This window comes from Engystomops pustulosus, chromosome 9, assembly GCF_040894005.1.
Source record: "Engystomops pustulosus chromosome 9, aEngPut4.maternal, whole genome shotgun sequence".
Taxonomy (NCBI): domain Eukaryota; kingdom Metazoa; phylum Chordata; class Amphibia; order Anura; family Leptodactylidae; genus Engystomops; species Engystomops pustulosus.
The window spans coordinates 12,812,129-12,884,217 of NC_092419.1; positions in this window are offsets into that span (position 1 = coordinate 12,812,129).

Sequence of the window (72,089 nt, forward strand, 5' to 3'; positions counted from 1 at the left end):
CCTGTACTGTGACATCACTGTATGTATTATCTCTGTACTGTGACATCACTGTGTGTATTATCTCTGTACTGTGACATCACTGTGTGTATTATCCCTGTACTGTGACATCACTGTGTGTATTATCCCTGTACTGTGACATCACTGTGTGTATTATCTCTGTACTGTGACATCACTGTGTGTATTATCCCTGTACTGTGACATCACTGTGTATTATCTCTGTACTGTGATATCACTGTGTGTATTATCTATGTACTGTGACATCACTGTGTGTATTATCCCTGTACTGTGACATCACTGTGTGTATTATCTCTGTACTGTGACATCACTGTGTATTATCCCTGTACTGTGACATCACTGTGTGTATTATATTTGTACTGTGACATCACTGTGTGTATTATCTCTGTACTGTGACATCACTGTGTGTATTATATCTGTACTGTGACATCACTGTGTATTATCCCTGTACTGTGACATCACTGTGTGTATTATATTTGTACTGTGACATCACTGTGTGTATTATCCCTGTACTGTGATATCACTGTGTGTATTATCTATGTACTGTGACATCACTGTGTGTATTATCCCTGTACTGTGACATCACTGTGTGTATTATCTCTGTACTGTGACATCACTGTGTATTATCCCTGTACTGTGACATCACTGTGTGTATTATCCCTGTACTGTGACATCACTGTGTGTATTATCTCTGTACTGTGACATCACTGTGTGTATTATATCTGTACTGTGACATCACTGTGTATTATCCCTGTACTGTGACATCACTGTGTGTATTATATTTGTACTGTGACATCACTGTGTGTATTATCCTTGTACTGTGACATCACTGTGTGTATTATCTCTGTACTGTGACATCACTGTGTGTATTATCTCTGTACTGTGACATCATTGTGTGTATTATACCTGTACTGTGACATCACTGGGTGTATTATCTCTGTACTGTGACATCACTGTGTGTATTATCTCTGTACTGTGACATCATTGTGTGTATTATACCTGTACTGTGACATCCCTGTGTGTATTATCTCTGTACTGTGACATCACTGTGTGTATTATCTCTGTACTGTGACATCGCTGTGTGTATTATCCTGAACTGTGACATCACTGTATGTATTATCCCTGTACTATGACATCACTGTGTGTATTATCCCTGTACTGTGATATCACTGTGTGTATTATCTCTGTACTATGACATCACTGTGTGTATTATCCCTGTACTATGACATCACTGTGTGTATTATCCCTGTACTGTGATATCACTGTGTGTATTATCCCTGTACTGTGACATCACTGTGTGTATTATCTCTCTACTGTGACATCACTGTGTGTATTATCTTTGTACTGTGACATCACTGTGTGTATTATCCCTGTACTGTGATATTACTGTGTGTATTTTTCCTGTACTGTGACATCACTGTATGTATTATCCTGTACTGTGACATCACTGTGTGTATTATCTCTGTACTGTGATATCACAGTGTGTATTATCTCTGTACTGTGACATCACTGTGTGCATTATCCCTGTACTGTGATATCACTGTGTGTATTATCCCTGTACTGTGACATCACTGTGCGTATTATCCCTGTACTGTGACATCACTGTGTGTATTATCTCTGTACTGTGACATCACTGTGTGTATTATCCCTGTACTGTGACATCACTGTGTATTATCTCTGTACTGTGATATCACTGTGTGTATTATCTATGTACTGTGATATCACTGTGTGTATTATCCCTGTACTGTGACATCACTGTGTGTATTATCTCTGTACTGTGACATCACTGTGTATTATCCCTGTACTGTGACATCACTGTGTGTATTATATTTGTACTGTGACATCACTGTGTGTATTATCTCTGTACTGTGACATCACTGTGTGTATTATATCTGTACTGTGACATCACTGTGTATTATCCCTGTACTGTGACATCACTGTGTGTATTATATTTGTACTGTGACATCACTGTGTGTATTATCCTTGTACTGTGACATCACTGTGTGTATTATCTCTGTACTGTGACATCACTGTGTATTATCTCTGTACTGTGATATCACTGTGTGTATTATCTATGTACTGTGACATCACTGTGTGTATTATCCCTGTACTGTGACATCACTGTGTGTATTATCTCTGTACTGTGACATCACTGTGTGTATTATCCCTGTACTGTGACATCACTGTGTATTATCTCTGTACTGTGACATCACTGTGTGTATTATCCTTGTACTGTGACATCACTGGGTGTATTATCTCTGTACTGTGACATCGCTGTGTGTATTATCCTGAACTGTGACATCACTGTATGTATCATCCCTGTACTATGACATCACTGTGTGTATTATCCCTGTACTGTGATATCACTGTGTGTATTATCTCTGTACTATGACATCACTGTGTGTATTATCCCTGTACTATGACATCACTGTGTGTATTATCCCTGTACTATGATATCACTGTGTGTATTATCCCTGTACTGTGACATCACTGTGTGTATTATCTCTCTACTGTGACATCACTGTGTGTATTATCTTTGTACTGTGACATCACTGTGTGTATTATCCCTGTACTGTGATATTACTGTGTGTATTATTCCTGTACTGTGACATCACTGTATGTATTATATCTGTACTGTGACATCACTGTATGTATTATATCTGTACTGTGATATCACAGTGTGTATTATCTCTGTACTGTGACATCACTGTGTGCATTATCCCTGTACTGTGATATCACTGTGTGTATTATCTCTGTACTGTGACATCACTGTGTGTATTATCCCTGTACTGTGACATCACTGTGTATTATCTCTGTACTGTGATATCACTGTGTGTATTATCTATGTACTGTGACATCACTGTGTGTATTATCCCTGTACTGTGACATCACTGTGTGTATTATCTCTGTACTGTGACATCACTGTGTATTATCCCTGTACTGTGACATCACTGTGTTTATTATATTTGTACTGTGACATCACTGTGTGTATTATCTCTGTACTGTGACATCACTGTGTGTATTATATCTGTACTGTGACATCACTGTGTATTATCCCTGTACTGTGACATCACTGTGTGTATTATATTTGTACTGTGACATCACTGTGTGTATTATCCTTGTACTGTGACATCACTGTGTGTATTATCTCTGTACTGTGACATCACTGTGTATTATCTCTGTACTGTGATATCACTGTGTGTATTATCTATGTACTGTGACATCACTGTGTGTATTATCCCTGTACTGTGACATCACTGTGTGTATTATCTCTGTACTGTGACATCACTGTGTGTATTATCCCTGTACTGTGACATCACTGTGTATTATCTCTGTACTGTGACATCACTGTGTGTATTATCTCTGTACTGTGACATCATTGTGTGTATTATACCTGTACTGTGACATCACTGGGTGTATTATCTCTGTACTGTGACATCACTGTGTGTATTATCTCTGTACTGTGACATCATTGTGTGTATTATACCTGTACTGTGACATCACTGTGTGTATTATCTCTGTACTGTGACATCACTGGGTGTATTATCTCTGTACTGTGACATCGCTGTGTGTATTATCCTGAACTGTGACATCACTGTATGTATTATCCCTGTACTATGACATCACTGTGTGTATTATCCCTGTACTGTGATATCACTGTGTGTATTATCTCTGTACTATGACATCACTGTGTGTATTATCCCTGTACTATGACATCACTGTGTGTATTTTCCCTGTACTGTGATATCACTGTGTGTATTATCCCTGTACTGTGACATCACTGTGTGTATTATCTCTCTACTGTGACATCACTGTGTGTATTATCTTTGTACTGTGACATCACTGTGTGTATTATCCCTGTACTGTGATATCACTGTGTGTATTATTCCTGTACTGTGACATCACTGTATGTATTATCCTGTACTGTGACATCACTGTGTGTATTATCTCTGTACTGTGATATCACAGTGTGTATTATCTCTGTACTGTGACATCACTGTGTGTATTATCCTTGTACTGTGACATCACTGTGTGTATTATATTTGTACGGTGACATCACTGTGTGTATTATCTCTGTACTGTGACATCACTGTGTGTATTATATCTGTACTGTGACATCACTGTGTATTATCTCTGTACTGTGACATCACTGTGTGTATTATATTTGTACTGTGACATCACTGTGTGTATTATCTCTGTACTGTGACATCACTGTGTGTATTATCCCTGTACTGTGACATCGCTCTGTGTATTATCCTGAACTGTGACATCACTGTATGTATTTTCCCTGTACTGTGACATCACTGTGTGTATTATCCCTGTACTGTGACATCACTGTGTCTATTATCTCTCTACTGTGACATCACTGTGTGTATTATCCCTGTACTGTGACATCACTGTGTATTATCTCTGTACTGTGATATCACTGTGTGTATTATCTCTGTACTGTGACATCACTGTGTGTATTATCCCTGTACTGTGACATCACTGTGTGTATTATCTCTGTACTGTGACATCACTGTGTATTATCCCTGTACTGTGACATCACTGTGTGTATTATATTTGTACTGTGACATCACTGTGTGTATTATCTCTGTACTGTGACATCACTGTGTGTATTATATCTGTACTGTGACATCACTGTGTATTATCCCTGTACTGTGACATCACTGTGTGTATTATATTTGTACTGTGACATCACTGTGTGTATTATCCTTGTACTGTGACATCACTGTGTGTATTATCTCTGTACTGTGACATCATTGTGTGTATTATACCTGTACTGTGACATCACTGGGTGTATTATCTCTGTACTGTGACATCACTGTGTGTATTATCTCTGTACTGTGACATCATTGTGTGTATTATACCTGTACTGTGACATCACTGTGTGTATTATCTCTGTACTGTGACATCACTGGGTGTATTATCTCTGTACTGTGACATCGCTGTGTGTATTATCCTGAACTGTGACATCACTGTATGTATTATCCCTGTACTATGACATCACTGTGTGTATTATCTCTGTACTGTGACATCACTGTGTGTATTATCTCTGTACTATGACATCACTGTGTGTATTATCCCTGTACTATGACATCACTGTGTGTATTATCCCTGTACTGTGATATCACTGTGTGTATTATCCCTGTACTGTGACATCACTGTGTGTATTATCTCTCTACTGTGACATCACTGTGTGTATTATCCCTGTACTGTGATATCACTGTGTGTATTATTCCTGTACTGTGACATCACTGTATGTATTATCCTGTACTGTGACATCACTGTGTGTATTATCTCTGTACTGTGATATCACAGTGTGTATTATCTCTGTACTGTGACATCACTGTGTGCATTATCCCTGTACTATGACATCACTGTGTGTATTATATTTGTACTGTGACATCACTGTGTGTATTATCCCCTGTACTGTGACATCACTGTGTGTATTATCTCTGTACTGTGACATCACTGTGTGTTTTATCCTTGTACTGTGACATCACAGAGTGTATTATCCCTGTACTGTGACATCACTGTGTGTATTATCCTTGTACTGTGACATCACAGAGTGTATTATCCCTGCACTGTGACATCACTGTGTGTATTATCTCTGTACTGTGACATCACTGTGTGTATTATCCCTGTACTGTGACATCGCTGTGTGTTTGATCCTTGTACTGTGACATCACAGAGTGTATTATCCCTGTACTGTGACATCACTGTGTGTATTATCCTTGTACTGTGACATCACAGAGTGTATTATCCCTGCACTGTGACATCACTGTGTGTATTATCTCTGTACTGTGACATCACTGTGTGTATTATCCCTGTACTGTGACATCACTGTGTGTATTATCCCTGTATTGTGACATCGCTGTGTGTTTTATCCTTGTACTGTGACATCACAGAGTGTATTATCCCTGTACTGTGACATCGCTGTGTGTATTATCCCTGCACTGTGAAATCACTGTGTGTATTATCTCTGTACTGTGACATCACTGTGTGTATTATCCCTGTACTGTGACATCACTGTGTGTATTATCCCTGTACTGTGACATCGCTGTGTGTTTTATCCCTGTACTGTGACATCACTGTGTGTATTATCCCTGTACTGTGACATCACTGTGTGTATTATCCTGTACTGTGACATCACTGTGTGTATTATCCCTGCACTGTGACATCACTGTGTGTATTATCTCTGTACTGTGACATCACTGTGTGTATTATCCCTGTACTGTGACATCGCTGTGTGTATTATCTCTGTACTGTGACATCACTGTGTGTATTATCCTTGTACTGTGACATCACAGAGTGTATTATCCCTGTACTGTGACATCACAGTGTGTATTATCTCTGTACTGTGACATCGCTGTGTGTATTATCCTTGTACTGTGACATCACAGAGTGTATTATCCCTGTACTGTGACATCACTGTGTGTATTATCCCTGTACTGTGACATCAGTGTGTGTATTATCCCTGTACTGTGACATCACTGTGTGTATTATCTCTCTACTGTGACATCACTGTGTGTATTATCCCTGTACTGTGCCATCACTGTGTGTATTATCCCTGTACTGTGACATCACTGTGTGTATTATCCCTGTACTGTGACATCACTGTGTATTGTCTCTGTACTGTGATATCACTGTGTGTATTATCTCTGTACTGTGACATCACTGTGTGTATTATCCCTGTACTGTGACATCACTGTGTGTATTATCTCTGTACTGTGACATCACTGTGTATTATTCCTGTACTGTGACATCACTGTGTGTATTATATTTGTACTGTGGCATCACTGTGTGTATTATCTCTGTACTGTGACATCACTGTGTGTATTATATCTGTACTGTGACATCACTGTGTATTATCCCTGTACTGTGACATCACTGTGTGTATTATCCTTGTACTGTGACATCACTGTGTGTATTATCTCTGTACTGTGACATCACTGTGTGTATTATCTCTGTACTGTGACATCACTGTGTGTATTATCCCTGTACTGTGACATCACTGTGTGTATTATGCCTGTACTGTGACATCACTGTGTGTATTATCCCTGTACTGTGACATCACTGTGTGTATTATCTCTGTACTGTGACATCACTGTGTGTATTATCCTTGTACTGTGACATCACTGTGTGTATTATCTCTGTACTGTGACATCACTGTGTGTATTATATTTGTACTGTGACATCACTGTGTGTATTATCTCTGTACTGTGACATCACTGTGTGTATTATATCTGTACTGTGACATCACTGTGTATTATCCCTGTACTGTGACATCACTGTGTGTATTATCCTTGTACTGTGACATCACTGTGTGTATTATCTCTGTACTGTGACATCACTGTGTGTATTATCCCTGTACTGTGACATCACTGTGTGTATTATGCCTGTACTGTGACATCACTGTGTGTATTATCCCTGTACTGTGACATCACTGTGTGTATTATGCCTGTACTGTGACATCACTGTGTGTATTATCCTTGTACTGTGACATCACTGTGTGTATTATCTCTGTACTGTGACATCACTGTGTGTATTATCCCTGTACTGTGACATCGCTGTGTGTATTATCCTGAACTGTGACATCACTGTATGTATTTTCCCTGTACTGTGACATCACCGTGTGTATTATATTTGTACTGTGACATCACTGTGTGTATTATCCTTGTACTGTGACATCACTGTGTGCATTATCTCTGTACTGTGACATCACTGTGTGTATAATCCCTGTACTGTGACATCACTGTGTGTATTATCCCTGTACTGTGACATCACTGTGTGTATTATCTCTGTACTGTGACATCACTGTGTGTATAATCCCTGTACTGTGACATCACTGTGTGTATTATGCCTGTACTTTGACATCACTGTGTGTATTATCCCTGTACGGTGACATCACTGTGTGTATTATCCCTGTACTGTGACATCACTGTGTGTATTATACCTGTACTGTGACATCACTGTGTGTATTATCCCTGTACTGTGACATCACGGTGTGTATTATCCCTGTACTGGGACATCACTGTGTGTATTATCCCTGTACTGTGACATCACTGTGTGTATTATACCTGTACTGTGACATCACTGTGTGTATTATCCCTGTACTGTGACATCACTGTGTGTATTATCCCTGTACTGTGACATCAGTGTGTGTATTATCTCTGTACTGTGACATCACTGTGTGTATTATACCTGTACTGTGACATCACTGTGTGTATTATCCCTGTACTGTGCCATCACTGTGTATTATCCCTGTACTGTGACATCGCTGTGTGTATTATCTCTGTACTGTGACATCACTGTGTGTATAATCCCTGTACTGTGACATCGCTGTGTGTAATATTCCTGTACTGTGACATCACTGTGTGTATTATCTCTGTACTGTGACATCACTGTGTGTATTATCCCTGTACTGTGACATCACTGTGTGTATTACCCCTGTACTGTGACATCACTGTGTGTATTATCCATGTACTGTGACATCACTGTGTGTATTATACCTGTACTGTGACATCACTGTGTGTATTATCCCTGTACTGTGACATCACTGTGTGTATTATCCCTGTACTGTGACATCACTGTGTGTATTACTCCTGTACTGTGACATCACTGTGTGTATTATCCCTGTACTGTGACATCACTGTGTGTATTATCCCTGTACTGTGACATCAGTGTATTGCGGCCTCCTCCCTGCACTGTAGATCCCATCATTTTCCTGGATACATTTATGTTCTCTTCCTCTTTGGTTAGTGTCTCCTTTGTATCTCTTTTCATGTAGTCTCTGGCATTCTGTGCGCTTTGTGTAAGGGATTGCGGATATCACAGATGTTCTATTCCAGTAACGTCGCAAAATGTTGTTTTTTTTTAAGTGAATTTCCCCGGAATGTTGTGCATTTCCTCCTGTTATTGGAGCTCCGGATGGATGGGATTTGTATTGTGTACACGGGGACAGATGCTATGGAAATGCTGGCAACTAAAACTGAATTATTTTTCCTACAGGGGTGAAACTTATTTTCGGCGGAGCCTGGAAGTTGGGCGCTGGCAGCCGCCGCTACTTTGTCAGTATAATACAGAACTTGGCTCGGAAAAGGTATTTTGGTTTTTTTTTTTTCTTATCGGATGCGTTGCTCATCTAAAAGTCTAAATAATTTATCATCTCCGCGATCTGTCAGTCAACACTCGTCCGTGCGGAGGCCGGGGCGGCGTTCGCGGTATCTGAGACCCATAAAGCTGGACCTTATCCCTGACTAATCATTAGATGGAGTATTTTTTTCTTCCGCGCTCAGGAAATCGGTTGAAGCCGCATGTTCCCGCTTCCTTATTGCCTCCCTCGCACTCGGCTGCAGTTAGTATGCTTATATAACCCGCGCCTGTCCCCGAGAATTTAATTACTGAGCAATGCACCGAGTACTCAATGCACTTCATTACCGGGCTGCACAATCCCCCGAGCTCAGCACTTTGCAATACATACACAAGGCGTTAACCCTTCCGTCTACGTTTCCCCATCCAAGCCCTGGAAGAAGCGGAATATATGGAGTAACCCTTCCATAACCCAATATCGCCAAACACCCTCCATCCCAGGGGGTCCAAGCCCATTAAAACGCTACTTAAAGGGATGCGGTGAAATTGTACGCACTCTATCAATCTGCTTCTCGGCTGAGTAGGGATTACTCTTGTTAGTATGCACCGAAGAAATGAGCCGAAACGGAACGCTGAGCCGTTCCTCCGCAACATCCCCTCCTCCGAGCTCGGGGTAGTCTCACCTCACTACAGTGGTCGGATGATGGACAGGTTGCTCAGCCTTTAACACCGGCAATGGAGCGTTTTATTCTGGCTAAGTGCAGAATCCGATCTTCCGTGCTGAAATGGAATTGTACAAACCCAGTGACTGCTTGGAGTCGGCAGACACATTTACTATATTCCGACTGACAGCTAAACATTGTTTATTTCCACTCGCAGCATAGCCCATAGATCATTCTGTGTTTGCTGCCTTGTGACATTGTGTTTAAACTGGGAAATAGATCATTATAGGCTCAATGGATAAATCGCTTCCATCATCATAGCAAAAACATGTCGGCACAATATGGATATACAAGGGTTCGGTCTCGGGAATACGGTTTAATGGGGATCATTTGCATTTCTTCTATGGTCCTTCCCATGAGGATCAGTGTCAGCGTGACCAATGGATATGCTCCCAGAATTATCTGTGGTCGTATGGATTAGCCTGGGCTTAGAGAGGTTTCCTAGAAGTAGAAAATTGATGGCTTATCTTTGGGGAATCCGACTCTTTACCCATCAAGAGGCCATTGTGCTGTGCCGTGTTATCTGTACTGTTTATACACAGTAAGTGGTCATATTTGGTATTGCAGCACTTTACAATTCACTTATTGGATATCATAGTGCAAACAGTTGACAAAAGACACATGTCCATCAAGTTGACACATGTCCATCATATGGACCATCAAGTAATGGACTGACCACTTATTAAAGAAGAGCGCTGTGCCATGGGAAGAGGCTTCCAATGAAGGGCTGTGCCCTATTTGATTAGCTAAACAATGAGTCAGCCTTCAATTATCTTGACTTGAAAGGCTCAACTTAAACCTAGTTTACATACTTTAGGTAGTTGTTAGCCAGATACATTTTTGGTGAACAGATATTCTTTCAACTCTTCCATTCACATGAACTCTTAGGTGAGTGGGCATGTGTTGTCAATAGGGAAAGGCAATAAGCCACTGCCAGACAGCTTTGAGAACATTTGGGAATGCACTTGGTTTGCATGGTATACACTGTGGACAATCTGACTCTATCTTCCACTGCAATGGCACAGCTGGTTGGCTCGATATCAGGCAGTTTACTGTCTCCCATTCCTTGCTTCTTCTCTCCATGTGTAATATGTCCAATGGATGTATGTAGCGATGTTGAGCGTTTGAATGGCGCTAGGACGACCCAATTGGTATTTTCAAGGTCTTTTATTTTATATAATATAAAATAGGCAACGCAATAATAAATAAATAAAAGTCTATAAAATTAGTTCCGAACAACGCGTTTCGCGCTCGAGCCGAGCGCTTCTTCTGGTTCATAAATATACATTGGAAATGAGAGACTATTTAAATAGACCGGTGTCATCTCATTGGTAAATGACAGTATCCGGTAATTAGCATGAGCTTGAGGAGAACAATACAGCTGATAAAATGATAAACAACTTCATTTAAGTGTTAATAAACATATTTAAAAACAAAATTTCATTATAGACTCATAATATTATAATACATACAGAGCATTAAGAAAGACTTGATCTTGTGGGCAATGAAAAAGCTGCGGGAAGCTGACAAAACTACAGGTACGGATCCCTGCATAGGACATGAGGGACTACAACTACGGAAGCCAGCATGGGACAGGAGAGACTACGACTAAGTAGGACAAAAGAGGCTACGGTTGTGTAGCTTGGATCGGAATCATCCCACTACTGACAAAGGGTATTACACCATAGAAGCGCCCCTGTCTTTTTCTCCTACATTTCCAGACCATGTGTAATATGCTCACTAAGCTCCGTCTCTCTCTTTCCTCTCTTTCTCTTGGCTGCCACAGTTTCAGTTCCCTGCACTGATCAAATCACTGGCAGGAAAAGCTAGCCCCAAGCTAAGGAGACCACTCAGGGTTATTTAGTAACATGTTCGTTGGTGGGAACTTACACTTAAACCAGGGCACTGCCACAAGGACCAATGATGACTCCATTCCCCAAGGTCTCACATCTGTGTCAGCATCATCCTTGGTCCATTGTGTGCGACTGTGGAGATGCTGATTTTGGCTCTGTATTTCATTGCATTTGTTTGTGTGAACACAGACGTAGATTGCACAAGACCCTTCTCCTCCTGCTCTCTGCTCTGGTCCAGCAATGGTTAACTGATGTGACTGACAGAGCTCTGCTCCAATCAATCTGCAGCATGGGATCTGGTTTTCCATAAGCTTTCTGCTCACATTCAGTTCAAAGCTGGTTATAGTTTATCTTGACCTGCTCCTGCTTTGTTGTGAGATATTTCTGTATTTCTGGTATTTTGATCTTGGCTCATTAACAGACCACTCTTCTGCTACTGTAATTTTGTACTGAGTTGCTATCTCTGTTCTGACCTGCCTGTTGACTGTGTGTCCATATTTGTGTTATTTGTCCCGCAAGTTTAGAGATTAGCATAGGAAGAGACCACCTTCAAGTTGTCCTGTTTCATTTATGGTACATAGAGGCAAGTAGGTATGGCCTTTTGGAGGGGCTTCAGAATCAGTACTCACTGGGGGTCATTTACTAAGGGCCGGATTCGCGTTTTCCCGACCTGTTACCTGAATATTTCCGATTTGCGCCGATTTTCCCTGAATTGCCCCGGGATTTTGGTGCACGCGATCGGATTGTGGCGCATCGGCACTGGCATGCACGCGACGGAAATCGGGGGCGTGGCCGAATGAAAACCCGGTGGATTCGGAAAAACCGCCGCATTTAAAAAAAAAAAAGTGTTGCAAGACTTGCACTTACCTTCACTAGAAATAGGCCGGTGAACTTGAGTGCATTCCGGGGAACTTCAGCGCAGCAGCGCCACCTGGTGGACGTCGGAGGAACTACCTTAATGAATCCCGGATGAACCCGAATTCACAAGAACGCAGCGCTGGATCGCGAATGGACCGGGTAAGTAAATCTGCCCCACTGTCTTGTCTGCACCCCTCATTTCACATTAGCCATAGATGTCTATCCTTTACTTTAGGACTTTTGAGTCCCATACTAAACATACAACTTGAGATGAATGAGCCAGTCTGGACGGATAAAGTCAAATACATCTCTGTATTCCAGGACCCTAAAAGTAGAAAAAAAACAGATGAATAGCTAAGAGACCACAACACATAAAAAAAGAAAGCAGAAGACACAATAATAATAAATGAATAAATACCCCATAACTCTGGTTCCAGTGATGGTTCTCCCTTAGGTGTCCAGGATTTCTGGTCCCATCATGGACCTCATGAGATGACTGAGCTCATCACTGGTTCCATTAGTCACATCTGAATGAATGGCACCAATGCCAGCGATTGTCTCAGCACTCAGGTAACAATGGAACTGAGAATCCCTCTGGAGAGACAAATATCTCCAGAAAAACTTTTAAAAACTTTTGAACCCAAAGGGATTTGATTGTCTAAAAAAAATTGACTGCAATATTTTTGTAGTGTAGTATATATTGACTATATTGCTTCCTTATTACTAAGGGATGTCCACCAATTGCCACCTCCCCTAACGTCCAGGACAGAGCGGCAACCGGTGCCAATATGGCCACCCCCTTACTCTTCAGATGCTGTTGTCAGGATCAACCTGGGGTATCTAACTGGTTAACAGTAGGTTAGTACAGAGCATGCTCGTAAATGCTTTACATGCTAAAAATTTGCAGCTGATCCATTGGATTCATGGATATTCCGAAGAGAAATGTTTCATTCTTTAGGGAAATACTCAGCTGATACAAGGAGGTTATCAATCCAATTACTCTGATAATTCCGTGCACTTACCTTCCTCTCCTGTAGGTTCCCCCTGCCCGGTCATACCACCAGATAAGCCGTAATGAGCGTTTTTGACCCTATGGGGGATGGAAGAAGCAATCGGAGGTTGCCTTGAAAATCCAATCTAGACTAAGCTTGTCTGACCATTGAGCTTATTGAAGTGGTCACAGAACTCCTTTCATGTTAATCGGTCGCTGACCCGTTTGTAGACTAGTTGGAATGTGCCTGCAATACCAGACATAGCCACTATACAATGTATGGCACTGTTCTCAGAACACAGCACTCACCTGCAACTTCTGTGGGACCCCAACTGATCTGATATTGATCACCTCGAGAAACCCTGAATATGCCTCCAGTCTAACTAATTGGGGCACATTTACTAAGGGTCCGAATCAGGTTTTTCCACCGGGTTTTCTGAATTTTACCGTTTTGCGCTGAATTGCCCCGGGTTTTTGGTGTATGCGATCAGATTGTATCGCATCGGCGCCGGGTTGCATGTAACTGAAATCGGAGGAGTGGCCGTCGGAAAACCCGACGGATTCGGAAAATCTAAAAAAAAAAAAGTGTCACTTGACACGCACTTACTTGCACCAGGAAGAAGGTGGTGAACTCCGGCGGACCTCGGCGCAGCGGCGACACCTGCTGGACATCGGGCGCACGACCTTAGTGAGTCGCCGGAAGACCAGAATCCTCGTCGGAGAATGCGCTGCTGGATCGCGACAGGACCGGGTTAGTAAATGAGGCCCATTATGTCTATACAGCCACCGAATCGTAACTCTGATATCTGTATTGATTCACTTTGTTTCAGTAAATTCCTTCTTACTCCTCCACTGTACGTATGTATTTATAGATACATCAAATCAATAGATATCCAATTTATTTATATCTAGTGACTCTAACTATTCATAATGCACAAAATCCATAATATTGAGAGTGCTGTCTACTTTTATTAAGCAAAAACATATATAAAATATGTATCTAAATAAATATATATAAATAATGTACATTTTTATATATATAGCTCTATTTTCGAAAAAATTAAAATTATGTAAATTATTTAATTATACACTACAGTTCAAGCTTTTTATAGAAATAATGTAATCTAAATTAATCAACATTTGGTGAATTTTTTGGTAAGGGGTACACCATGCCACTAGAACAGTGGGGGTCATTTACTAAGGGCCCGATTCGCGGTTTCCCGACGTGTTACCCGAATATTTCCGATTTGCGACGATTTTCCCTGTGTTGCCCCGGGATTTTGGCGCACGCGATCGGATTGTGACGCATCGGAGCCGGCATGCACGCGATGGAAATTGGGGGGCGTGCCCAAGCGAAAACCCAACGGATTCGGAAAAACCACTGCATTTTTTTTAAAAAAAGTGTTGCGGGACTCTGTTGCACTTACCTTCACCAGGAATAGGCCGGTGAATTTCAGGGCATTCCGGCGGGCCTAGGGGAACTTCAGTGCAGCAGCCAGCTGGTGGATGTCGGAGGAACTACCTTAGTGAATCGCCGGAAGACCCGAATCCACCACAGAGAACGCGCCGCTGGATCGCGAATGGGCCGGGTAAGTAAATCTGCCCCAGTGTTTTACCGGGTGTTGTCGAAGAAGGTTCTGATTCACATTTGCATTCACTCTGCCATGTAGCTGGGCGAGAGGTCCAACTCCTGCTGCAGAGAATATTCCCCAAACCATGACACTTTCTCAACCAACTTTCACTGACTTCTTTATACACTTTGGGTTCAGTCTTCACACAGTTAGTTAAAGAACATAATATGGACCATCAGATCCAAAGACTTTCATCTCTAAAATGACCACTAGACCACTTCTTCTCTGTCCACACAACATGCTCAGCAAAGGTGAGTCTAGCAGTCGATCAGTGCCAGGGGGGGAAAGAGGGTCGAGTTGAACCTACGGACCTAAACCCATAGGGGGTCATTTACTAAGGGCCCGAGGGGGCGTGGCCGAACGAAAACCCGACGGATTCGGAAAAAACGCCGCATTTAAGACAAAAAATGTGTCACGAAAATTACACTTACCTTCACCAGGTATAGGCCGGTGAATTTCAGGGCATTCCAGCGCGCCTCCGGGGAACTTCAGCGCAGCAGCGCCACCTGGTGGACGGCGGAGGAACTACCTTAGTGAATCGCCGGAAGACCCGAATCCACCACAGAGAATGCGCCGCTGGATCGCGAATGGGCCGGGTAAGTAAATCTGCCCCATAATGTTCTGCACGAAACCCGAACATTACAGTTTGGGTTCACTGATCAATATCAGTGACTTTCACTATGATCTTATCAACATTTTTATTCTGTGCTTAAGAATAAATAAAAATTTATGAAATAAGCTAAAAAAAAACTGCTATTTACTCAGGACAGGATATATGTACATAGGATCACACAATGGACATTTAGGAAATCGGGGGTTGTTCTCTAATTTTGATCTCCATTGTAGTAAAGAACCAACAATAAATTATGTATAAAAATGTATTTCCATATTCAAAAACCTTTTACTCTGGTAAAGAATAGAGGCCTAAGGAGAAGGCAGAAGCTGGTCAGCAGGATACTGACATGGATGCCCAAGCCATAAGAGGATCTGCACACATATTTCACCAGTTTTTTGCATCAGTATTTGTGAGCCAAAACCAAGAATAGTCCAAAACTATTTCTAGACTTGTGCACCAGAAAACTTGAGTACAATCTTAGATAAATCCTCCCAAATGTTTTTATGAAGGATGACAATCATTGTATAAAGCGACTGTAACATCCGTACCTGCATCGTCTTCCGTCTGCAAAATTAGACTTGGAAGGCGTTGATTTTCCCTGTATTTGGTGTGTGGCTTAGGGTGCTGCTGTTTTGGGTTGGATTGAAACACACCTAACTCCACTGCAGCCCAACCCTGTCCATACTGAAGCGATGGACGGCTGCTCCTGTCAGCTGCTGGGGGCGGCGTCCATGTACTCCTCCACTTATCTACTAAGTTCCATTACATCTTGCTGGTTCTACTAGTCTTCTCATATCTTTTCCCGATTTCTGCTCGTTATTACTTTGCTATTCTATGTATCTGACCTCTGCTACGTTTACTCGACCTCTCTCAAGTAATTCGATTTTGTACTTTGCCACCATTTTGTCCGTCTCTGTTGTTTGTCCTTGTGTGCACACTGATGTGTCTCTGATTTTCTGTCACCCATCCACTCCAGTAACTTTTCCCTTTAAACTTGCAGGGTCTCGCAGTTTCTGTTAGCACGTTCCTGATTTGCTGTAGGTATGCTCTAGGTGAGTTCTGCACTGCTTACTGGGGCAGATTTACTTACCCAGTCTATTCGCGATCCAGCAGCGGGTTCTCCGACGCTGATTCGTGTCTTCCGGCGATTCACTAAGGTATTGCGCCCGATGTCCACTAGGTGTCGCTGCTGCGCTGAAGTCTGTCAGAGTGCACTGGAGTTCACCAAGCTAGCCTGGGTGCAGGTAAGTGCAATTCAAGCGACACATTTTAAAATACGACGGTTTTTCCGAATCCGTCGTGTTTTCTGGCAGCCATGCCCCCCGATTTCCGTCGCGTGCATGCCGACGCTGATGCGCCACAATCTGATCGCGTGCGCCAAAAACCCAGGCCAATTCAGGGAAAAAACTGTGATATCCGGGAAACACGTCGGAAAAACCACGATTCGGGCCCTTAGTAAATGACCCCCACTGAGTCTGACAGCTTGCACCAAGTCTGGTTGTGATGTTTGTTGGACAGGTACCTGTTAGATGGGCAGTATAGAAAGAAGGCAACTGGTGAACCAGCAGGCATGACCCCGCCCCCAGTGCACCAATAACTCATTTGCATAAAGAAAACTGCAGTTTCTCTAAAATAACACATTGCTGGGATCCCATATATACATACCTGGGGAACTTATAAGACGGCCCTAAACAACGCTGGTTTATACATCTGTTAATAATCTGTTACCCGCTACAGAACCGAGCGCAAATTAGACCGCATGTTCTCCGTGTTATCATTGCGTTCCGTAACTTGTCGCTAGGCAGATGATTAAACAATTCCACGTTAAAAAAAATGCCTTTCAGCATCTTACTGCCAAATGGCAATTAGCACCCAGGCAGCTGGCACAAACACAGCGAGCGCTGGCACACGGCTCCCTCCCTCCAACACCCAGACCTTTGTGAAAACAGTTTTTCTCCCTTGATTCCTTCCACTTGAGGAATTCCGAGCCTTTCCTTTCCATCCATCACTCCCAGGCCTGTTGTGTCCACGCCGCCCATACCTCCGCTACACCTCGTTCCATCTAAATTAACTGAATTATGAAAGTAATCTAATTTGGTAACACTCATTAGGAGAAGCTTAGCCGCTCGGAGCATGGCACAATACAATGCTTCATTGTAAACACCTCTGATTGATAGCCCGGACCCCTTCTGGGATTTGTGTTCTATAATTAACTAAGGTCACTTTGCTGTGTTATATTAATGACTCTCATTTTATTATGCAAATGAAGCTTTGTGTGACCGATATCCTCCGTGATGGGGACTGAGATGCATGAAAAGTAGACAGATTGGGGATTTTTTTTTTTGATTGCAAATGTAAAATTTTTGAATGAGGAATTGAATGTCGGCACCATTAAAGGGGAAAACTCGCTTTCGGTTTTAAAGGGGTTTGCACATGAAAGAAAGTTCTCAAATTATACACAATAAAGATAATTTTTACAACCCAACTTTTACTTTTATTGCTGTTTCAGCTCCTATCACTCAGTAACGGTCAGTGTAAGATCCCAGAGTGTGACGGGGACTCTCTGAGCAGACAATTCATGATCCCTCTAGTGCTATGAGATACTGTGTGCTGACAATGTGCTTAGATTATCAGGTTACAGGGTTTATCTACACTTTCATTTAGTTTCTGAACATTCTACTAGTATCTGTCACATAGAAAGAGAGATGAGAGATGATGAGATCCATGAGATGGATATAAAACACAATGACATTCTCAACTCACCTATAACACACACATAGGCAGTTGTGCTATATGCCGCCCTCCTGGATAAAGACCTTATCTGTGTGTAGCTTGTAGAGTAAGTCTCTGCAAACTGCTGCTTACCGGCAGGAAGTGCCTGTACCTGAGCTGGTCTTGTAATACAGAGGGAGGGACAGGAGGCAGAGAACTCTGCAGTGTGCAAACACAAGGTATTAGACCAGAATTTCTCCAGCCATGAAGCAGGTTTAGCCTCTTACCTAAGGCAGTACCACCTGCAGCAATCAGGAATGCAGTCACCTGCTACAAAGCAGAACTTGAAACTCCAAAATAGTGTCTCGTCACCAGTTGTGAGACACTGCATGGAGAACCCACGTATAAAAAAGACTGATATATAACTACTGGATGGGGTGGAGGGGGTGCTGTTCTATACCTCGCCTCAGGCAGCAGAAAGTTTAGATTCACTCTTGAGCGGACCTTCATAATACAGATAAATGGAGAAATTGCTGCGCATGCGCATTAACATATCCATAGGATATGTCATAAATACCTAATATATATAGGTCCCACTTCTTGGATATGCACCTGTATAAAATAAGTATTAAACTCCCATATCATAGCCTCACTAATGGCTCATTCACCTGTCTCAAGAAAAGGGTATCAGCCCCCCAAATCACATATTAATGGAGAGGTAGCTGCACATGCGACCAAACATATATACAGGATTGTCCATGCAGGTCCTACTTCTGGGACACACTTCTGAATACACAACAGTGGTAACAGACAGCTGAATGTAGAGGCAGCCGCGCATGCACATAGACATATCCACAGGATATTATAAATACTTGGTAAATGCTAGCCCCACCTATCTCAAAAAAGGAGTCCCTTGTTCTCCATCCCACGGTCTACCGAATAGTGAGGTGGTCGCGCATGCACATTCACATATTTATTCAATATATCATAAATGGACCCACACATATCTCAAGAACAGGGATATTGAAGACCCACTCCACAGCAAAATGGAGAAGTGGTCATGCTTGTGCACCAATGTGTCTACAGGATATGCCATAAACATTTGAAAGATACAGGTCCCACCTTTACGACATTCATTTATCTGTGTCAAAAACAGGGGTATCGGACCAAGCTGAATGGAGAGGTGGCTGCGCATGCACATTAATTTACCTCCAGAACTGGGGTATTGGACCACAATATCACAGATGAATGGACAGGTGGTAGCGCATGCGTACTAATATATCTACAGGATTTGGGGCATTGCAACCTCAAATTGAATAGTTTTGGAAACATCACCAAATTTCCTTGCCTTAGTACGGTCAGATACAATGAATTATGTTAATGAAAGGGGGGTGTAACTATATCAACCAAACAGATCAGAGCTTCCATTGACCACAGTGACTCTAGAATCAGAGATCTGGGATTGGATGTACAACATCCCCCACGGGGGCCCAGATTACACGGAGTGGCTAGCTAGTGCAGCCTTGGGCACGCTGTGGTCACGATGCTTGGTATGGGGACCAGAGGGCTGACCTACAGCCTGGCAGGTCTCTAGCAGGTGGTGTGTGCAAGAAATAGTGAGGGAGAGTCTGATGCAATGGTTTCTCTCTGGGACAACCCCTGAGTGTCTGTAGGATGAGTCGCTGGATAATGGTTGGGGAAGCCCGTGGTAGTAAGCAGCCGTATCCAGGGATCAGATGGAGGCAACGTTGTGCAAATCAACTTAAAGTTCTTTATTCAACTTTCAATAGCAGGCAACGGCCACTCAGTAGCAGCAGAAAGCTGGAAGAGTCATGGAGAGCTGATCCACAGGAAGGTTACACGCAGCCTGGTACTAGTTTCAGGCTGGGCTGGTAAAGATGGAGGTTCTCTGCTCTGGGGCTGAAGTCTCCGGACTTCCCCTGGGTGCTAGGCAGTGGCCTGAGGCGCCAGTGGTTCCTGGTATTAGGACACTGGCTGGTGCAACACTAATATGTGCTGTTCTCTCTTCTGCTTACTGGAGCTGACATGTGCTCCAAGATGGAGCCTGAAACTGCAGACTAAGACCATGTGCTCCCACCCACCAGGGGTTTATATACTCCCTTGGTCAGGTGGTAGCACCTCTCCAAACAGCTTCCAGCTTGCTTTACAATATCTCAAGAAACGTCAATGGACCATAACATTTGGCATTGTTAACTCTTACCTTACCAGCTAGAGCTACAAAGTTCTTCAGTACTTAGAGACCTCCTAGAGAGGTGATCAGTCTCCCTAACAACTCCTGACATGGAGAGGGCGCTATTCGCAACAATCACCTTGCCTATGCATTGGCAGGGGCGTTGCAGATGCGTCACACTGGATTGCTCCACTATCTTTGATATATCTGTCCTGCTGGGTTTTTTAACATCCGCCCTGTAAATCTCTGCAAGTCTATTTTATTGAATGCTCGGAATATGATTGCTATTTTTCATTGTAATACCGATAAACCTCGTGTCCCAGTCATTCATGTTTATGGCCGCACCAACATCCAGTCATCGCTGTTGTATTTATTGTCTAAGTCTTACGGCTCAGTAATAAAACTGATAGTAATGTGGTTGAACCAGGGATCGATATGTGATATTTTCGTAGTATGAAGAGCACAAAGAAATTGTGACCCGTCACGTCTGACATCCAGCTCAATGGATTGAACATCCCCAATTTGCTAATTTCTCATATCCAGGATCGCTAATTAGCCCCGGACCATTAGTGACAGGTCCATTACTGTGTTGCATGTTTGCCCATTATAATCTCTTATCTCTTTATGATCTCTACCTCTTGCCATATTGACTAACATTATGACATCTCAGATAGAACCACCTGTAGTGACTGTTCTACAAGTCTCAAAAATCAATAGGGACTGCTATCTCGGAGCTGCACACCACTAATGACTGTCAACCGAGAGCCAGACTGAAGCATCCAGTAATTAGAGACTGTTATCTGAGAGCCAAACCACTGTAATGACTGTCACCCAAGCATGAGACTTGCAGATCATTAGTGGTCGCCTCGATTCTGTAGGCCACATAGTAGTGACCTTCAGTATTTCATTCTCAGGTATACCAAACATAGAATCTTCATGGCTTAGAAGTTACATCATTTTAAGTACATTATGAAGAATTTGTGAAGATATTTTGTTTTTATAGACTTTAGGGTATAGACTATATGGAAAGTGAGCTATTTCATCAGGTGATTGGGTGGCCATGACCTTGAATGATTCAGTTGTAGTCTACAATTGTAAGGTCAATGAGGGCTCAAGGTGTTTGATGCACAGTAGAACCCAGTCTACCCTACATTTTTACCCAGATCACAACATATCCCTCAAGATCCAATGGGACCTACCTTCTACTAGAATTTTACAGTATGGATGCTAACCCTACAGAAGATGACCATCCTAGCAGATATGAAAGCCACCAATAAAAGGAGATGATCAAGGATGGCTGAAGGTGATGTACAGTAGACCCCAGTCTACCCTGCAAAAGATAGTTCATCCTTACACCGATCACAATAGATCCCTCAAGGCTCAATGGAACCTACCTTCACCTAGGATTTTCTAGTACTGATGCCAACCCTACAGAAGATGACCATCCGAGCAGATATGAAAGCCACCAATAAAACTGTAAGCAGAAGATCAAGGATGGCTGAAGGTGATTGATGTACAGTAGACCCCCGTCTACCCTGACAACGATAGAACATCTTACCCAACGTTTACTAGAATTTTCCAGTACTGGTGCCAACCCTATAGAAGATGAGCATGCTGGAAGATATGAAAACCACCAATAACATTGTAAGGAGATGATCAAGGATGGTATTTAAATCCATTTTTCACAGTCCTGCTCCTACCAACAACACACAAAGGTTGCTGTGGCTTCCTATATACTGGGGGCATGTGTTGTGGCTACCTATATACTGGGGGCATGTGCTGTGGCTACCTATATACTGGGGGCATGTGCTGTGGCTTCCTATTTACTGGGAGTATGTGCTGTAGCTACTTATCTACTAGAAGGCATGTGGTGGGTGTCAGGATTTGGAGTAGGGAACCCCCTGGACTACTGCGGACAATGATGTAAGCAGACACCTGGGACTGAAATCTAAGTGGCACCCAGTCTTCTCCAAATCCCGCCAGTCTACAGCATGGTATAACCAGGTCATTCCACAGGCGCAACTTGTCCACGGTGCTTTCAAGGTCAAGATACAGGATCACTAGGCGGTCTAGTGGTCAGGAACAGGCAGACTGTCAAGGCAGGTGGTAATGATGTGTGGTCGGGGAAAAAACAAGAGGTCAGGGCTGGCAGCGAAGGAGCAGAATCAGGAACAGGCCCAGGGTCACAATGGGAGGTCAACTGGTCTTTATAGGCCAGGAAGTGGGCAGCGCCAATCATTGGCAGACTGGCCCTTTAAATCCACGATTGCCAACTCACGCTGGCCAGCCGGGACAGGAGCCGGAAAGTGGTGATTTGAGTGAGCTCGAAAAGGGGCGCCGCCACGGAGAGGGGCATGGTTGTGCCCGCGATCCGAGACCTACCGTATTTTTTGCCCTATAGGGCGCACCGGACTATAAGGCGCATTAGTCCGATGCGCCTTATATATGTAATAATTACATATATAAGGCGCATCGGACTATAAGGTGCGGGGTCCGGGGGCGTGGCGGAGGTCCGGGGCCGTGGCGGAGACCTGACGGGACGCGACGGGACGCGGCGACGGGACGCGACGCCGAGACGCGACGGGGAACGCGGGGAAGGTGAGTGGGGAAGGTGAGGGGGAGGTGGAGGAGGGCAGCGGACCATACTTACATAGGTCCCCGCTACCGGAGACAGCAGATCTCCAGCGGGAACTGCAGACCACGCGGCAGAAGTTGTTCGTGCCGCGTGGTCTGCAGTTCCCGCTGGAGATCTGCTGTCTCCGGTCTCCGGTAGCGGGGACCTATGTAAGTATGGTCCGCTGCCCTCCTCCATACATAGGGCGCACCAGACTATAAGGCGCACTTTGGATTTCCACGGAAATCCAATGCTTTTAAGTGCGCCTTATAGTCCGGAAAATACGGTAGATTGCAGGGGCACCTGTGACACTGGGACTACCTATCTACTAGGGGGCATGTGCATATGGTACGGCTCTTACGGAATAAAATTTTAAAATATGTGGCGTTCATGGCTCTCTCAGCCAAAAAGGTTCCTGACCCCTGATGTAGACTATGATCACCAGGGCCAATACCAAACACTGTGCGCAGAGAGAAAAGAGCAAAGCAGTGTGAGGACAATTACAATTACAATCCTGGAATATAAATCCATGTTCACAGTCCTGCTGCTACTAACACTTACAAAGATGTGGTTACACCACTTTCCATTGCTGCTACCAAACACTCTCTTCAGCTTTCCATGGTGAATACTGCTGACAGATTCCCTTTAAGGAAATGTACTCCCCCCCCCCCCCAGCTCACAAGGTCACATTTTCCGCCTGTCTGTACTTTATATATTATGAATTAGTAAAACAATATTCATGTATCCACGAAACGCCACCTAAAAGGGATACATCATCACCTCTAATAATGAACCTGCAGAAAGTTCCAGCGAACCAATCACCCAAAACTTTAATGGATACTGGAAGATTTGGAGGAAGGCGCGACAGCCTCAATACATATTAATAGAACGGTAAGAAAACACGGAGCAAACGCGGCAAATGTCGCAATAAACAATGACGACAGCCGGATATTCAATTATACAAGTAATCAATCTAATCCGAGAATCCGGGAATATTCATGACAATGAGGTAGAAATTACCAAAATATGAAAGGAACGTTCTAGGGGAGAGGGAGAAACAAATCACATCTGCGCTAATTCAATGTGTATAAATCTTTACTAACACGTACAATGTAACACACTACAGAATGAGGAGGCTTCCTTAAAGGGACGCTCCATTTTTATGCCGGAAATGATTCCTGTAACAGAAAGTGAAGCACGTGGGACCCATTGTAGAATATATCAAATATTAGGTCCGCCGGAATTTTTTAAAATTCTGCGTTTTTTTCAAAATCCGTCGGGTTTTCCGACGGCCACGCCCCCTGATTTCTGTCGCGTGAAAGCCGGAGTCGATGCGCCACAATCCAATCGCGTGCGCCAAAATCCCGGGGCAATTCGGTGCAAATCGGAAATATTCTGGAAACCCGACGAAAATGCGCGATTCCGACCCTTAGTAAATGAGCCCCAGTATATGAATATAGAAATGTAATAATTTTGTTTTATATACAATAAATGTATCCGAAATGAATAGTTCTGGCCTCACCTTCTGTCCTATAGTAACAATGTGAAGTTTCCGTTTCACAGCAGACTGTAAAGCGAGGTGATTGTATGAGACCTTTCATACTGCCATCTAGTGGACAGTATTAAAACTGAAGAATTATTTTGCAATTTATTGAGTCAGTGCAAAAAAAAATATGGAAAATACTAATTTTATACAGAAATATTGGGTTGAGTTGCTGCTACTTTGTATCGACATCAACACCATCTTGACTTTGATATGTTATGTTTGAGTTTTTTTCCCACTACAATTCATGTAACTGTAGAAGAGGAGGTAGGAGTAGAGATAGTCTCCGGCGTCCTATGGATGATGAAAGATCCGGTATATTTAGTCCCGGACTGTTATTTCTGAAGTGTCTATACATAGACGTCGGCGCTTTTATGTAGTCAATACGTCGGAATATGATAAGTGATGTCTCTGTGGAAACCGAGGAAAATCAGTTCTTTTTCATAGGAAACCCATTAGTGACGATCTGCGATGATTATGAAGGATATGCACTGGTGCCTTGTATAGATGTATACAGCTCCAGACAGAGGGGGCGGCTAGAGCGAGTTATCGAAATGACCCCCATTGTGGTGTCTGGGTCACTCACCGGAGTTCGGATCTCGGTCAGGAGCCTCCTGAATTGTGCTCTGCAGGTCCTCTGGGTTGCATGGGTTATAGCCTTGGACTGGCCCACCACCGGCCCACCACAGCATCATGGGACCCAGTGGACCCCGGCTCTGAGTCAGTAATATATTACCTAATACTCCATACAAGTCCATGGATATTTAATGGACTTTGTCCTTTGTGTCTCCGATTATTAAAGTAAACCTTCAGTAGATGTCCACGTGTTGGATAATGGGATAGCGACCAGCACTGATCTTGGGTGTTATCAATTTGGGTGAAGCCTGGACGCTGAACCTGTGGAGGAAGTCCAGGCACGGGGACCCGAACCTGACGCACTCAAAACTAGACATCAGTATCTGGTTCTCTCTGTTGTACCAGGGAGGTCCGGCCCGATAATGTGGGACTGAATTCCCAATCTCCCTGGGTCCTCTGTCACCCTATTTGCCTGTCTAAGCCTATTTCACTTATATTCAAGTGTTTATTTCCTGAGATTCATCAGTTTTAGAACAACTTTCTAATAGAGGAAACTAGGAAACTCTAATTTAACCCGAAACCTAGAATTCAATGATCATAGTACACCCGTTCTCACATCGTGGTCTACATAATCCTGACGCCAACACAAGGGCTAATATCCTGCACCGATCCTGGCTGATAAAGACCTCAGGGGTGGGACTTATCCAAGGGGCGTTGTCTTACATCCAGACATAAGGCATTGACGGGGAGGTGACGTGACTTTGCTTCTAGGAAACACAAACTAATTTTTTTCCTTCTCTTTACTAGTTTTTATTATAAGATACAATTGGAGCAAAGTAAAGTTTTCGGATTTAATTTGTCTCCTTTAAATGGTTTATCACAAATTAGTTCTGTAGGTGCCAGACAGACATCTAGTCCGTATCCCGCTCAGTTGTTTTTGTAGAGGTAAAAGCTCCGTGTCCATGTAGTCTGACGGTAGAACAGACCTAGTAGACCCAATGACGTTTGGGTCCAACCTCAAAATTATGTTGAGGGTCTGGTCCAGGCAGTGAGCCAGAAGCATTTTACACCCAATGTCTGGTGCTGGTATGGATCCAAACATTCCAAACATTCATCAATAGTCATAAGAGATATGAAAGACCCAATGATTGGGCTTAGCGTTCGGTTCTACCAATCAGTAAATTGACGCCCCTAGCAACTAGTCATGGTTATGATTGGCCAGGAGGTGTCCCATAGCCATGGCTAAATTCTAAGTGTTTCAATTCGCCGGATTGGTCGTATAGCCACCAATCTGACATTGGGGCTTATTTACTAAGGGTCCGCAGATCGCACTTTCATCGGATTTTTAAAATTTTAGGGATTTGTGCAGCCGTGACAGGTATGTACCTGGGGATTGTGTTGCACACGATCAGATTTTGTCGCAGCGGCACCGGCTTTCATGCAACAGAGATCGGGGGGCGGGTCGTCGGACGATCCGACTGATTTGGACTGAGCACGGGAATTAAGATCCGAATTACATACACCAGGAACAAGAAGGTGAACTCCGGGGACCTGAGCGGGGAAGTGACACATGCAGGATATCGGGCGCATGATCTTAGTGACTCCCCGCACAGCGCATTATACACGGACAATGCACTTACATGCACCAGGAAGAAGAAGGTGAACTCCGGGGACCTGAGCGGGGAAGTGACACATGCAGGATATCAGGCGCAGGATCTTAGTGACCCCCCGCACAGCACATTATACATGGACAATGCACTTACATGCACCAGGAAGAAGAAGGTGAACTCCGGGGACCTGAGCGGGGAAGCGACACATGCAGGATATCGGGGGCAGGATCTTAGTGACTCCCCGCACAGCGCATTATACACGGACAATGCACTTACATGCACCAGGAAGAAGAAGGTGAACTCCGGGGACCTGAGTGGGGAAGCGACACATGCAGGATATCGGGTGCACGATCTTAGTGACTCCCCGCACAGCGCATTATACACGGACAATGCACTTACATGCACCAGGAAGAAGAAGGTGAACTCCAGGGACCTGAGCGGGGAAGGGACACATGCAGGATATCAGGCGCAGGATCTTAGTGAATCGTGGCACAGTGCATTATACACGGACAATGCACTTACATGCACCAGGAAGAAGAAGGTGAACTCCGGGGACCTGAGCGGTGAAGGGACACATGCAGGATATCGGGCGCACGATCTTAGTGACTCCCCGCACAGCGCATTATACACGGACAATGCACTTACATGCACCAGGAAGAAGAAGGTGAACTCCAGGGACCTGAGCGGTGAAGGGACACATGCAGGATATCGGGCGCACGATCTTAGTGACTCCCCGCACAGCGCATTATACACGGACAATGCACTTACATGCACCAGGAAGAAGAAGGTGAACTCCAGGGACCTGAGCGGGGAAGGGACACATGCAGGATATCAGGCGCAGGATCTTAGTGAATCGTGGCACAGTGCATTATACACGGACAATGCACTTACATGCACCAGGAAGAAGAAGGTGAACTCCGGGGACCTGAGCAGGGAAGCGACACATGCAGGATATCAGGCGCACGATCTTAGTGACTCCCCGCACAGCGCATTATACACGGACAATGCACTTACATGCACCGGGAAGAAGGTGAACTCCAGGGACCTGAGCAGGGAAGCGACACATGCAGGATATCGGGTGCAGGATCTTAGTGACTCCCCGCACAGCGCATTATACATGGACAATGCACTTACATGCACCAGGAAGAAGAAGGTGAACTCCGGGGACCTGAGCGGGGAAGCGACACATGCAGGATATCGGGTGCAGGATCTTAGTGACTCCCCGCACAGCGCATTATACACGGACAATGCACTTACATGCACCAGGAAGAAGAAGGTGAACTCCAGAGGACCTGAGCGGGGAAGCGACACATGCAGGATATCGGGCGCACGATCTTAGTGACTCCCTGCACAGCGCATTATACACGGACAATGCACTTACATGCACCAGGAAGAAGAAGGTGAACTCCGGGGACCTGAGCGGGGAAGGGACACATGCAGGATATCAGGCGCAGGATCTTAGTGAATCGTGGCACAGTGCATTATACACGGACAATGCACTTACATGCACCAGGAAGAAGAAGGTGAACTCCAGGGACCTGAGCGGGGAAGGGACACATGCAGGATATCGGGCGCACGATCTTAGTGACTCCCCGCACAGCGCATTATACACGGACAATGCACTTACATGCACCAGGAAGAAGAAGGTGAACTCCAGGGACCTGAGCGGGGAAGGGACACATGCAGGATATCGGGCGCACGATCTTAGTGACTCCCCGCACAGCGCATTATACACGGACAATGCACTTACATGCACCAGGAAGAAGAAGGTGAACTCCAGGGACCTGAGCGGGGAAGCGACACATGCAGGATATCGGGCGCAGGATCTTAGTTACTCCCCGCACAGCGCATTATACACGGACAATGCACTTACATGCACCAGGAAGAAGAAGGTGAACTCCAGGGACCTGAGCGGGGAAGGGACACATGCAGGATATCAGGCGCAGGATCTTAGTGAATCGTGGCACAGTGCATTATACACGGACAATGCACTTACATGCACCAGGAAGAAGAAGGTGAACTCCGGGGACCTGAGCAGGGAAGCGACACATGCAGGATATCGGGCGCAGGATCTTAGTTACTCCCCGCACAGCGCATTATACATGGACAATGCCCTTACATGCACCAGGAAGAAGAAGGTGAACTCCGGGGACCTGAGCGGGGAAGCGACACATGCAGGATATCGGGTGCAGGATCTTAGTGACTCCCCGCACAGCGCATTATACACGGACAATGCACTTACATGCACCAGGAAGAAGAAGGTGAACTCCGGGAACCTGAGCGGGGAAGTGACACATGCAGGTGTGCATTCCGGACGGACAGTGCGCTTTCGGGGATCGCAACAGGATGGGTAAGTAAATGGGCCCCAATATGTCTGAGTCAGGCGGCCGAACCCGAACTCATTTGTACTATACATCAACAGGAACCCCTTTATGTTTCTGTTTTCTTTGATTTTCTAGAATTTATTCATAGTTGGAATGAACCAGCACAATGGGCCAATGGTGTCATTCTCTGCAGCGCCAGGGTCCAGGATTCATATCTGACCAGGGATGACATCTGCATGGAGTTTTTATGTTTTTTCTCTGTTTATGTGAATTTTTTTCCTTGTACACCATAAAGAAATATTGATAGGATATTTCGATTGTGAGCCCTTCCAGGGACAGTGAGTGATGACAATGTCTGTGTAGTGCAAAGGAATATGAAAGAGGGATAGAGGCTGCAATGACCTTCATTTGTGGAGAAAACACAAGTCCTTCAGCTTCTTCCATACAAGACACATAATCCTCCGGTACAGCGAGGGGGCTCTCGCACGCCCCCATTAACAACCGTTATGTAAATACCCAATGACTTCCCCACATCGATCTGAAATTCCACTCTGCTTTGTAAATATGTTTGTTGTTTTCTGGTAATAGCTGAGCGATTAGGGGCTGTGGTGCTTGGCAGCGGACATTGATTTTTAGGTATTCAATATCAAATGCAATATATTCTGCTTTTCTCCTGAAAGTAATTGCTGCAGTGAGATCCTCTGCTTTCTACAGAATAAAACCGGCTGCCCTCATCCTCCTGAAATTAGTGCAGATTTGATATATCACCCCATTAAAGGTGCATTATATCACAACGGATCTTGCTGTAAAGAAAAACGAATTGTGCTCCTTCACACAATGCAAAAATAAAGTTTGACGAAGTTTGTGCTTGTAATAATCAAAATAAGACTCTGGGCAGAACTGAAGGACTGTAATATGTGTAGAATGGATCCTCGGGGGTGGAGCTTGTCACACAGCTATAGAGATCCCTGTATCGTGCTCACCGTATCAGGCCTGGCAGGATGTCGGGTTCCAGGGTAGGCTGGCAGGATGTCAGGTTCCAGGGTAGGCTGGCAGGATTTCGGATTCCAGGGCGGGCTGGCAGGATGTCGGGTTCCAGGGTAGGCTGGCAGGATGTCGGGTTCCAGGGTAGTCTGGCAGGTTTTCGGGTTCCAGGGCGGGCTGGCAGGATGTCAGGTTCCAGGGCAGGTTGGCAGGATGCCGGTTTCTGGGACAGGCTGCAGGATGTCGGGTTGCAGACCAGGTTGGCAGGATGTCGGGTTCCGGGAGCGGACTGGCAGGATGTCGGGTTCTGGGGCAGGCTGCAGGATGTCGGGTTCCAGACCAGGTTGGCAGGATGTCGGGTTCCGGGAGCGGTCTGGCAGGATGTCGGGTTCCAGGACAGGCCGGCAGGATACCGGCTTCCAGCTTGTCACACAGCTATAGAGATCCCTGTATCGTGCTCACCGTATCAGGCCTGGCAGGAGGTCGGGTTCCAGGGTAGGCCAGGTTGGCAGGATGTCGGGTTCCGGGAGTGGGCTGGCAGGATGTCGGGTTCCAGGACAGGTTTTCAGGATGCCGGCTTCCAGCTTGTCACACAGCTATAGAGATCCCTGTATCGTGCTCACCGTATCAGGCCTGGCAGGATGTCGGGTTCCAGGGTAGGCCAGGTTGGCAGGATGTCGGGTTCCGGGAGTGGGCTGGCAGGATGTCGGGTTCCAGGACAGGCCGGCAGGATACCGGCTTCCAGGGCAGGTTTTCTGGATGCCGGCTTCCAGCTTGTCACACAGCTATAGAGATCCCTGTATCGTGCTCACCGTATCAGGCCTTGCAGGATGTCGGGTTCCAGGGTAGGCTGGCAGGATGTCAGGTTCCAGGGTAGGCTGGCAGGATGTCGGGTTCCAGGGTAGGCTGGCAGGATTTCGGATTCCAGGGCGGGCTGGCAGGATGTCGGGTTCCAGGGTAGGCTGGCAGGATGTCGGGTTCCAGGGTAGTCTGGCAGGTTTTCGGGTTCCAGGGCGGGCTGGCAGGATGTCGGGTTCCAGGGCAGGTTGGCAGGATGCCGGTTTCTGGGACAGGCTGCAGGATGTCGGGTTGCAGACCAGGTTGGCAGGATGTCGGGTTCCTGGAGTGGACTGGCAGGATGGCGGGTTCTGGGGCAGGCTGCAGGATGTCGGGTTCCAGACCAGGTTGGCAGGATGTCGGGTTCCGGGAGCGGGCTGGCAGGATGTCGGGTTCCAGGACAGGCCGGCAGGATACCGGCTTCCAAGGCAGGTTTTCAGGATGCCGGCTTCCAGGGCAGGATGTCGGGTTCCAGGACCGGCTGGCAGGATACCGGCTTCCAGGGCAGGTTTTCAGGATGCCAGCTTCCAGGGCAGGATGTCAGGATGTCAGGTTCCAGGGCAGGATGTCAGGATGCTGGGTTTCAGGGTTGCTGGCAGGATAACCAGATGGTTCTAGCCCTGGCAGGACAAGCTAATTTTCAGCAAGCCCAGACAAACTCACAACAGTCTGGTCAACAAGTCAATAATGATCCACCCTCAGACACTAGTGTAACAGCCTTATATCCAGCCCCAGAACCAGCTCAAACAAAAGCCACCCATATAACTAATGATGAAAACTGCATAAAGACTCCCTTTACAGTGGGCTGTGTATGTAATAATTTGTAGGCGGTCTCTAGTTCACTGGGGGAGGGGGTTCAATGTCCCTTGGGGGCAGATCCAAATATTATTCATTTGTAATTTTATAATTTTTATGCTTTCACTTTATCCCCATGGTCTCTAAAAGTGCAGGAGTCAGGTCTTTCCTTACATACGAGAAGCTAATTATTCTGTCCGTCTCTACCCAACGAGTAATAAGCAAAGGAGTGAAAAAGTGATAAAACCGCACAGCGAAAATAAATAATTCAGAAAACAAAGGGTTGGGTCTGCACTTTGTCATTTCATAAGCAAATAAACAGATTCTTAACTGCGGGCACAGAACTATGAGAGTGATCGGCACAGAGAAGGGTGAGGATGTGCAGAGGCTTTGTGCTTTAGAGGCGGGGGGCGCCCTTTACTTTAGCCTACCCCTCCCTCCCAATATATGTGTAGCCTGCTTCCAGCTATAATATAGAATATTATATACCGTGCCAGGGTGTAAGTACATACAAACGTGATGGGATTGCACTTATTTATTCTGAGTAGTGCAGCCCACCTGGCATTCACATATGGGAAATCCCTTTAAAGGGAACCCGTCATCACGATTCACCCCTTCCTAAAACACCTCAGAACCTCGTAGGCCAGTGGTGGCAAACCTATGGCACGGGTGTGGGCAGAGATGGATTATCATTGGAGCTCCTGCTATGGTTCCCATGATTCTTCCTCTTCAGGGGACCCTCGAGGGAATCTACAATCCAAATTTCTCCATCTTCTTTCTATTGTATTGGTTTCCCATGGGTGACAAAACGATTGAAACTTGTGATAGTCATGTTTGCACTTTGCGATATAAAAATTGGTTTTAGTTGTAGTTTGGGCACTCTGTCTCTAAAAGGTTTGCCATAGGGCATCTCATGTGTGATCCATTGGTGGTACTTAACCCAGCACTGTCACCATTATCCTTCATCATCATCCTTAGGTCCTTCAATTCAAAGGTTAGTGGAAAAAGTCCAGCTCTCCCTGCTCCAACGCAGCTCTTTGGCTATGATTGACATCCCTCAGTCTTAGTCCAGCAGAGGTGTTAACAGATAACATTTGGGGGCATGGGCGGTGCCAGGAGCTTTAGAGGTGTCCCTTCCACATCTGCGTGGGCAAGCCACTGAAGGCAGTCAATCACAGCTCAGGGCCTAGAGAGCTTGACTTTTTCCATTAACTCTCCACCCCCTTGATCTAATTTGCATATAGAATAAAAGTTATTTTTCAGATGATAAAAGCAGGTATAAAGATACTTCCAGACAACAAATTAGACCACGCCTGAGCGGAGTACATTATAAACAGGTGTCTCAAACTTGTTGTTTGGTAACTACAACTCCCAATATGCCTACACGGACTACTGACTACATGTAGTGGAGCCCCACCTATGACATGAACTTCACACAAAGGGGCTCATTTATTAAGGGTCCGAATCGCGAACTTTCGTCGGGTTTCCCAACGATTTCCGATTTACACCAAATTGCCCCGGGATTTTGCCGACCGCGTTCAGAATTTGGCGCATCGGCGCCGGCTTTCACGCGACAGAAATCGGGGGGGGGGGGGGGCGTGGCCCTCGGACAACCCGATGGATTCGGAAAAAACGCTGAATTTAAAAAAGAATTTGTGTCGCAAGATCAGCACTTACATGCACCTGGACGAAGAAGGTGAACTCCGGCGGACCTCGGCGCAGCAGCGACACCTGCTGGATATCGGGCGCACGGACCTTAGTGAATCCCGGCAGAACCCGAATCAGCGTCGGACAATGTGCCGCGGGATCGTGACTGGACTGGGTAAGTAAATCTGCCCCAATGATATCAAATGTTGAGAAGGGAAGAATTGGGAGACAGAAATGTTGGGATAAGCTGCAGTATCCGATACAGCCAATAGTCAAGAGTGGCGCTGTTTCTACACCATTTTCTGTAATCCTCTCATCCTACAAAAACGCTTATTTTTGAAATATCATCCCCCCCTTACAGTCGAGCTACCTCGTAAAGGCCCTCTTGCCCGTTCAACCCATCCTTCCCCTATTATATCCGCTAGCCTGGGGCCGCCTTATCTGAGATGCACTTGAGTGATTTTCCAGCTGTGATTACGGATCTCTTACGGCGCCTATTGTCGTCCCCATTTGTCATCGGCTCGCGATTTGCGCTATGGAGAGATGTCAAAACTCCAAGTGAAAAAAAAAAACCTTCATCCATTTTCTTGGAAAGGCAGACGTCTCCGATGTTACAATTGACCTTCACAAGGTCACAGAGATGTCACCGAGACGTCGGGAGATGGAGAGGACGTGGCGCCGGCCATAGCGCGTGTAATACTATTTCTCGGATATCCGCAACCGTAAAATTACACCGCGGCCCTTTCCTCTTCGCTACTATATATTCCAGCGCGGATTGTGGATATAGTTAGAGCAGAGGGAAAAAAAGGGAGAAAATAATAGCGCGGAGCGGTGGCGAGCGCTCACCACCGAGCCGGATCCTGATGTATCCGAGTGCAGGGGGTCAGCGCAGGGATGAAAAGCATAAAAATAAATGTTATTTCTGCTACGAGAAGCGTGAACTCCTCTCTCTGCTTTGTCTCAGATTTTAATATTTGCGGCAGAACATCAGAGATTTCCGCTTCGCCAATGAAGGTAAATATAATCTCCAGCAGGAGGCGGAGGAGGACGCGTTGTTCTTAAATATTAAAAGCAAATAAGGAAAAGGTCCGAGAGGCCTTAATGCCTGAGAGGGACCGAAATGTATGCAAATGAGTCAGTGTCAATATTTGCATATTTTAGCATTTTTCATTAATTACATTGGAGTGACAGCAGACCCTCCCCCCACATCTATTCTGGTCAAAGACTTAGTTTTCGGACTACAATTTAAGGACCATAATTATGGGGATGTGCTTTTACAGAGAGACATAAAGAGGTTTTCCCAGAAATTAAATTACTAATAATATATTGGGGGGGGGGGGGGCACGATATCAAATCGATGGGGATCAGATTCTCAGCACACCAACAGCAGCAGAGGACGGAGCAGTGAGCAAACAGCACTCTTTAGGCATAGTATTCAAGGTGTGTGGTAACAGATCCCAGGGCAGATGGTGAATGTGAGGCCCATGATGTTAGCGGCAGCTCAGTGATCACACTGGAGACCAAAACCTAGAAGTAAATAACTTACATAATAAACACTCTTTAACCCAGAGCAGGATTGGCCCCCTTAATACCGCATAGTAAACATAAAACACAGAAAACCATTGCTTAACCATTTTCGATACAGACACTTTTACATATATCACTAGATAACATGCTATGGGGGTCATTTACTAAGGGCCCGATTCGCGTTTTCCCGACGTGTTACCCGAATATTTCCGATTTGCGCCGATTTTCCATGAATTGCCCCGGGATTTTGGCGCACGTGATCGGATTGTGGCGCATCGGCGCCGGCATGCACGCAATGGAAATCGAGGGGGTGTGGCCGAACGAAAACCCGACGGATTCTGAAAAAACGCCGCATTTTAAAACAAAAATGTGTTGCGAAAATTGCACTTACCTTCACTCAGCCCGGCCCGGTGTATTCCAGTGCGTTCCGATGCTCTTCAGCGCAGCAGCGCCACCTGGTGATCGTCGGAGGAACTGCCATAATAAATCCCGGCCGGACCCGAATCCACCGCACAGAACGCGCCGCGGGATCGCGAATGGACCGGGTAAGTAAATCTGCCCCAAATATGTCTGCATAATCTAAGGGCAAGTAGGGCAGTGTTACCCCTGAAAAACTGCCCACTGTGACAAAAGTAAACGGAAAAACTATACAAAAAGGGATGGAGGGAAAACCGATGAAGAAGAGTGTGAGTGACTGAGGCTATTAAAGCATATTTCCACCTGTGAAGGAAACCGTGACGTTTCGGAGCCATGAAGGATACGCAAGGTCACTTAGTTATCCTTTTATACACATTCCCAGAACGACAGGTTCTCAGAGGCGGAGGAAGTGATTTAAAGTTGTCCACACAACTTCCGGATATGGCACAACAATAAATCACAATCCTGAATGGCTTTAAGACCCCTCTCACTAACCTCAGTGAATCTTATCAACCCAATTTAAGCTGCCACCAGTTCTCCTTTAACATAAGCCTGGTCCGTAATGGGACCCGGTAGCATGTATATAAGCGAGACATAAGTTTGGTATCGAGATAAAAGAGCAACACAAATTAAGTTGTATATTTAATTGCCTTAAGACAAAACAGTATAGATATATAGATATATACAGGTAAGCAGAGTACAAAATACAAAATACTATCAGCAGTTGAGTAAGTGAGTTACCTTGTGTGTGGGCCTAATGGAACCAGATAGTCCACACCTTAAGATCTTCCTCTGCACTTGATGTTTAAATGGGTTCCCAGACAAAGACAAGGGGCATTCAGAGGTGTCTGATTATATCAGGTGCAGACACACCTCTGCCCACCCCCAGGAGGGGTCATGGGTCCCTCCTACCTGGTATTACATCCAGAAACCTGGAGAAGTCATAGCTGCTCAAGAGGAAGTCGTAGGGTCATAATTAAGGTATCATAAGATCTGGGTGAATCCCTGGATCACATTGAGACCAAACCTGACGGATTTGCTATGGTCCTATCCAGAGATATTCATATCTGTGGCCCAATGATGCCAGAGCCTCCGGGATTGGGCCACTGTGATTTCCTGATGATATTAAATCCTTGGGCTGAGATGGACCATAACTCCATAACTGTCCCGAATCAACATATTGGTTTAAGAGTTTTTATGACTCTTTGTCTCCTGTTTGAAAACTGGAAGCAAGCTTCAGAGTCGCCACGACTGGGGGAATGCTTTGAAGCGCGGCATCTTACCGAGCCAGGTAGCATTCTGCTAGCCCCATTAGGCTAATTAAGCTGAGGTTGGGGTAAAGTGGGGGATTTGAGTAGTATAAGGCCTCCCTCCCCAGGCCCTATTTATCACACCACCGCTTTTACCACCCACGTTACTAGCCTGGTCCCCAAGCACATATCCCTCACATAGATGAAGATGAGAGAGGGGAGAGCAACCACTTATTAAAGTGGCCGCACACACTTTATTGTATCCTGACTGATAACCACCTTTGAGTAGGCTGTGGATCCGGAATTTGAGATTACCTCAGCCCTAGTCCACTGGTCAAAGAACTGGCTAGTAGGAGCCAGATTGGATCTGCTACATGAGCAGCAATATGACATGTCTGTGTGGAATTAGAAAAGAGAGATGCACACCAAGAAAAACTAGAATCAAAAGAATAAAGACCCAGAAATCCAGACAAAAAGAGTATTTATAGACTCCCTGCTCTGGGGATTTCTAGGACACCTAGCAATCACCAGCATGGGATTCTGCAAGAAAGATAACAAGTGTTTCAACATATCACAAACATCACATGTTAACCCTTTAATAGTAGGCACACAGTACTGCAGGTGTCAAAAAAGGATTTTGGCAGTAGGCAGTACCCTACATAAGAACTCCCGACTTACAGACGACCCCTAGTTACAAACGGACCTCTGGATGTTGGTAATTTCATGGAGCTACAATTATAAAGTATACAGTTCTGACTTACATACAAATTCAACTTAAGAACAAACCTGCGGAACCTATCCTCTACGTAACCCGGGGACTGCCTGTATTGGAACAGATGTCAAACCAGGGGAACTCCAGTCATAAAGGGGAAGACAGTCTAAAATCAGCATGGGAGAGCTGGCCAAACCTTCTCCAGTAGAGCTAATTTTAGTGATGACCCATCCAACGGGACATTACATTGACACCAAATTTTACCTGTTAGGTGCCACGATTAAATCTGACTGTCAGCAACAGATCAATTTGCTATTACAAGGTCTTAAAGGGATTTGCCTACGAAAGAAAGTCCTCAAATCTTATTCCCTTGGTGATGCTAACATGATAAAGATAACTTTTAACCACTTATTACTTTGCAATTTTACTCCGATTTTCTGCTGCTTTTGCTCCTATCACTGCATCAGATCCTCACTGTAAGAATCAGCTCTGTGGGTTGGCACAAGCTGAGTAGTTGCATGTTGCAGAGCAGACATTTCTGCTCCGCTCTGAGCATAGAAATTTGGAAAATTCCTCTTTGCTTCTGCACAAAAGGTTCCTGTCTCCTGTTGTACTGTGTGCTGACAGTGTGCTAAGATTATTACACATGTACACTCAGCTCTGCTATCTCTAACCAATCACACACATACCACTGCTATGCCCCCCACCCTCCTCTGGATAAAGACACATATCCTGTTCGTAGAGCTGATCTCCTCTTCCGGCTGCTGGACAGGAAGTGCCTGTGGCTATGCTGCTCTCTGGCTCCTCCCCCTCCCCCCTGCTCCTGCAGTATAGGAGTTGCACCTTCATGTGTGAGGATGACCTGCCCGACCAGAGTCAGGACTGAGTTTATGGTCAGATCCATGGACAACCAAAAGGCACAACATCAGGACTGATAGGTTAGAATTCTATCTGTGAAATGCTGTATTTTAGTTAACAGCATTGACTTAGAGAATGGGGCAGATTTACTTACCCGGTCCATTCGCGATCCAGCGGCGTGTTCTCTGCGGAGGATTCACCAAGGTAGTTCCTCCGACGTCCACCAGGTGTCGCTCCTGCGCTGAAGTTCATCGGAATGCACTGAAGTTCACCGTCTTATCGTGGGTGAAGGTAAGCGCGTGTCGAGCAACACTTTTTTTTTTTAAATGCGGCAGGTATTTCCAAATCTGTCAGGTTTTCATATGGCCACGCCCCCCGATTTCTGTCACGTGCATGCCGGCACCGATGCGCCACAATCCGATCTTGTGCGCCAAAATCCTGGGGCAATACAGAGAAAATCAGCGCAAATCGAAAATTTTCGGATAACCCATCGGAAAAACGCGATTCGGGCCCTTAGTAAATGACCCCCAATGTGTTATTTTGTTATCCTGAGTATAAGTAGGAATTCTGTGTTTCTGGGAATGTCCCTTTCTGCCTGTGAATCTGATCAAGGAGAGCAGCAGTTTAAGGAAGGGGAGAGCGACAAGGCAGCAGGCTGTGTCTGAGAAGGCATACTTTGGATACTTTTTACATGCAGTATTTTGGTCAATAAGTTAAATCCGGAAGTGGCTCCAAAAAATTGGGTACAAGGAATTAGACTACAGTAGGATCCACTTCTACGTTTGTCATTGAAATACGGATGACACTTGCAGCTCCGACCAAAATATTACAATGTGAATGTGATTTTACAGCCGCGTCACCGGTCTCAGACACAGATCTGCCCCCTGTTTGGTAATTGCTGAGGGTCTTAACATCAAGAGCATAACTTGGGGGGGTTGAAAAAGTGACTCTGGTCATGGGTTGTATCATCATGCCCGGTTACGATTGGCGCTAGCGTCATCGCTGCCCATCCTCTGTCATGCCCGACTGCATCAAATATCATCGGGGAGCTTTATGCCGGTTTATGGCTAATTGAATCTGCTGTAATAGAACACAATTCTCTCCAATATGTCTGGCAGCCGAGCGATGGAGGGGGCGGCAGTGACATCAGAGCACTCCAGCGCCAGGCACTCGCTGCCTAGTTATCACTGTATGAGGGTGATGGGTTTGGGCACCTGCTGTTACTCTCCCTGAGCCATGGCAGGAGGCATAGGGGACCACTAACCTAACACACACCGTGCAACGATTACCTAATTATCCCTACCTCATTTAAATATTTGTCATTTCGGTTTTGTGATCTCATTGGGGCTCATTTACCAAGGGTCCGCAGACCGCGATTCTGTCGGGTTTCCCGAATATTTCCATTTTGCGGTAAATTGCCCCAGGTTTTAGGCGCACATGATCAGATTGTGGCGCTTCGGCGCCGGCTTGCACGCAACAGAAATCGGGAGGCGTGCCATCGGACAAACCGCAGAATTTAAAAAATGATTTGTGTCGCAAGATAAGCATTTACATGCACCAGGAAGAAGAAGGTGACCTCCGGCGGACCTCAGCGCAGAAGCGACACATGCAGGAAACTGGACGCACGATCTTAGTGAATCGCGGCAGACCCGAATCCTCATCGGACAACGCACCTCTGGGATCGCAACAGGACCGGGTAAGTTAATCTGCCCCATTGTCTCAGTATTATCTCTTTAAACTCCTCCTCCCCGTATCTGAACTTTGGTGCTGGTGACAGGCAGGTCCGAGATTGGCACAATAAACCTGAGGTCAGTATAAGGCTGCATGTACATAGCGGGGGGGATTGCAGCCTATTTCAGCTGAGTGGAGATGGGGGAGGAGTGAGTGCTCTTCACACCTCCCATCTCCATAGGGAATCATTGGCTCCAAATCGGGCACAAATAGGACTCATTCTCTATAGTATGCGGAGCAGCTTGCAGGCTCGGTCACGGCACCATGACCGTGCATGATAGTATTATTGGTAGCTACTATAATAGTAATGGTAGTGGTGTCACAACTGCCATTTCCGATGGTGTGCATGAGGCCTTACAACGGTCAAACTCAGTCCTGGGTCAGGGCAGGCAGCACTCAGACATAATGCAAAGTACAGGCCAAGGTCAGGGCACACAGGCTTCAGACATGAACCAATATTCTGGCTCGGGTCAGGAGATTATCCTGTGTCAAAGTAGTCATGTAATCCTGTGCTGAGGGATCATGGGATTGGTAGGAAAACAGACAGTAAGAAAAGTCCGCAAGAGGCGGAAAATCAAGATGGAGTAATTTTTTCCCCCATTTATATGCAAATTAGCTTCTCAGTGCACTATGGGGTGCGTCCTCTGTTGCTAAATTTTAAAGGTAGTAAAGGGAATTTTCAATAGATGAACTAGAGATTGGGGTCCGTGAGGGCTATATGGGTAGATGGGTATATATCATACACCGCGTCTTCTATCTGTGACCGGAGCTGCGCTCACACGACGTGAAGATCATACCAGGCGCACGAAGCCTCACATCAAATTATGGCCGCAGCTGACATCTCACTATTGCGCACAATAAATAACGGAGAGCACATTGGAAATGTCCAGATCCCCCGCAGCCCGGGCCTAGATTTACACACTACGAAGCCTTAATTTATGGCTAATCAATGAGTCCGTTTTTCAATGTGGATACTGAATCTTTGCCCGCGATGGTGGCCGCCCCTGATTTAGTGCTACAGACTTGCTCCATCAACCCTATTAATGTATTTCCTGACAGGCCTGCGCACATTTAACATATTTGCATGGCTGCGTCCCGTAAAACGCGGGCGAACACCGCGCCGTGATTGAAAACAAGACGCCCGCAGAAGGTATTTAACAAGGGCTGGGAGTAATAAATAAGACAAGAGGCCGTCCATGTGCTGAGCTAATGAATTCTCCATTGTCCGCCTTTCAATCACGTATCGCAGAGAAGACTCATCTCAACACCAGGAAACTTCCAGACAGAGCTGAAAATTGTTTTCCGTCTCCTCTTGTTCGGCTCCTGCACAATGTGCCCGGTGCTCCCCCATTATCCGGGAGCTTCATATTCTGCACTTACTGAATAATAAGAAAATCTCATCTGATGTTATTAGTTCTATTCCAGAAATCTGTAGAACATGTGAAAATAGGAAAGACTGTTATATAACATATGAGAAATGTCACCGAACATGGATAATACACACAGTGATGTCACAGTACAGGGATAATACACACAGTGATGTCACAGTACAGGGATAATACACACAGTGATGTCACAGTACAGGGATAATACACACAGTGATGTCACAGTACAGGGATAATACACACAGTGATGTCACAGTACAGGGATAATACACACAGTGATGTCACAGTACAGAGATAATACACACAGCGATGTCACAGTACAGAGATAATACACACAGTGATGTCACAGTACAGAGATAATACACACAGTGATGTCACAGTACAGGGATAATACACACAGTGATGTCACAGTACAGGGATAATACACACAGTGATGTCACAGTACAGGGGTAATACACACAGTGATGTCACAGTACAGGGATAATACACACAGTGATGTCACAGTACAGGGATAATACACACAGTGATGTCACAGTACAGAGATAATACACACAGTGATGTCACAGTACAGTGATAATACACACAGTGATGTCAGAGTACAGAGATAATACACACAGTGATGTCACAGTACAGGGATAATACACACAGTGATGTCACAGTACAGGGATAATACACACAGTGATGTCACAGTACAGGGATAATACACACAGTGATGTCACAGTACAGAGATAATACACACAGTGATGTCACAGTACAGGGATAATACACACAGTGATGTCATAGTACAGGGATAATACACACAGTGATGTCACAGTACAGAGATAATACACACAGTGATGTCACAGTATAGAGATAATACACACAGTGATGTCACAGTACAGAGATAATACACAGTGATGTCACAGTACAGAGATAATACCCACAGTGATGTCACAGTACAGAGATAATACACACAGCGATGTCACAGTACAGGGATAATACACACAGTGATGTCACAGTACAGGGATTATACACACAGTGATGTCACAGTTCAGGGATAATACACACAGTGATGTCACAGTACAGGGATAATACACACAGTGATGTCACAGTACAGAGATAATACACACAGTGATGTCACAGTATAGAGATAATACACACAGTGATGTCAAAGTACAGAGATAATACACACAGTGATGTCACAGTACAGGGATAATACACACAGTGATGTCACAGTACAGGGATAATACACACAGTGATGTCACAGTACAGGGATAATACACACAGTGATGTCACAGTACAGAGATAATACACACAGTGATGTCACAGTACAGTGATAATACACACAGTGATGTCACAGTACAGTGATAATACACACAGTGATGTCAGAGTACAGAGATAATACACACAGTGATGTCACAGTACAGGGATAATACACACAGTGATGTCACAGTACAGGGATAATACACACAGTGATGTCACAGTACAGGGATAATACACACAGTGATGTCACAGTACAGAGATAATACACACAGTGATGTCACAGTACAGGGATAATACACACAGTGATGTCATAGTACAGGGATAATACACACAGTGATGTCACAGTACAGAGATAATACACACAGTGATGTCACAGTATAGAGATAATACACACAGTGATGTCACAGTACAGAGATAATACACAGTGATGTCACAGTACAGAGATAATACCCACAGTGATGTCACAGTACAGAGATAATACACACAGCGATGTCACAGTACAGGGATAATACACACAGTGATGTCACAGTACAGGGATAATACACACAGTGATGTCACAGTTCAGGGATAATACACACAGTGATGTCACAGTACAGGGATAATACACACAGTGATGTCACAGTACAGAGATAATACACACAGTGATGTCACAGTATAGAGATAATACACACAGTGATGTCACAGTACAGAGATAATACACACAGTGATGTCACAGTACAGGGATAATACACACAGTGATGTCACAGTACAGGGATAATACACACAGTGATGTCACAGTACAGGGATAATACACACAGTGATGTCACAATATAGAGAAAATACACACAGTGATGTCACAGTACAGAGATAATACACACAGTGATGTCACAGTACAGAGATAATACACACAGTGATGTCACAGTATAGAGATAATACACACAGTGATGTCACAGTACAGAGATAATACAAACAGTGATGTCACAGTACAGGGATAATACACACAGTGATGTCAGAGTACAGGGATAATACACACAGTGATGTCACAGTGCAGGGATAATACACACAGTGATGTCACAGTACAGGGATGATACACACAGTGATGTCACAGTACAGAGATAATACACACAGTGATGTCACAGTACAGGGATAATACACCCAGTGATGTCACAGTACAGGGATAATACACACAGTGATGTCACAGTACAGGGATAATACACCCAGTGATGTCACAGTACAGGGATAATACACACAGTGATGTCACAGTACAGGGATAATACACACAGTGATGTCACAGTACAGGGATAATACACACAGTGATGTCAGAGTACAGAGATAATACACACAGTGATGTCACAGTACAGGGATAATACACACAGTGATGTCACAGTACAGGGATAATACACACAGTGATGTCAGAGTACAGGGATAATACACACAGTGATGTCACAGTGCAGGGATAATACACACAGTGATGTCACAGTACAGGGATGATACACACAGTGATGTCACAGTACAGAGATAATACACACAGTGATGTCACAGTACAGGGATAATACACCCAGTGATGTCACAGTACAGGGATAATACACACAGTGATGTCACAGTACAGGGATAATACACCCAGTGATGTCACAGTACAGGGATAATACACACAGTGATGTCACAGTACAGGGATAATACACACAGTGATGTCACAGTACAGGGATAATACACACAGTGATGTCAGAGTACAGAGATAATACACACAGTGATGTCACAGTACAGGGATAATACACACAGTGATGTCACAGTACAGGGATAATACACACAGTGATGTCACAGTACAGGGATAATACACACAGTGATGTCACAGTACAGAGATAATACACACAGTGATGTCACAGTACAGGGATAATACACACAGTGATGTCATAGTACAGGGATAATACACACAGTGATGTCACAGTACAGAGATAATACACACAGTGATGTCACAGTATAGAGATAATACACACAGTGATGTCACAGTACAGAGATAATACACACAGTGATGTCACAGTACAGAGATAATACCCACAGTGATGTCACAGTACAGAGATAATACACACAGCGATGTCACAGTACAGGGATAATACACACAGTGATGTCACAGTACAGGGATAATACACACAGTGATGTCACAGTTTAGGGATAATACACACAGTGATGTCACAGTACAGGGATAATACACACAGTGATGTCACAGTACAGAGATAATACACACAGTGATGTCACAGTATAGAGATAATACACACAGTGATGTCACAGTACAGAGATAATACACACAGTGATGTCACAGTACAGGGATAATACACACAGTGATGTCACAGAACAGGGATAATACACACAGTGATGTCACAGTACAGGGATAATACACACAGTGATGTCACAATATAGAGAAAATACACACAGTGATGTCACAGTACAGAGATAATACACACAGTGATGTCACAGTACAGAGATAATACACACAGTGATGTCACAGTATAGAGATAATACACACAGTGATGTCACAGTACAGAGATAATACACACAGTGATGTCACAGTACAGGGATAATACACACAGTGATGTCAGAGTACAGGGATAATACACACAGTGATGTCACAGTGCGGGGATAATACACACAGTGATGTCACAGTACAGGGATGATACACACAGTGATGTCACAGTACAGAGATAATACACACAGTGATGTCACAGTACAGGGATAATACACCCAGTGATGTCACAGTACAGGGATAATACACACAGTGATGTCACAGTACAGGGATAATACACCCAGTGATGTCACAGTACAGGGATAATACACACAGTGATGTCACAGTACAGGGATAATACACCCAGTGATGTCACACTACAGAGATAATACACACAGTGATGTCACTGTACAGGCATAATACACACAGGGATGTCACAGTACAGGGATAATACACGCAGTGATGTCACAGTACAGGGATGATACACACAGTGATGTCACAGTACAGAGATAATACACACAGTGATGTCACAGTATAGAGATAATACACACAGTGATGTCACAGTACAGAGATAATACACACAGTGATGTCACAGTACAGGGATAATACACACAGTGATGTCACAGAACAGGGATAATACACACAGTGATGTCACAGTACAGGGATAATACACACAGTGATGTCACAATATAGAGAAAATACACACAGTGATGTCACAGTACAGAGATAATACACACAGTGATGTCACAGTACAGAGATAATACACACAGTGATGTCACAGTATAGAGATAATACACACAGTGATGTCACAGTACAGAGATAATACACACAGTGATGTCACAGTACAGGGATAATACACACAGTGATGTCAGAGTACAGGGATAATACACACAGTGATGTCACAGTGCGGGGATAATACACACAGTGATGTCACAGTACAGGGTTGATACACACAGTGATGTCACAGTACAGAGATAATACACACAGTGATGTCACAGTACAGGGATAATACACCCAGTGATGTCACAGTACAGGGATAATACACACAGTGATGTCACAGTACAGGGATAATACACCCAGTGATGTCACAGTACAGGGATAATACACACAGTGATGTCACAGTACAGGGATAATACACCCAGTGATGTCACACTACAGAGATAATACACACAGTGATGTCACTGTACAGGGATAATACACACAGTGATGTCACAGTACAGGGATAATACACACAGTGATGTCACAGTACAGGCATAATACACACAGGGATGTCACAGTACAGGGATAATACACGCAGTGATGTCACAGTACATGGATGATACACACAGTGATGTCACAGTACAGGGATAATACACGCAGTGATGTCACAGTACAGGGATGATACACACAGTGATGTCACAGTACAGGGATAATACACACAGTGATGTCACAGTACAGGGATGATACACACAGTGATGTCACAGTACAGGGATGATACACACAGTGATGTCACAGTACAGAGATAATACACAGTGATGTCACAGTACAGGGATAATACACACAGTGATGTCACAGTACAGAGATAATACGCACAGTGATGTCACAGTACAGAGATAATACACACAGTGATGTCACAGTACAGGGATAATACACACAGTGATGTCACAGTACACAGATAATACACACAGTGATGTCACAGTACAGGGATAATACACACAGTGATGTCACAGTACAGAGATAATACACCCAGTGATGTCACAGTACAGGGATAATACACACAGGGATGTCACAATACAGGTATAATACACACAGTGATGTCACAGTACAGTGATAATGCACACAGTGATGTCACAGTACAGAGATAATACACACAGTGATGTCACAGTACAGGGATAATACATACAGTGATGTCACAGTACAGGGATGATACACACAGTGATGTCACAGTACAAGGATAATACACACAGGGATGTTACAGTACAGGGATAATACACACAGTGATGTTACAGTACAGGGATGATACACACAGTGATGTCACAGTACAGGGATAATACACACAGTGATGTCACAGTACAGGGATGATACACACAGTGATGTCACAGTACAGAAATAATACACACAGTGATGTCACAGTACAGGGATAATACACACAGGGATGTCACAGTACAGGGATAATACACACAGTGATGTCACAGTACAGAGATAATGCACACAGTGATGTCACAGTACAGAGATAATACACACAGTGATGTCACAGTACAGGGATAATACATACAGTGATGTCACAGTACATAGATAATACACACAGTGATGTCACTGTACAGAGATAATACACACAGTGATGTCACAGTACAGAGATAATACACACAGGGATGTCACAGTACAGGGATAATACACACAGTGATGTCACAGTACAGGGATGATACACACAGTGATGTCACAGTACAGAAATAATACACACAGTGATGTCACAGTACAGGGATAATACACACAGTGAGGTTACAGCAGTTTGAGATTGATCACCTCTCTAGGAAGTTTCTAGAATTGGGATATTGTGTAATTGTAGCTGTAGATACTGCCTGGTAAGGCAACAGTTAATTGTGATATTTGATTACCCAATGGTGTTCCTGAAACACAAGCTGAAGTGTGATTGGAGAGGTGCTACCACCTGACCAGGGGAGTATATAAACCCCTGCTGGCGGAAGCACATGGCCAGAGTGAGAGACTCCATCTTGGGGTTAGTCTCTTGCTAGAGTCTGCAGTCAAAATCAGACCTCAAGGTCTGCTATCCTAATTCCAGGAACTTCAAGTGCCCCAGGCCAGAAGAAGTGTGAGTTGATTTGCAAAACGTTGCCTCCATCTGATCCCTGGATACAGCTGTTACCACCACGGGCTTCTCCATCCATTACCCAGTGACCTATCTTACAGACACTCAGGGGTTGCCCCAGGCACTGCATCAGCCTCTCCCTCCATATTTCTTGCACATACCACCTGCTGGAGACCTGCCAGGCTGTGGGACAGCCCCCCAATCCCCATACCAAGCACTATGACATCAGCATGCCCTAGGCTGCACTCCAGGCCAACAAGAAAAGGCTAGGCCTCAGAGGCGGATGTTGCACAATAAGTGGAGTCCACACCTTCTGCAGCACCTGAAGGTATACGGCTGACCTGTACTGACCCCTTCTTGCCCAGTGGTGGCTGTGATCATGTTTCCTGGTAGTGGTGGCTGTGATTGTGTAGCCTGGTGGTGGTGGCTGTGATTGTGTAGCCTGGTGGTGGTGGCTGTGATTGTGTAGCCTGGTGGTGGTGACTGTGATTGTGTAGCCTGGCGGTGGTGGCTGTGATTGTGTAGCCTGGCGGTGGTGGCTGTGATCATGTAGCCTGGCGCTGGTGGCTGTGATCATGTAGCCTGGCGCTGGTGGCTGTGATCGTGTAGCCTGGCGCTGGTGACTGTGATCGTGTAGCCTGGTGGTGGTGGCTGTGATCGTGTAGCCTGGCGCTGGTGGCTGTGATCGCGTAGCCTGGTGGTGGTGGCTGTGATCATGGATCCTGGTGGTGGTGGCTGTGATCGTGTAGCCTGGTGGTGGTGGTTGTGATCATGTAGCCTGGTGGTGGAGGCTGTGATCGTGTAGCCTGGTGGTGGTGGCTGTGATCACGGATCCTGGTGGTGGTGGCTGTGATCGTGTAGCCTGGTGGTGGTGGCTGTGATCGTGTAGCCTGGTGGTGGTGGTGGCTGTGATCGTGTAGCCTGGTGGTGGTGGTGGCTGTGATCGTGTAGCCGGGTGGTGGTGGCTGTGATCATGTAGCCTGGTGGTGGTGGTGGCTGTGATTGTGTAGCCTGGTGGTGGTGGCTGTGATCGTGTAGCCTGGTGGTGATGGCTGTGATCCTGTAGCCTGGCGGTGGTGGCTGTCATCCTGTAGCCTGGCGGTGGTGGCTGTGATCCTGTAGCCTGGCGGTGGCGGCTGTGATCGTGTAGCCGGGCGGTGGTGGCGGCTGTGATCGTGTAGCCGGGCGGTGGTGGCGGCTGTGATCGTGTAGCCGGGCGGTGGTGGCGGCTGTGATCGTGTAGCCGGGCGGTGGTGGCGGCTGTGATCGTGTAGCCGGGCGGTGGTGGCGGCTGTGATCGTGTAGCCGGGCGGTGGTGGCGGCTGTGATCGTGTAGCCGGGCGGTGGTGGCGGCTGTGATCGTGTAGCCGGGCGGTGGTGGCGGCTGTGATCGTGTAGCCGGGCGGTGGTGGCGGCTGTGATCGTGTAGCCGGGCGGTGGTGGCGGCTGTGATCGTGTAGCCGGGCGGTGGTGGCGGCTGTGATCGTGTAGCCGGGCGGTGGTGGCGGCTGTGATCGTGTAGCCGGGCGGTGGTGGCGGCTGTGATCGTGTAGCCGGGCGGTGGTGGCGGCTGTGATCGTGTAGCCGGGCGGTGGTGGCGGCTGTGATCGTGTAGCCGGGCGGTGGTGGCGGCTGTGATCGTGTAGCCGGGCGGTGGTGGCGGCTGTGATCGTGTAGCCGGGCGGTGGTGGCGGCTGTGATCGTGTAGCCGGGCGGTGGTGGTGGCTGTGATCGTGTAGCCGGGCGGTGGTGGCTGTGATCATGTATTCTGGCGGTGGTGGCTGCGATCATGTAGCCTGGTGGTGGTGGTGGCTGTGATCATGTAGCCTGGTGGTGGTGGTGGTGACTGTGATCCTGTAGCCTGGCGGTGGTGGCTGTGATCATGTATTCTGGCGGTGGTGGCTGCGATCATGTAGCCTGGTGGTGGTGGTGGCTGCGATCATGTAGCCTGGTGGTGGTGGTGGCTGCGATCGTGTAGCCTGGCGGTGGTGGTGGCTGCGATTGTGTAGCCTGGCGGTGGTGGCTGTGATCGTGTAGCCGGGTGGTGGTGGCTGTGATCGTGTAGCCTGGCGCTGGTGGCTGTGATCGTTTAGCCTGGCGCTGGTGGCTGTGATCGTTTAGCCTGGCGCTGGTGGCTGTGATCGTGTAGCCTGGTGGAGGTGGCTGTTATCGTGTAGCCGTCCTCTCCTATCATGCAGGATGGAGAAACCACCAGACAGTGATGAGAAGTGACGGCTGAGTGGAGCGATGTCAGTGCCGGCAGGTAGGTGTCTGTTAGAAGCACATTACAGGCAGCTCGGCATTGGCTGTGACAGGGGGCACCCAGTGACAGGTGGAGCGGGGGCCTCGGATCCATATGCTGATGCCACTCCATAAAATGAGAAGAAATTGCCAGTTTAGATGAAGCAGATTGTAATGCGCCGCGACACAATGAACTTCATTACATCAATGTCACACAGACCCGATTGTGGTGAGACCAGGACACAGATGTCCGTGATACAAGACACATTTGTCACTCGGCTGCAGACCCCATTGATCCTCCACTTGCCCTTGAGACTTGATCGTCCTCGGCCACATCTGAGACCCCGAGGATTTCAGCATCTTGGGCAGAATATGATCAATGTTTAATCACAAGGCGTGAAAGCCGCGTGTGAGGAGGCGACGACCAGTCCTATTAATCACAACATTGATCGGGCCCCGCGCACCAGCACCCGACCGCGGCCAGGAACCAAGGAGACAGGAGGAGAGTGCACCGGGCCCGGGAGATGCTGGACGACCAAGGAGGATGAAGACAAGACTCAGAGGACGTCTCTTCCCAGGGGAGGGGAACAATGTCTAACAAAACCACTATTAGTGGGGGACTATACTATACTGTGACATCACTGTGTGTATTATCCCTGTACTGTGACATCACTGTGTGTATTATCTCTGTACTGTGACATCACTGTGTGTATTACCCCTGTACTGTGACATCACTGTGTGTATTATCCCTGTACTGTGACATCACTGTGTGTATTATCTCTGTACTGTGACATCACTGTGTGTATTATCCCTGTACTGTGACATCACTGCGTGCATTATCTCTGTACTGTGACATCACTGCGTGCATTATCTCTGTACTGTGACATCACTGCGTGTATTATCTCTGTACTGTGACATCACTGTGTGTATTATCTCTGTACTGTGACATCACTGTGTGTATTATCCCTGTACTGTGACATCACTGCGTGCATTATCTCTGTACTGTGACATCACTGCGTGCATTATCTCTGTACTGTGACATCACTGTGTGTATTATCTCTGTACTGTGACATCACTGTGTGTATTATCCCTGTACTGTGACATCACTGTGTGTATTATCCCTGTACTGTGACATCACTGCGTGCATTATCTCTGTACTGTGACATCACTGTGTGTATTATCCCTGTACTGTGACATCACTGTGTGTATTATCCCTGTACTGTGACATCACTGTGTGTATTATCCCTGTACTGTGACATCACTGTGTGTATTATCCCTGTACTGTGACATCACTGTGTGTATTATCCCTGTACTGTGACATCACTGTGTGTATTATCCCTGTACTGTGACATCACTGTGTGTATTATCCCTGTACTGTGACATCACTGTGTGTATTATCTCTGTACTGTGACATCACTGTGTGTATTATCCCTGTACTGTGACATCACTGTGTGTATTATCCCTGTACTGTGACATCACTGTGTGTATTATCCCTGTACTGTGACATCACTGTGTGTATTATCCCTGGTCCTCCTCTTGTAGACGTTGGCTTGGTGATTCCTCCTGTCACTTTCTATTAGCAGATTCGGTGTCAGCGCTTGTAAGCAGAAGCCGTGACACTCATCTGAATTACACCCAATGATTCGCAGCATAAACTCCTCAGAGGGACAATGACATATTGTTACCACCTCCTCTGCTACAATCATCCCCTCGTCTGCTGTGCACAGGGAGGATCAGGCACCTATAGACATCACAGCTATAGGGGCAGTGCAGAATCTGCTCTCCATATGTACAATAAGAAGAATTCAGACAATAGGAAAGACTTGTACTGCAGAGGGATGGATTTCAGTTGTTATGAAGGTCTACAGTTTTTGAGGAGTGTATTATGGTGTTCTGCACCAACTGAGGTGTGTATTATGATGTTCTGCAGCAGCTGAGGTGTGTATTATGATGTTCTGCAGCAGCTGAGGTGTCTATTATGATGTTCTGCAGCAGCTGAGGTGTGTATTATGGTGTTCTGCACCAACTGAGGTGTCTATTATGGTGTTCTGCACCAACTGAGGTGTGTATTATGGTGTTCTGCTGCAGCTGAGGTGTGTTTGATGATGTTCTGCAGCAACTGTGGTATGTATTATGAGCTACTGCAGCAGCTGAGGTATGTATTATGAGCTACTGCAGCAGCTGAGGTATGTTTGATGATGTTCTGCAGCAGCTGTGGTATGTATTATGATGTTCTGCAGCAGCTGAGGTGTGTTTGATGATGTTCCGCAGAAGCTGTGGTGTGTATTATGATGTTCTGCAGCAGTTGAGGTGTGTCTGATGATGTTGATGCACAAAAATGAGCTGCTTCCAGAGTAAATGATAAGCGTTGCTTGTGGAAGTCGCTTATCTCTGTGTAATCTGTGAAGCCTCATACAATGAGCAGAGGTTACATGATATACAGCGACACTGCCTCCCCCGATGCTGCACTCATGGATGGTGGAGCCAATTCTGCTTCCAAATCCACAGCTGTGCCCTCATAAAGCCGCATTGTTTACCCCGCAGCAGTAGCGCAGGACCCACAGGAAGGGTTAACAATCACGACCCAATCGCCGGACTTGCTGTGTCGGCTATAAAGTATATGATGTGGAGGCCTCGCGGATGGAACTGATAGGTTACGGCAGAATCAATTAAAGAGAACGGAAAAACATGTAAAAACATCATAGCGAAGGTTTATGGGATCGATCAGGTTTATCGCTATGGGATGAACTCACGGATTCTACTGGATTTGCCGTCAATAATATTGCAGGAAAATATCAAGTCCATTTATGAAGATGATATTTTTCTCCTTATATTGGGACATTTTGCTTTGCTCTTTTAGATGCTCATCTATTGAGGTCCTGAATAAGCCCCACTCCCCATTCATTATAAGGGTTGTCCCACCACTAACTGTCCCTATAGATATATAAATAAGTGTGTATATATACATATATGCAAAATGAGATATGGCGCCACCTGCTGTTCAAATACATATCAGTGCACACATCCACCAAGTAGGACGCACATGCTCAGTCTCCTCCCGATGATTAGGTCACTGCCTAGTGATCCACTGCCCTACATGGCAGGATAGGACCAGGTTCTCTGCAGCATTTTGCTAAATTGTTGAGAACACAAGTTACAGGGTAGACTAACCCATCACATATCAGAGAAGTCTCTAAAGGGACTAGAGCACTTACATATAATAACAGATCCTCCATATCTAACAGACTTTGGGGGTCATTTACTAAGAGCCCGATTCGCGTTTTCCCGACGTGTTACCCGAATATTTCCGATTTGCGCCGATTTCCCCTGAATTGCCCTGGGATTTTGGCGCACGTGATTGGATTGTGGCGCATCGGCGCCGGCATGCACGTGACGGAAATCGGGGGGCGGATTCGGAAAAAAAACGCCGCATTTAAAACAAAAAATCTGTCGCGGAGCTTGCACTTACCTTCACTCAGCCCGGCTCGGTGAACTCCAGTGCGTTCCGATGCTTTTCAGCGCAGCAGCGCCACCTGGTGGACGTCGGAGGAACTACCTTAATGAATCCCGTCCGGACCCGAATCCAGCGCAGAGAACGTGCCGCTGGATCGCGAATGGACCGGGTAAGTAAATCTGCCCCATTGGGGCTCATTTACTAAGGGTCTGTCAGACGCATTTTCGTTGGGTTTCCCAGCGATTTCCGTTTTGCGCCGAATTGCCCCGGGATTTTAGCGTACATGATCGGACTTTGGCGCATCGACGCCGGCTTGCACGTGACAGAAATCGGGGGGCGGGCGGGCGGACAACCTGACGGATTCGGACAAACCGCGGAATTTAAAAAAGGATTTGTGTCGCAAGATCAAGCACTCACATGCACCGGGAAGAAGAAGGTGAACTCCGGTGACCTCAGCGCAGCAGCGACACCTGCCGGAACTCGGACGCACAGGCTAGCTCAAGGAGTTCTGCCGCCGGTTGCGCTATTCCTAGGAGTTTTTACACGGGAAATCCTCTTTATCTGCTATCCTTTGCTATATAATGCTATGAACTGCTATGAACTGGAGGGTTAATGTCTGAGATGTTTATATTAAATGTTGCCATTTGTTATCCTTTTTGCAGCTCGAGACCGGAGATTGGTTGGTTCCCAGATCTGGAAGTTTATAAATATTCCCTGAGTCAGTCGGAAGTCTTTCTCCAGAGGTCTCTGCGTGTTAATACTGCATAGACTACATGCAGAACAGCAGAACTCTTTTTGGCTCCTACTAACCAGTCCCTAACTACTGGACCAAGGTTTATAAACTACAAATACAAACTACTAAATCACATCCAACCAATCCACCGCTTCGTGGGACTGTGTGCCATTGTGAGATTTTGAGAAAGATTTCTGTCTCCACATGGGATCCCTGGCTACCACCGCTAGTACCACGGGTGTCCTCCTCTTTTCTATCTACCCTGAGATCTACCACCACACAGTTCAGGAGTGCCACAGTGTGATCCCTACATTACACTGTAACCTCATCCTGCACCCTTTCACCCCTTCCTGATGGGTAGGAATGGAACCGGGTCTCCTGGACCAAGCCTTTGTGATATAACTGGTGCTAGGCCGCATCACTCAGGTCCCAGGAACTCCGGCAGCCCCTGCACGGCACGGATGGAGCTCGGTGTGGTTGTAGATGATCAGTAATCCCAGCCTGAGCCGCTACTGATGCGGCAGACATTTTCTGTGACTGAGCCTCCTTGGGCGTCTTCATGATTGGGAGGTAATTACATGCATGCTGCTATGAGCATGGTAATGCTAATATTCATTTAATAAGGCTATACAGTAATGTGAGCCCCCGCTGGAGCCACAGATTCTCTATTACATGAAGCCAATTAAACCTGATAGAGATAAATCTTGTGTCTATTTAAGCTAAAGGTAAATGTTTCTTCATTTATGGAAGTCATTTTGAGGTTGTAATCAATTTGTAGAATAAGCGATGCACTTTTTGCTGGTAGATTGTATGAAGTGTTTGTATCTATCTATCATCTATCTCATATCTATCTATCTATGTATCTATGTATCTATCTATCTATCTATCTATCTATCTATCTATCTATCTATCTATCTCCTATCTATCTATCTCCTATCTCCTATCTATCTATCTATCTATCTCCTATCTATCTATCTCATATCTATCTATCTATCTATCTATCTCCTATCTATCTATCTATCTCCTATCTCCTATCTATCTATCTATCTCCTATCTATCTATCTCATATCTATCTATCTATCTATCTATCTATCTATCTATCTATCTATCTCATATCATATCTATCTATCTATCTCCTATCTATCTATCTCCTATCTATCTATCTATCTCCTATCTCCTATCTAGCTATCTATCTCCTATCTATCTATCTCATATCTATCTATCTATCTATCTATCTCATATCATATCTATCTATCTATCTCGTATCTATCTATCTCATATCTATCTATCTATCTATCTATCTATTTCATATCTATCTATCTATCTATCTATCTATCTATCTATCTCATATCTATCCATCTATCTATCTCGTATCTATCTATCTATCTATCTATCTATCTATCTATCTATCTATCTATCTATCTATCTATCTATCTCATATCTATCTATCTCGTATCTATCTATCTCATATCTATCTATCTATCTATCTCATATCTATCTATCTATCTATCTATCTATCTATCTATCTCATATCTATCTCATATCTATCTATCTATCTATCTATCTCATATCTATCTCATATCTATCTCATATCTATCTATCTATCTATCTATCTATCTATCTCATATCTATCTCATATCTATCTATCTATCTATCTATCTATCTATCTCATATCTATCTATCTATCTATCTATCTATCTCATATCTATCTATCTATCTATCTATCTATCTATCTATCTATCTCATATCTATCTATCTATCTATCTATCTATCTCATATCTATCTCATATCTATCTATCTATCTATCTCATATCTATCTATCTATCTCATATCTATCTATCTATCTCATATCTATCTATCTATCTATCTATCTCCTATCTATCTATCTATCTATCTATCTCATATCTATCTATCTCATATCTATCTATCTATCTATCTATCTATCTATCTCATATCTATCTATCTATCTATCTCATATCTATCTATATCATATCTATCTATCTATCTATCTCATATCTATCTATCTATCTCATATCTATCTATCTATCTATCTATCTCATATCTATCTATCTCATATCTATCTATCTATCTATCTATCTATCTCATATCTATCTATCTATCTATCTATCTATCTATCTATCTACTATCTATCCATCTATCTATCTATCTATCCTGAAGCCTCTCACTTCTGAAGAGTAGTAATGAGTGGACCCATTGAGATTAGATCACATTTATGTTTGGCCTGCGCTCTGCCATTTTCCTGGGATTGTTGCTCCCTGTGACATAATCAAATGCGCCATATGCATCTCTATTATCCCGGCACCTTTGCTAGGAGTATTTAACAAGTTAACACCCATGATTGGTGCTGGGTGCTAAATGCCGGAGGGGTGGGGGGTAGACGAGCTTAAACCTGGGGAATCACAGATTCAGGTTTGATTGGCCGGAACCCAGGATGTTCGGCACAGATCGGAATATTCTGGGTTCGGTTCCGCTCATCACTACTGAAGAGTCTACATAAGATCCTTATGTCCCGGATTGGGAGGCAATGTTTACCTTGGTTATCAGTAAGGGGTTGTCTTTGTGGAATGACCACCAAGGGAAGCCAACACCAGACCAGAGAGGGCCATAGTTGTGTCAACCAGAGATGGCTACAGTTGGATTTTGGCCAAAAGGGGCTCTAAAACCCAGCATTGGTCAGAAACCATGACCTTCCTTGCCAACTGGTCAGAGGTGAGTTGTGAATTGTTCTGTACAGCCAACATTCACGAGTGTTTGCGCCGGTTTTCTCTCTGACTTTGCACTAAAAAGAACATGCAAACTGCTGTATATGTATGTAACACAGAATTGTGTTACACGCTCTGTGTTAAAGGTGCACCAAAGCAAAAGTTGGTGCACTATTCCCGAGCAGTGTCTGGAGCACCGGATTTATGAAGTGATCGTGCACCAGTTTTGGTGAATCTAACGCACCCTGCACATTAGAGAGGAAACAAACTTAAATACTTTTGATAAATCTGGGCCATTGTGTAAGGGAACTTGGGACTTCAAGTGACCTCTATTTCATTGGAGTTGTAACTGAGTAGCTTCTAAGTATCTGTGAGATGCATGTCTTCTGGTCTTTCTTGAGAAAGTAATGGGCATGGCTGTTCAACTTGGATCCCAGAGGTTGAAATTTAGCATTTGTCTTGTCATTGATCTGCTCATTCTAGCTGCCATTACCAAAAGCTGAGAATCTACCGTCTTCCACCGAAGCTCCTGCTCACCCCAGGTGCTATCGGTCATTTAACTATATCTTGTATTGATACTCGTTGATGTGTTATGGTCTATATTGACCAATAGTGATGTTTCATTTTTTTGGGTCAGCCCCTTTGAACATATTTTAGGCAATGGCTTGGTCTAAGGATGACCTCGCATACTCCAGCTCGGTACTGTAGTAAGATGCCACGGAAGAAAGCTCATGAAGTTTCTTCTGTCTTAGATATTTCATGTTCAGTGATAAGTGGAACATTTAGGAACCACAGTGACTCAACACACTTACAATTATAGAGTGGAATCACCAAGAGCAGAGGAACCTCAAAGTCACCAACATTCTGCAGACTCAACGCCCTCAATATCTCGTACCATTGAGATCAGCACATAAACCAAAGCATGAATTTCCATGGCAGAGCAGCTCCATGCCAGCCAAACATCACCAACACATTGCCAAGAGTTGGGAGTATAGCATCACCAGTGTAGTGAAGTGTTCTGTAAAAGTGATGGACCATGCCTCTATCTGGCAATATGGGATTGGTTAATGCAAGGAGAACGTTGTCTGTCAAAGTTCATTGTGGCCACTGTGAATTGGTGGATGAAGGATCATCTTATGATGTTCCCTTTCAAGAGTTTGCCTTGGCCCCAAGACTTTAAACTTTTGGGGGAAGACCCAGTTCACAAAGCAAGGTCCACATTTGTGGGGAGTCTGGTGTGGAAGAACTTGACTAGCCACAGGACACAGTGGGGCACATTTACTTACCCGGTCCTGTCGTGATCCCGTGGTGCGTTGTCCGACGAGTATTCAGGTCCATCGTGATTCACTAAGGTCGTGTGTCCAAGTTCCTGCATGTGTCGCTCCTGCGCCAAGGTCCACCGGAGTTCACCTTCTTCTTCCCGGTGCATGTGAGTGTTGATCTTGTGGCACAAATCAGTTTTTAAATTCCGTGGTTTGTCCGAATCCATCGGGTTGTCCGGCGACCCCCCGATTTCTGTCGCGTGCAAGCCGGCAATATTCGGGAAACCCGATGAAAGTGCAGCGTTCGGACCCTTAGTAAATGAGCCCCAGTGAGTTGAACTGGAAAAGAGAGAGAGAACTAGTTCCTCTCATCCAACATCAGTGTCAGACCTCACAAATGCTCTTTTGGAAGAAGGGGCAAAAAAAATCCACTGTCTATCTTTCTATTTATCAACCTATCTAAGATTCATGAAACGGTTCTCATTGGGGAGGGATCTATTGGAACTTGTACACCTGAAATCAGGCACGGTTCCGGGTGTACGGCCAGTCATTGCACTTATTTCCCATTACGCCACCTCCACACTGAGAGGTTTGGGTGACAGCAAATGGGGTGGCACAAGGCATTCCTGTCCTGTGCCTGCGCACTACCAATAACCTTTGCCAATATATTGTGCAGGCTAGGGCGTAGTTCTTTGCCAGGTCGGACCTGGTGTGGAACAACACCCACCGGATTTATCAGGAGGCCGGAGCCTCCTCGTAGAGCGGGAAAGTGCCAGTGCATGAAAAATCCCCACCATTGTGCTGAACCTGAAATGCACATAAAACACTGAATATTAAAAACAATCCCTAGTAACTTCCCCACCTCCATTGAGTGTAGGAATTGGTCCAGACTGATGCTACCCATAACCCCTCGCACTCTTGTTTACTAAACTTAAGAAGAGACCCGTTCCCGTCGTTCCTGAAGACACTTGGATTTGTTTCTTTGGAACGTGTCCGACTCTGTTCTTACTTCTCATCTTCATATAGTTGGAATATTCCAGCGTTTTCCATCCCTCGTCATTGAGCCTGATGACAACTGACAGATATTACGCTCTCAAGTCTGGATCTCAGAGGAAAGAACTAAGAAGAGGAGGAAAAAAAAGTGAAGAACCCGACTTAAAGTAAGAGAATTTATGCATGATGCTCGTCTGGGCTGATTTATCGGAGATATTTAAGAGCCGCAGAGGCTGCGTAGACATAAAAGCACCCGGCTCTGCTCCCAGACCTCACTCAGATGTGCTGACAATTGCTCTCGATGGTGGAAAGCGCTGAAATATACATGGGTCATAAATGCCTGGATTCTCAGGTCATAACACCTGTCACATGAATTTATATCATTGTATAAAGCTCCATCAAGATCAGCGGCACCTGGAGCTCCGCGCACCTCCGCTCATCAGGGGGGCAGTGATCCGGCCGCCTATTAATACCCCGGCCTGGAAAAACCGTGTGGGATCCGGCTCCGGCTGCATCCTGGGATATCTGCCGACTGCTTGTTCATTAAACATTGCTCCCGTTAAATACGGCTTTGCTGTTCATGATTTACATTTTAATTAATTAGCGGCTCTTGTAGAAACAAATGCTTTACATTCGCGGGAAGTATTTCAAGGGGTAGAGAGTCCCTGCAGGCGAATTTTGCCTTGTTATTATCATCATTATCGAAAGGCCTAAAGAGCAATCGCGGGCAGAGGGATCTGCATCTAGACATTACTTATATCTTCCATCCATCCATTGCTTCTCCCTCGCCTCAGACTACAGATTTATGATCCTAAAGGGGTTTCCAGGTCTTATTATTGATCACCTATTCTTAGATGCAACGTCGGAGCCTTGGTGGAGAGAAGAGAACAAGGAACATTCTTGTTTATAAAGTTGGGGGGAGATTTATTGTCAGGTTTCTGAGTAAAAGCTGAGCTCTGATTGGCTGCCATGGTAAAATCGAACAGTTCTGCTCTTGGAGATTATAAATCTCCCCCATAGCACCTATATACTGGGAAGATTGGTCCTGGTAATGCATTTGTATTCATTCAAGTAAATGGGTTATTATGCAGTACCAAATGTAGCCATAATAGTATGAATGGCGCTGTTCCCAGAAACACAATGGAAAGTCACTGAGCCTTTGATCTACTGCCAAATTGGAGCCGTTAAAGGGGTTTTTCGACGAAGGGGATAGGGCCCAACTTGCTGATCATTGGGGGTCTCAGTGCTTACACCCCTGCAGATCGCAAGACCGTGGGGTCCAACCGACCCCTCCCCGCTCCTCAGACTAATGGAGCAGACGACCGTTCTGCTCCATTAATCTCTATGGAGATGACGGAGATCGCCGAGCGAAAATTGAAAAAAAAATTGGCTGCAAAGTTGCGACACGACACGGGATCGGAGATCGGAGCAGATCCTGGAGGTGAAACCCACATCTGTTAAACACTTATGACTTATTTTGTTGAAATTCTTCTTTAAAGGAAACCTCATAAGAATTTAGAGACCTAAATCACCACCAACGAGTTCCTTCTATTTTCTCGTCGAAAATTTTCTTGTGGGCTCTTAATTCTCCTGACAGGTTCCTTTAAGGCCATGAATCCAATACCCAATCAGCATTAAATGGTACAGAAATCCAAAGAATAAATTCTTGTAATTTTTATAATATAAATTATGAATATCTCTCCCATGATGCCTCAGGTTGTAGCACAGATAATGTATTCTTTTTACCCCGGTAGGAGCCTTCTTCTGAGCTCGCTGTCACCCCCTGCTGAGTGATGCACATTGTATGAGCCGTCTGGAGGAGCGGAGAAAGTGAAGGCAAGTCATCTGTGCACATGAAGTTGTCACTTTTTTAATCCAATTGATCTCAGCAACAAATAATCTTTATTTTTTACCCCACTATGGGGTAACTACTGTATATCACATAATGTGGCCTGACCCTGACACAGCGGGGGTAATGTTCCTAATACTTCACTCCTGATGCCAGGAAGAGATACCGCACGGCATGGAATATGGCTACCGGACTTTAAGCCAGGCTTGTTTTGTATAAGAAGACAATTTCGACATCCTATTGGGGAGTTTTGAGGAAGAACATGTAATGACGCATTTGACCAGTGGTGGCGCTGCAATAGTCAGGTGCAGATACAAGGACACACTGCAACACAGTTGTATCATTGTGTTTATTATTGTGTTTCTATTATTGCTATTTAATAGGGCACATTTACTTACTTGATCCAGTCGCGATCCCGCAGTGCGTTGTCCGACGCTGATTCGGGTCTGCCGGGATTCACTAAGGTCCGTGCACCCAATATCCACCAGGTGTCGCTGCTGTGCCGCCAGAGTTCACCTTCTTAGTCCCGGTTCTGAACTTGTGACACAAATTCTTTTTTAAATTCTGCGTTTTTTCCACGCCTGTCCCCCCACCCCCACCCCCTCGATTGCGTGCGCCAAAATCCCAGGGAAAATTGGGCGCAAATCCAAAATATTAGGGAAAGCCGATGAAAGCGGGGTGTTCGGACCCTTAGTAAATGAGCCCCAATAGTCTTGTAACGTCAGTGCCATCATTGTCTTCTGTCCGCCCAATGTGAACATTGATTTTAATGTAATTTTTTAAGGTTGCTTTTGTATTGGGACTGATTGCATCTCAGCTCTGTCCAGCAAACAGTTGATTCAGTCAGTTGTTAGGTGCGGCATCCAGGAACTCCTTTACATATCTGCCCAGTTCCATTACACATTGCTGGTTCTACTAGTTTCTTCATATCTTTTCCCGATTTCTGCTCGCTATTTCTTTGCTATTCTGTGTATCCAACCTCAGCTAGGATTATCCCAGCATCCGCTCGCTATACGATTCTGTGCTTCCTCGCCATCTTGGATTTGACCCGGTTCTGTCCAACTTTTCTTGACCGTCTTTTATCCCCGTTTGTTCCTCTGTGTCTTGGCTCTCCTGTTGGCCCTTATCATGGTAGTTTATCTTCTGTAGACACGGAGATAGACTACAAGGACATTGTAGGTTTAGTTCGCCATCACTTACCCAGTCTAAAAGCTTGCGCCAAGTCTGGTTGTGGTTGTGCTATTTACTGGTCAACCAGGTTTCTAAAAAACTAGGGCACTCCCCATGGTTAGATCATAGAGGACTTGAAGACCTTTGATGACCACCTGTGTTGTAACTAATCACATGGTTATAAAATCTTCAACGTTCCTTCAGTCCCTTAGGATCTAGCAAGGGAAAGTGGCTTGGACTTTCACATTGGGGCTTACTTACTAAGGGTCCGCGGCCCGCACTCATCGTCCGATATTCTGACCATTTCCGTTTTGCGCCACATTTAGCAGGGTTTTTTTGGCGATCTGATTTTGGCGCATCGACGCCGGCTTTCATGCGACACAAATCAGGGGGCGTGGCCGCTGGATGATCCGACTGATTCGGATTAAGCGCAGGATTTAGCATTTCAATTGTGTCGCAAGCCCAAGCTCTTACATGCACCAGGAAGAAGAAGGTGAACCCTGGGGACCTGAGCGACACATGCAGGATATCGGGCGCACGATTTTAGTGAATCGCGGCAGCTGTGCATTAGCGTCGGGGAACGCACCTTGGGAAAATAATGGATGGGTAAGTAAATGTGCACCAATATTTTCATTCATATCATCTTAAATCATGTCAGCCATTTTTGTAGAAGACAAACAGGACTCCTAAACGGGCAGCGGTTTTAAAAGGAAAAAATGAGATGTACTTCCTGTACATTGGCCATGTTTGGTTACATTTTTGGCTCATACTTTAAGGTTTCTTTAACAAATAAACCAAGCACTGTCGGTAATATGTTATATAATGCTTCAATTTAGATCTCCCTACTGACATCTGTGGTCAAACTCACACCTCTTACCACCCTACTCACATCTTCTACCACCCGCCGTTCCCCAAAAACACCCACCAGACTTCCACAGGAAGAGAAATCTCATTAAATTCGCAGGAAAGGCGTCACTAATATTGATCGCCGTGGCGCTGGCCTGGGCTCCCCATTTAGTTACAATGGATATAACAGATTGTTTGTAATTTAAGAGGGAGCTTACAATAACAACATGGAAGTCAAAGGGGCTTGAATAATTGATGTCCGGAAAAAAAAAAGTCAGCATTGATTTTTGTTCTCCCTCCCGCCTCCTTCCTGCTTCCCTGTTTATGCAGAGAAACGCGTGATATTTCGAGTATTTTCCTGACCGTGGATGAATAGTGTATTCTCCTTGAACTTCATAATGTTCATTAATAGCTACAGACCATGAACTTAGATTTCTATCCAGCGGATGATTGCGAGCCCCGGGAGGTGTTTTCTGTCGCTGAATCTTGTGCACAATACAATTTATAATAATAGAAATTGTACTGATTGCGGAGAGTCCTCCACCCTCCGATACAAGGATACATCTTTAGAAACCATAGCCGAGCGAGTACAAGGTCTACTGAGTAATTTTCATGAATGCATTTACAACTCAAAGCCCCAATCTTCATAACAATAGCCTAAAAACCACCGAGGTGGGAAGGTAGAGCCGCCTGAATACCATAATCACTGACCAGAGTCCATCTAGGCCGATCTCCAAGTGACTGGCGGAGAGAAAGGTGCCCCCTTAGACCCTTAGAAAATTCAGATTATGACTTTTAAATGGAAATGGGGACACAATTGCTGTAAATCATATGTTTTACTTTGGACTGATTATGTGTAATGATATATCTCGGAGTAAAAAAGAAGGTAGATAATTACTACGGTTCGGAACGTGCCGTAACCCTATGAAATGAACTGTGCCGCGTATTCGTAAAAAGAGGAAATGTAATCTTATTTTTCGAACCCGATGTCAGAGGACGTGACATTGTGATGCTTAGGCCTCGAGAACGTGGCTGGATTACGGCAGCTAACAAGCTGTGCCGTGTATAAAAAACGTAACGCGCCGCCCGTACTGTACCAATTACATTTGGGTTTTGGAATAAATCTAATGGACTTCGAAAAAAAAATAAAAAAAACCTGTGAAAATGAAAATTGAAGCATGTGTTATTGGACTCATTAGCACTGGAACAAAATGTTAGATTTCATACGGATGGAGTAGAAGCTAACCTTGCATGATCTGACCTACACGTTTGGGTCACATTTCTATGCAGAGTTATTTCGAGAGTGTATCCACATTTTCATGCAGTTTTTGCAGTGGTGGATTATAAAGTGCGGAGATAATATACAACAAAAAATGGAAATTAAAACAGTCCGCACTCTTCTTGGGTCAAGGGGTAGATACAGTAGATCCAGGGTGCACAGCCATGAAGTATCCAATACAAAAAACTAAGGAAAAAGGGGCAAGCGACACTTATGTAGGCATCACATATCCTAAATTTCAAGAAAGCAGCAATGTTACACTGTCTCCACAGTAGCAGTTGTCACTAGCTCCATAAGACAGAGGGCGCACAGGTCACACTCACCTCCTTGGATGGCAATTTATGTATCATAAATCCTCTCACATGTTTATACCCCATGTGCACTATTCCCCTTTGCTGGCCAAATTGTTTGTCTGCTAGCCCCTGTTTAGGGCCATCACTATTTATTGCATTTCTGATTTTTCAATTTTGCCTTTCGTTCTTGACTATTCTCCTTTCTATTTGATTCTGTACTTTACTTGCTGTCTTCTGGGGACGTGGATTGTCGGCCCCCCATTTTGTATGTGTTTTTTTGTCTTGTTGCATGTTCCCACTTTGGCACAGGAAGGGGGGACTCAGTAAGAATGCAGGGATAGTTTGGGGGGCTGAGAATTAGGGCTCACTATCCTTATCCTGCCCTTACACTGACCTTGCATGATCTGACCTACAAGTTGGGTTCACTTAAAGGAATTGGAACACAATTGAGTTGAGCTTCTGTATCCAAGCTAGTATGGTTAGTGGGAATTATAAGAAAACATATATCTCGCAGCTGAAGCTGGACTTTTGCTGTACTGCCGACAAATCTTTAGCTGTGCACTGATCAAAAATAACCTTACAGCTAATCCTGCTCTAGGCACTGAGATAGAATATGACCTATGAGTCTTCTGTTCATCTTAGGTGGCTCCAGGTCCATTCACATTGCACTGCTTAAGCCAGTGATGGCCAACGTTTTGAACTCGGAGTGTCAAAATTTGTAAAAAAAATGAAAATATCTCGGTATGTCAGTTCTAGAAAAATCCAATGTGATATTTGTAGTTTAAATAACAAACATTTTTCTTCCTCCAGTAATGCTGAGTGGTACATGTGGTGGGTACACTGGCCGCAGGGTGAGATTTTGGTAACTGTTATAAGATAGTGACCAGGGTGTAAGGAGGACGTGCCTGAGATATTCTCCCCCCCCCCCTGTAGTCAATGGAATGGACCTTGGTCTAGCCATCTGCTGTTGCAGGGACAACTGTGGGACCCAGCTGACTGGGCATAAGTCCTCAATAAATTTAGTGTGAATGGGAGGTCTGGCTTCACTAACGGAGGTAACATGGCCACCCTTTGTGTCGCGCTCTCAGCAGCAAACAGACATCATCAGCATTGGAGAGCAAGGTGCAAACGGTGGATATCTTATCTTTGTTAGTCAAGGCCACTGCATCCTACTCTCAGCGGGAGAGTTTCCCCATCTCCGAATGCTGTCAGCAAAAGTATCTCTGCGTGTCACCGCTGACAGACGTGTCGCAGGTTAGCCATCATTGGCTAAAGCCAAGCAGAATACAACTCACATGGCTGTGCATCTGCTTTCCAGAAATGAGATCTTCAGGTTTGGGAGTAAGGACATGCTGGGGGTTAGGCCTCATGCACACTATTGTTGTGTCCTAAGGTGATACAGCTGAGGTTTTTGCGCCTGTCTAAAAGCTCCATGTATTTCTATGGGTTTATACCCGTAGCAGAAGATTGCTCAGCCCAGTGCCCCTGAGAAAGACACAGAGCGGGTCCTATTCTTGGCAGTTTTTGCGTCCCTGCACTCCCATAAAAGTCTGCGCCAAAAATTGCACCAAGAACAGTGTCGGTAAACTAGATGTGCAGGAAAAGTGTAGGGTTCCTTAGCAGCGCCCAAAATACAATCTCTCGTTTATTTTTGTGGTCTGTAAAAACAATGTCACTGGGAATACACATGGGCCTTCTTTGAGGCTGCACAGCGTTGACAGCGTTTTCCGGCTGTAGAAAAAAACGATCTTGTGCCGGAGGCCTTAGAGGGGCAGGTTCCCTTTAACTGTGGGGGAGATTCATCAACCAATGTCCGCCAGAATTCTAGAGTAACTTTCTAGAGTCTGTAATTCTTTGCGCCAATCCTTTATTGAGTGTCATTGAGACCATTTTCGGGTAATTTCCGACTTGTCCGGTAAAGGACGCAACAAAATGCAGTCTGGGCTTAAGAAAATTCTGGTGTAAACTAGACCAACTAAAGTAGGACTCCACGGTTCTAAACTACTCCAGATACATCATCCAGCATGATTTATTTGGCGCAGAATAAGACTGTGGCGTCTGGCCCTGGTCTATTCTCCGACACTTTTTATAAATCTCTTTGTCTATGCTGGAGGATTTGGAACTTCCCATCATATTTTACATTGTTGGTATAAAATCACATGTGACATCGGAAAATTTAGGATATAGGATATGTTTGGGTTGAGTGACCCATAATAAGTGGAGAACAATGCCCAGTAATCAAAAATCTGCTCATTACTGTAACTTTCTAAAAATCGCTCAATCCGCTTGGAGGTGGCAGGGCCGCTTGTCACATCACATGAGGGTGGAAGACGCTCATCCTCCATCACCTTGCTCCTTTGTGCACCTGAACTAAACAAATATCTTCAGACATCTCCCGCCTTAAGCCAGAGGTTGTCGGCTGCAGAAAAACTGTCCGCTGCATATGCAAGAAGCACAATGTGCAGATTCCCAAATGGGCCCCAGAGGGGAAATGTCAGAGAATATTATAGTGAGAATCTGGGCCAGTTGCCTGGCACAATCAATTTCTCCTTCCTGGTATCTGGCCATTAGCAAAACAGCCTTTATGCTGCGTACATGAGACATGCGGTTCAAGAGACACATTATGCAAAAAAGGATGCGCCAGCTTATGGGTCCCAGGTTCCTACTGCTGATTTTTGGCGGTGGCATCACTCATATAGCGTGATCTGATAATGGCTGTAGTCACAATAGGGTAGATGGCTGGTACTCGCGTCTCCAAAGCAATAGTCTGCACATCACAACACTGGCAAAGTGGCAGAAGCCGAGGAGGAAAGGCTTAAAAAGAAGCGATGGATTTGTGCCAATGTCTGGAAGTGGCACTTTTTGCATTGTGTTAAATTAAATGGATTAATAGTGTCCTCAAGGTACAGAGACAGGATAGGTGATCAACCGCAGACCAGATGGAGGCATTATAAAGCGTTGTAAAATGTCAGTCTCGCTCTTTAGTATTCAATGCGCGGCTGTACGGTGCTCCTATATGGCAGGTACAGGCAAGGCCGGGGAGTGGAAGGGGCAGTCAGCAAAAGGCAACCGTTATATTATTGCTATGGGCAGGGGGGGTCTATAGTGTGCTGTCCTGTACCTGCTTCTAAAAAGAAATGAGGTGCAATTTACAGAGGTTTCTGATGAAAACACATCATAAGAAAGTGATATCACTTTTAGAAGAGAATAGATAAAGAACAAGTGATGGGACTGGAGAATAGGTAATAAGAAAGTGGCAGCACTTGTGGATAAGAATAGGTAATGCACAAATTAAGATAGAGGATAGATAGTGAACAAGTGACAGCACATGTGGAGGAGGTGTAATAAGTGACAGCATAGGTAAGAATAGGTCATGCACCAGTGACAGCACCTATAGAATAGAACAGGTAATAAGCAAGTTACATCATTTGTGGATGAGAATAGATAATGGGGCACATTTATTTACCCGGTCCCGCCGTGATCCCGCAGTGCGTTGTCCGACGAGGATTTGGGTCTGCCGGGATTCACTATCGTGCGCCCGATATCCTGCAGGTGTCACTGCTGAGGCGAGGTTCGCCGGAGTTCACCTGCTTCTTCCCGGTGCATGTGAGTGCTGATCTTGCGGCACAATTCTTTTTTTAAATTCTGCGGTTTGTCCGAATCCGTCAGGTTGTCCGACGTCCACCCCCCATTTCTGTTTCGACGCCAATGCGCCACAATTCGATTGCGTGCGCCAAAACCCGGGGCAATTCAGCGCAAAACGGCGCAAATCGGAAATATTCGGGAAGACCCGATGGAATCGCGGCCGCAGGACCCTTAGTAAATGAGCCCCAATGTGTTGATATGACTGCAGCTTCATATCCTCCTATCTATTGATTTGACTGCAGCTTCATATCCTCCTATCTATTGATATGACTGCAGCTTCACATCCTCCTATCTATTGATATGACTGCAGCTTCATATCCCCCTATCTATTGGTATGACTGCAGCTTCATATCCTCCTATCTATTGATAGGACTGCAGCTTCATATCCCCCTGTCTATTGATATGACTGCAGCTTCATATCCCCCTATCTATTGATATGACTGCAGCTTCATATCCCCCTATCTATTGGTATGACTGCAGCTTCATATCCTGATATCTATTGATATGACTGCAGCTTCATATCCCCCTGTCTATTGATATGACTGCAGCTTCATATCCCCCTGTCTATTGATATGACTGCAGCTTCATATCCTCTTATCTATTGATATGACTGCAGCTTCATATCCTCTTATCTATTGATATGACTGCAGCTTCATATCCTCCTGTCTATTGATATGACTGCAGCTTCATATCCTCCTATCTATTGATATGACTGCAGCTTCATATCCTCTTATCTATTGATATGACTGCAGCTTCATATCCTCCTGTCTATTGATATGACTGCAGCTTCATATCCTCTTATCTATTGATATGACTGCAGCTTCATATCCTCTTGTCTATTGATATGACTGCAGCTTCATATCCTCTTATCTATTGATATGACGGCAGCTCCATATCCTCTTGTCTATTGATATGACTGCAGCTTCATATCCTCTTATCTATTGATATGACTGCAGCTTCATATCCTCTTGTCTATTGATATGACTGCAGCTTCATATCCCCCTGTCTATTGATATGACTGCAGCTTCATATCCTCTTGTCTATTGATATGACTGCAGCTTCATATCCCCCTGTCTATTGATATGACTACAGCTTCACATCCTCCTATCTATTGATATGACTGCAGCTTCATATCCTCTTGTCTATTGATATGACTGCAGCTTCATATCCTCTTATCTATTGATATGACGGCAGCTCCATATCCTCTTGTCTATTGATATGACTGCAGCTTCATATCCTCTTATCTATTGATATGACGGCAGCTCCATATCCTCTTGTCTATTGATATGACTGCAGCTTCATATCCTCCTGTCTATTGATATGACTGCAGCTTCATATCCTCCTGTCTATTGATATGACTGCAGGTTCATATCCCCCTATCTATTGATATGACTGCAGCTTCATATCCCCCTATCTATTGATATGACTGCAGCTTCATATCCTCTTATCTATTGATATGACTGCAGCTTCATATCCTCTTGTCTATTGATATGACTGCAGATTCATATCCCCCTGTCTATTGATATGACTGCAGCTTCATATCCTCTTATCTATTGATATGACTGCAGCTTCGTATCCTCTTATCTATTGATATGACTGCAGCTTCATATCCTCCTGTCTATTGATATGACTGCAGCTTCATATCCCCCTATCTATTGATATGACTGCAGCTTCATATCCTCCTGTCTATTGATATGACTGCAGCTTCATATCCCCCTATTGATATGACTGCAGCTTCATATCCTCCTATCTATTGATTTGACTGCAGCTTCATATCCCCCTATCTATTGATATGACTGCAGCTTCACATCCTCCTGTCTATTGATATGACTGCAGCTTCATATCCCCCTATTGATATGACTACAGCTTCATATCCTCCTATCTAGTGATATGACTGCAGCTTCATATCCCCCTATCTATTGATATGACTGCAGCTTCACATCCTCCTGTCTATTGATATGACTGCAGCTTCATATCCTCTTATCTATTGATATGACTGCAGCTTCATATCCTCCTGTCTATTGATATGACTGCAGCTTCATATCCCCCTATCTATTGATATGACTGCAGCTTCATATCCTCCTGTCTATTGATATGACTGCAGCTTCATATCCCCCTATTGATATGACTGCAGCTTCATATCCTCCTATCTATTGATTTGACTGCAGCTTCATATCCCCCTATCTATTGATATGACTGCAGCTTCATATCCCCCTATTGATATGACTACAGCTTCATATCCTCCTATCTAGTGATATGACTGCAGCTTCATATCCCCCTATCTATTGATATGACTGCAGCTTCACATCCTCCTGTCTATTGATATGACTACAGCTTCATATCCCCCTATCTATTGATATGACTGCAGCTTCATATCCCCCTATCTATTGATATGACTGCAGCTTCATATCCCCCTATCTATTGATATGACTGCAGCTTCACATCCTCCTGTCTATTGATATGACTACAGCTTCATATCCCCCTATCTATTGATATGACTGCAGCTTCATATCCTCCTATCTATTGATATGACTGCAGCTTCATAACCTCCTATCTATTGATATGACTGCAGCTTCACATCCCCCTATCTATTGATATGACTGCAGCTTCATATCCTCTTATCTATTGATATGACTGCAGCTTCATATCCTCCTGTCTATTGATATGACTGCAGCTTCATATCCTCCTATCTATTGATATGACTGCAGCTTCATATCCTCTTATCTATTGATATGACTGCAGCTTCATATCCTCCTGTCTATTGATATGACTGCAGCTTCATATCCTCTTATCTATTGATATGACTGCAGCTTCATATCCTCTTGTCTATTGATATGACTGCAGCTTCGTATCCTCTTATCTATTGATATGACGGCAGCTCCATATCCTCTTGTCTATTGATATGACTGCAGCTTCATATCCTCTTATCTATTGATATGACTGCAGCTTCATATCCTCTTGTCTATTGATATGACTGCAGCTTCATATCCCCCTGTCTATTGATATGACTGCAGCTTCATATCCTCTTGTCTATTGATATGACTGCAGCTTCATATCCCCCTGTCTATTGATATGACTACAGCTTCACATCCTCCTATCTATTGATATGACTGCAGCTTCATATCCTCTTGTCTATTGATATGACTGCAGCTTCATATCCTCTTATCTATTGATATGACGGCAGCTCCATATCCTCTTGTCTATTGATATGACTGCAGCTTCATATCCTCTTATCTATTGATATGACGGCAGCTCCATATCCTCTTGTCTATTGATATGACTGCAGCTTCATATCCTCCTGTCTATTGATATGACTGCAGCTTCATATCCTCCTGTCTATTGATATGACTGCAGCTTCATATCCCCCTATCTATTGATATGACTGCAGCTTCATATCCCCCTATCTATTGATATGACTGCAGCTTCATATCCTCTTATCTATTGATATGACTGCAGCTTCATATCCTCTTGTCTATTGATATGACTGCAGATTCATATCCCCCTGTCTATTGATATGACTGCAGCTTCATATCCTCTTATCTATTGATATGACTGCAGCTTCATATCCTCTTGTCTATTGAT